Source organism: Zingiber officinale, chromosome 11B (assembly GCF_018446385.1).
Source record: "Zingiber officinale cultivar Zhangliang chromosome 11B, Zo_v1.1, whole genome shotgun sequence".
NCBI classification, from domain to species: Eukaryota; Viridiplantae; Streptophyta; class Magnoliopsida; order Zingiberales; family Zingiberaceae; genus Zingiber; species Zingiber officinale.
In genome coordinates, this window is record NC_056007.1 from 15,960,800 (window position 1) to 16,032,888 (window position 72,089).

The window sequence follows — 72,089 nt, forward strand, 5'->3', positions numbered from 1 at the left end:
TGTTGACTTTGGGCTCCGGGGCGCCCGGAGCCCTCCGGGGCGCCCTGAGCAGTAAAATTGACCAGATCGAGTTTTGACTCGATCTGAACATTGGGGGATAAGTTTTATCCCCCCAGGGCGCCCGGAACCCTTCTAGGCGCCCCGACCAAGGCTATAAATATAGCCTTGGTCCAGAAGCTTTTCAATGAACTAAAACTTGTAATTCCAAACACTTGTGCGCTTCAGTTCTAGTTTAGCTTCTGTTTTCTGCACTACATTGCTGTACGAGGCTTCTCCGCCTGAAGGAGTTTTTAGTGAGCTTAATCTTCCTTGGATTAACAACCACATCGGTTGTAACTAAGTTAAACACGGTGCCTCGTTTCCTTCTTGTATTTATGCTTAGCTAATTTTATACAAGTGTTAGTTTAAGAGTTCGAGGAAGGGTTTGTTTTGTTTTTGTGTTAGCAGGATATCCAACAACCCCCTCCTAGCCGGCCCAACGGTCCTACAAGTGGTATCAGAGCCGAGACGCCTCAGAAGGACTAACCGCCGTCTGAAGCAACAAAACGATGGCCGGAGCTAGCGACTACCCACCAGCATTCAAGGGGGATCTTGCTTCTTGGAAGCAACAAATGAAGGTATTTCTTAACTATGATATTGGTATTTCTTTAATAATGAAATCTGGTTATGAAGCACCAAAGAAAGCAAACGGAGAAAAGATCGACATACGCCTCTGGAACGAGAAGCAACGTGACGAGTTTATGGCAAACGGTCGGGCAGAGTTTCACATTCTAAGCGCAATACCAAATAAAGATTTCGACAGAGTCGGAGAATATAAAAGCATAAAATAACTTTGGGAAAAGTTCTTAAAACTCTACGAAGAACCGGTTGAAGCCGTCCCCTCAATAGACATCGAGCCATCATCAGAAGAATCCGAGACGGAAGAAATTACCGAGACAACCCCAACAGTCGAAGTACATCCCGAAGTTACAAGCTCATCCCAGATGAGCATCGATGAAAGGGGAGAGACTTCGGAAGAAAGCAACTCGATAAGGGGAGAATCAACTACTGACAAGGTAAGTCAGGTATAGTCTCCACCTTCTGAACAAGTAATTAAATCATCGAAAGAATTCTTCGAATCGCAAAATGCTTTGACAAAAGATTCTTACGAATCACAAATTATTTTGTCAAAAGAATTTTGCAAATCAGAAAAATTGTCGAAAACTTTCTTCGAATATTTTTTCGAATTACAAATTACCTTCTCGAAAAAGTTTTGCGAATTAAAAATTGAGTTATCGAAAAAGTTTTTCAGATTGAGAAATCTGTTATTAATAGATTCCTACAAATTAGAATTTTTGTTAAAAAATTCTTGCAAATTATAAAATATTCTTTCGAACGAATTTTGCACATTGCTGAAAGAATTTTTTATATTGTCGAAAAATTTAATCAAGTTAGAATCTATGCTATTTGAATATTTTTGTGAAGTTGAAATTCAAAAAATAATAGAAATTAACATGATACAAATTATTGCATGTTTAATATCTGTGGCTTTAAATTTGAAAAAGTGTAATTTGAGAAGTTATGAAAAATTGAAATGAAAATTTAAAACTTGCTGATATAAGTATCAGTATAAAATAAATAAATAAATGCATAGAAATTTTTTTTAATGCTATCAATTTTCTTAAATTTTCTTGCATAAATTTTTGGGCTTAGAAAGATTTATTTTTGGTGAAAACTTAGAAATTTTTCAAAAGTCATTCTTTGACTTAGAAATTTTTTTCTTTAACTTGAAAATATTTTTTCTCCGAAAAACATTGAAATAGATTTCTATAATTTTTCTAAGTGTCAAACCCTTAAATTATTTTTCCTGAAACCCCATTTTTATTGTGATCATAGGGGGAGAAGGGAAAGTATAAGTCTAGGGGGAGGTAGAAAATTAAAAATTAAAATTTGAAATTTTTGAAATTCAATTTTTTCTATCATGTGGCATGTTATTGTAATTCTTTGTCTATTTGTAACCCTAGCTTAACTTGGGTTGATCACACCAAAAAGGGGGAGATTGTTGGAACCCCAAGGTTGTTTTGGTGTGATCAACAAGTTAAGTTAGGTCCTGCGTTGTTCTAACCTTGTGTCTAAGTGTGCAGGAGATTAGGAGCACAGGTACTCGAGCGGAAGACGCAGCTAGTGAGAAGGACGGCACGCGGTGCGTCCGAGGGACGAGGCGCTGCCGAAGAGTACTCCGGTGGACGAGAAGGAAGCGTGCGGTGGTTCCGAGGGACGAAAGCAGGAGCGGAAGATTGCTCGGGGAGCAAGAGACGCAGCTAGCGAGAAGGTTGGCACGCGGTGCGACCGAGGGACGAAGACTGCGGATGAGTACGCTGGTGGACGAGAAGGAAACACGCAGCGATTCCGAGGGACGAGAAGCCGGAGCGGAAGGCTGCTCGAGAAGACCGGAAGTTGGGTTTGGGTGAGCCCTTTTCCGGATGGCAGAGATCACCCAAGCGAGCGGATCCGGAGGAGAAGAACCAGACTGAGGCAGGACTGAACCAGAGAAGAAGTCCCGTACGAAAAAGTCAACAACTGTTGACTTTGGGCTCCGGGGCGCCCGGAACCCTCCAGGGCACCCTGAGCAGTAAAATTGACCAGATCGAGTTTTGACTCGATCTGAACGTTGGGGGATAAGTTTTATCCCCCCCAGGGTGCCCGGAACCCTTCCAGGCGCCCCGACCAAGGCTATAAATATAGCCTTGGTCCAGAAGCTTTTCAATGAACTAAAACTTGTAATTCCAAACACTTGTGCGCTTCAGTTCTAGTTTAGCTCCTGTTTTCTGCACTACATTGCTGTACGAGGCTTCTCCGCCTGAAGGAGTTTTTAGTGAGCTTAATCTTCCTTGAATTAACAACCACATCGGTTGTAACCAAGTCAAACACGGTGCCTCGTTTCCTTCTTGTATTTCTGCTTAGCTAATTTTATACAAGTGTTAGTTTAAGAGTTCGAGGAAGGGTTTGTTTTGTTTTTGTGTTAGCAGGATATCCAACAACCCCCTCCTAGCCGGCCCAACGGTCCTACACAAACACTCCCAAATCAAGATTAGGACAGAGCCCCTACCTCCAAGATCAACAACAACCAGAGAGAAAAGAAGGAATCGACGACTGTGCTAGGGCATGAGTCAGAGCAAATAGAAAGAAGAAGGTTCGGTTGCTTACCCTCGGAGCCCTAAATGCCTCCTCATGCCGGCAATCAGTGGATCTGGCTCGATCCATTAGTGTCGGCAGTCGGCGTGAGAAGATACGAGTTTCTGCAACCTGGAGATGAAAGGCGTCGGCTAGATCCGAGCTCAGGCGGCTTCCTCCTCAGGCGACACCGACGATCGCCGAAGGTACTCCTATCATTTTCGATTCGTCCACGAGAGAGAATGAGAGGAAGAAGGGTAAGAAAGGATCAGGATTTGCAAGGCTTAAGTTGGGTTCGTAGATTAAGGGCTTATTTAAACTTAGGGTTATTTGTGTTGGTGCAACCTTAGGTCAAGGTTGACCTGGTTGACCCGACTCGAGTTGACCTGACTCGAGTTGTATTTTGATGTTTGACGAAAACAGAAGAGTTGTATTTTGATGGAAGATTGTTAGTGCAACTTTGGTCAAGGTTGACCTGGTTGACCCGAGGTGAGTTGACCTGACTCGGAAAAGTCCAAGTAGGGAGCTTGGCACGGGAAAAGTCCAAGCAGGGAGCTTGGCATGGGAAAAGTCCAAGCAGGGAGTTTGGCATGGTGAAAAGTCCAAGCAGGGAGCTTGGCACGGAAAAAGTCCAAGTATGGAGACTTGGCACGGAGAAGTCCAAGTTTGGAAACTTGGCATGGGAAGTCGGAGAGGGCTCGGTAGCTCGTTCTCCGGACTGAGGTCAGAGAGGGCTCGGGAGCTCGTTCTCTGGACCGGATGGAAGTTGGAGAGGGCTCGGTAGCTCGTTCTCCGGACTGAGGTCAGAGAGGGTTCGGGAGCTCGTTCTCTGGACCGGATGGAAGTCGGAGAGGGCTCGGTAGCTCGTTCTCCGAACTGTGGTTAGAGAGGGCTCCGTAGCTCGTTCTCTGGACCGGATGTGAAAGTGAAAGTCCTGGTGAGTGAATCCAGGCAGTGGGAAAAGTCCTGGTGAGTGAAGCCAGGCAATGGGAAAGTCCTGGTGAGTGAAGCCAGGCAGTTGGAAAGTCCTAGTGAGTGAAGCCGGGCAGATTGGAAATCCTGGTGAGTGAAGCCAGGTGAAAATCCTAGTGAGTGAAGCTAGGTGAAAGTCCTGGTGAGTGAAGCCAGGCAAGGGAAAATCCAGATGGATCAAGGGTGATCGGACATCTGGTGTTGAGAGGATCAAGTAGGTCAAGGGAGTGACCGGATACTTGACACGAAGAGAAAAGTCCAAGTGGGTCAAAGGGATTGACCGGACACTTGGTGGGAAGTCTTAGCAGGTCAAGGGAGTGACCTGATGCTAAGCATGAGATACCAATATGTCAAGGTTGACCGGATATTGGTTTGGAAGGCGTGGGACTTGGTTTGGGAGAAAACCAAGAGCTGGATCGATCAGTGGATCGATCCAGTGATACACTGGGTTATCTGATCGGTCTGGTGACCGATCAGTAACCAAACAGTAGCCTACTGAGTGTTATCTGATCGGTCTCCAGACCGATCAGGAAACAACGATCAGAAGGGAAGAAGTTCGGGAGAAAAGGGTGCTGATCGGACCCTGGACCGATCAGGATACGCACAGAGAGTTGGGCAACTCTCTGTAAGCGTTCTGATCAGTCTGGGGACCGATCAGCATAGAGCCTGATCGGTCCCATGACCGATCAGAATCACCCTGGACCGATCAGGATAAAGCCTGATCGGTCCACATCCTAGCCGTTGCGTAGCAATGGCTAGTTTCTTCTGTGTCTTCTTCGCAGGTTATAAAAGGGGTTGAGGAGCTACTGTTCGAGGTTACTGCTCTACTTCTTCTTCTTCCTCACTACTGCGATTTGAGCTTTGCTGAGCTCCTCTTCGCTGAAGCTTCGCGTGAGCTTCGTGCTGGTTTTCTAGCTGCAGGAGCCGTGAAGCTGCTGCTTCATCAACGGACTCCGACGAGAAGGCAAGCAAGTGTGTTTACAATTTCTATTGTTCTTGTTTGTTTCCTCTATTCTTATACTCCTATTCTTGCTGGTGCAAGAAAGATTGTGGCGAGGTTTCTCCACCCAGAAGGAATATATATATTAGCCGGTTCTCCGGGGACTCATCCACCGACGGATTGATAGGCTTCGTCCACCTTACGGACACGCCGAGGAGTAGGAGTTTCATCTCTGAACCTCGTTACATCGACGCGTATTGAGGTTTGATTTCTTGTCTTCGTTTCTTGTTTTTATTTCCGCTGCGCTAACCCTAGTTTGTAGAAAGAAACGCGAAGATTTGGGGTCGGCTATTCACACCCCCCTCTCTAGCCGTGATCATCGATCCTAACAATTTGATTAAACCGTAAGTCATAATCTCAATCAAGTCCCACTTAAATAGGTATCCCAAACAGGCTTTATCCGAACCCACCGATTCATCCCCTCAAACCCGTCATACGAGCTCCGGAAAAATTCTCAGAAAATTTCTAAAAATTTTGAAAAAATTCTGTTAAGGTTATTCGTCCATTTAACCTTATTACTTAATTGTCGTATATTACATTCTCCCCTACTAATAAAAATTTGGTCCTTAAATTTCGTTATCTACCATCAGCAAGCACTATAAATAGAAAAATAGTATAAATGATTAATAGAACTCTAACCCACATACCTCAAGTAAAAAGATGAGGGTATCAAGCTGGATCGTATCCTCGAACTCCCAGGTAGCCTCCTCGTCAGAATGATACTGCCATCTGACCTTAACCAGTCGGACAGTCTTGTTCCGCAGCTGATGCTCTATGTGGTCCAGAATTCGTACCGAAACCTCCTTGTAAGTAACGTCGGACTGAATAAGAACTGATATATCTGACAGAACATGTGATGGGTTAGATACGTATCTCCTCAGCATAGATACATGAAATACATTGTAAATGCCAGCTAGAGATGGTGGTAGCATCAGACGGTAAGCTACTACTCCAATTTTCTCTAAGATCTGGAATGACCCAATATATCGTGGAGCTAGCTTACCTCGGAGACCAAATCTCTTCACCCCTTTTGTGGGTGAAACTCTCATAAATACATGGTTATCAGTAGAGAACTCCAGGGGTCTCCATCTCCGATCATCATAACTCTTCTGACGGTCCTGAGCCTCTAGCATCCTCCGTCTGATAGTACGAACTAACTGTTGAGCTCGATGATGTCTTAACAGCTGGGCCTCCCTAACCTCCTCCCAGAGGGTAGGTGTCTGACAAGGTCTACCATACAACACTTCAAACGGTGCCATCTGGATAGCCGAATGATAGCTATTGTTGTAGGCAAACTCCACTAATGGCAGGTGGTCCTCCCAGCTGCCTCCGAAATCCACAACTCAAGATCTCAGCAAATCCTCCAAAGTCTAAATGGTCCGCTCTAACTGTCCACCTGTCTACGAATGGAATATTGTACTGCAATAGAGCTGTGTGCCCAAGGCCTGCTACAGACTCTGCTAGAATCAAGACATGAACCGTGGGTCTCTGTCCAAAATAATGCTCAAAGGAATACCATGCAATCTGTTAGCTTCTCAACAATATAGCTCTGCTAATCGATCCAGAGAATCAGTCTTCCAAATCGCTAAAAAGAGTGCGGATTTGGTTAATCAGTCAACGATTATCCAAATCACATCATGGTCTCGTCGAGTCCTAGGCAATCCTACCACTAAAATCCATAGTAATGTGCTCCCATTTCCACTCTGGAATAGGAATCCTCTGAAGTAATCCAGCAGGTCTCTAATACTTAACCTTCACCTACTGACAAACGAGACATCTAGCTACAAATTCTGCGATGTCTTTCTTTATACTGTTCCACCAATAGGAACATCTTAAGTTGCGATACATACGAGTTCTACCTGGATGGATAGCAAATCTAGAGCGATGAGCCTCCTGAAGTAACTCCTCCATGACCGAGTGAGATTGAGGCATACATAATCTATCACAGAAATATATAATACCCTCGTCATTGTTGGACCCCGTGATAGTTTTGATGTGATCAACCAAGTTGGTTAGGTCCTGCGTTTTGTCTGAACCCTGTGTCTGAGTGTGCATGAACTTAGGAGCGCAGGAAGTCGAGCGGAAGACGCAGCTAGCGAGAAGGGCGGCACGGGAAGGGAGCCGACGGGCTCGGTGCGTCCGAAGGACGAGAGAGCTGCAGAAGAGTACTCCGGTGGAGAGAGAAGGACGTGCGCGGTGTTCGAGGGACGAGAAGCCGGACGGAAGCCTGCTCGAGGAGAAGGCCAGGAACTGGGTTCGGGTGAGCCCTATTCCGGATGGCCGCAATCACCCAAGGAGCCGAACCGGAGCAAGTCAACTGGAAGTTGACCTGTCAACGGTTCGGTCGACCGAACATATTGATCGGTCGACCGAACCTATTGATCGGTCGACCGAACCTATTGATCGGTTGACCGAACCCTTCATTAACCGAAGACAGCCGTTGGTGACACGTCAACATCACATCTACCAGCGGTGAAGTGATCGGTCGACCGAACCTCATGATCGGTCGACCAAACCTAAGTTTATCCGGAGACTGAGTCGAGCGTTTTCATCGGGCCAGCGCAGAGGAAGACCGTTGGCCGATCGGTCGACCGAACACAAGGATCGGTCGATCGAACCTGAGCTCGATCCACAGAGACTGCACCTGGACGGAAAGCTGGGCAGGTATAGCAGGTTCGGTCGACCGAACCTGGGGATTGGTCGACCGATCCCTCTCGAGTCAAAACCTGATCCCGAAGATCAGGTTATCCGATAAGCTCTAGAACCCCTATATAAAGGAGGGTCTCAGGCAGCTTTAGCACTACAACGATTTGATATGAAAAAGCAACTCTGTAATTTCTGTTTAAGCAACTAGTGAGCTTTCAAAGTGTAAAAGGCTTCTCTGCCTTCAAAGAAGGAGTTTTTCTTACTGCGCCTTTCATCGCCCTGGATTAACAACCCTCTTTGTTGTAACCAGGTTAAAACTCTGAGTTCTATTTCTTTTCTGTCATTTTGTTTTGTTATTAAGTGTTGCTTTATTTTAAGAGTTGAAAAGCTTTGAGGAGGGTTATTTTTACTTGCAGGCAATTCACCCCCCTCTTGTCGGTCCCCGCTGCACCAACAAGTGGTATCAGAGCCTGACAGCCTCAGAAGGACTAACCGCCATCTGAAGCACTAAGATCAAGACAATGGCCTGCGCGAACATTCATCCCCCGAAGTTCGACGGAGATTTCGCTACATGGAAGCAAAAAATGGAGGTATTCTTTAAAACTGACTTTGATATTTGCATTACTATGAAATATGGTTTTGCAGCTCCTAAAGACAAAGAAGAAAACACTTGGAGCAAGAAGGAGCAAGCCAATTTCGTCGCCAACGGAAAAGCTGAATTCCACCTCCTCAGTGTTCTGCCACCTCAGGAGGTAAGTCGGATCGGAAGCTACGTCTCAGCGAAAGATCTCTGGGAGAAATTCCTAGAGCTTCACGAAGGTACCTCTGAAGCAAAATTGGCACGGCGCGACATCCTCCAGACACAACTAACAAACCTCCGGATGAACAACGACGAGAAGGTAGCGCAACTCCAAGCAAGAATCAAGGAGCTGATAACGCAACTAACGAACCTTGGAGAAGAAGTAACCAACCGGGATTCCATTCGATACGCGCTCAATGCCTTCCCGAGGAATTCAGAATGGGCGTCCTTAGTAGATGTTTACTACATCTCTAAGGACTTTGAGGTAAGTAGTTTAGAAAACTTGTTTTCAACTTTCGAACTTCACGAGTCTCGACTTGTAGAAAAACCAGTAGAAAAGACGAACCTCAACGTTGCCCTACGAGTTGAAAAGGACGATCCCGACTCCGAAGCGTCAATCGACGAAGACGAAACTGCGTTAATGGTAAGGCGTTTTAATAAGTTTTTTAAATCTAACAAGTTTAGATCGCAGTCAAGTAAGCATCATAAAAAAGGAAGGACAGTCCGGTGTTACAATTACAATGAAGAAGGGCACATCAAGGATGATTGCCCAAAATTGAAGAGCAAACAGAAAGATAAGGAAAGAAGCAAAAAGCCAGCTCGACCCAAGCACAAAAATCTGAAGGCAACATGGGACGACTCTTCATCCTCCGAGTCAGAAATCGAAGAATTCGTAGGATTAGCTCTATTAGCTAACCATCAGCCAGAAGAAGAGTCAAGCTCAGAGATAAGCATCGATGAAGGGGGAGGAACATCAGAAGAGGAAAGTTGCAGTGAAGGGGGAGCCTCTCCAAATCAGGTAAGTCAGGTACGCAATCTTACCCCTACTCAGTCCTTTCATTTTATTAAAGCACTTTCTAAAGAGTTAGATAAATTTGAAAAGAAAAATGAAAATTTGAAATTAGAAAATGCAAAGTTAAAAAATGAAATTCAAGAACTGAAATTTGATGCATGTTTAAAAGTAAATATTTTTCTAAAATTTAAAATAAAGTTATATGGAAAATTAAACTGGTATGTCAAACATCATCAGGGTCAAATTAGGAAAATACCAAGAAACTATGTACCACCTAACTTCCTGATTAATTCAGTAGGAAGGAACCTCTATTGTGTTCCAAAATCTGTGCTAAACTAATCATTTAAAATTAAAAGCTTTATAGAGAGAAAATTAAACATTTTCTTTATGAAGGCTTTGTCTAAGGAAGTGGTTGTTGCTCCAATAACCAAGAAGGCCTAGTGCCTCGCCACAACTTGGAAGCTGAAATATTGAAACAAAAATGTTTAATTAACTTTCTGAAAAATCATTGAAAGTAGAATTAAAATACTTTGAAAGTGTACAAACATTTTTTTTTTTGGCTTTACTAAGTTTTGGATTTTTGGAATTTTTAACTTAGAAAATTTATTTTAGCTTAGAAAAATTCTCATAACACTTGAATAATGCTTCTTCATTTTTACTTAGAAATTCCTTTTGAAAATTCTAAGAAATTATTTTGCTTAGAAATTTTTGCTATCTTAAGAACTTGCTTCCCCGTTTTTTTGCTGTGATCAAAGGGGGAGAGAAAAGTACAAGTTTAGGGGGAGTTAGGAAAATTAAAATATATCTATTTTCTCTCTAAACTATGTTGCAATTTATTTATTGAAAATTTATGCTATATTTGTTAGTTTAGTAATTTTCTTAAAATTATGTTTGTCTATTCTTAACACTAACTTGAACTTGGGTTGATGCACATCAAAAAGGGGGAGATTTTTGGACCCCGTGGTAGTTTTGATGTGATCAACCAAGTTGGTTAGGTCCTGCGTTTTGTTTGAACCCTGTGTCTGAGTATGCAGGAACTTAGGAGCGCAGGAAGTAGAGCGGAAGACACAGCTAGCGAGAAGGGTGGCACGGGAAGGGAGCCGACGGGCTCGGTGCGTCCGAAGGACGAGAGAGCTGCGGAAGAGTACTCCGGTGGAGCGAGAAGAACGTGCGCGGCGTTCGAGGGACGAGAAGCCGGACGGAAGCCTGCTCGAGGAGAAGGCCGTGAACTAGATTCGGGTGAGCCATATTCCGGATGGCCGCAATCACCCAAGGAGCCGAACCGGAGCAAGTCAACTGGAAGTTGACCTATCAACGGTTCGGTCGACCGAACCTATTGATCGGTCGACCGAACCCTTCATTAACCGAAGACAGCCGTTGGTGACACGTCAGCATCACATCTGCCAGTGGTGAAGTGATCGATCGACCGAACCTCATGATCGATCGACTAACCCCAAGTTTATCCAGAGACTGAGTCGAGCGTTTTCATTGGGCCAGCGCAGAGGAAGACCGTTGGTCGATCGGTCGACCGAACACAAGGATCGGTCGACCGAACCTGAGCTCGATCCACAGAGACTGCACCTGGAAGGAAAGCTGGGCAGGTACAGCAGGTTCGGTCGACCGATCCCTCTCGAGTCAAAACCTGATCCCGAAGATCAGGTGATCCGATAAGCTCTAGAACCCCTATATAAAGGAGGGTCTCGGGCAGCTTTAGTACTACAATGATTTGATACGAAAAAGTAACTCTGTAATTTCTATTTAAGTAACTAGTGAGCTTTCAAAGTGTAAAAGGCTTCTCCGCCTTCAGAGAAGGAGTTTTTCTTACTGCGCCTTTCATCGCCCTGGATTAACAACCCTCTTGGTTGTAACCAGGTTAAAACTCCGAGTTCTATTTCCTTTCTGTCATTTTGTTTTGTTATTAAGTGTTGCTTTATTTTAAGAGTTGAAAAGCTTTGAGGAGGGTTATTTTTACTTGCAGGCAATTCACCCCCCTCTTGCCGGTCCCCGTTGCACCAACAGTCATCTCGTGTAAACTCGGTCTGCTGCCCGAAAGCTATCTGGCTACCAATGAACTGTAAATGCTGATCTCCAGCATGGGCCTCTCAAATCCTCATCCTAATCAACGACTGAGCAACAATGGTAATAAGAATACCCTGCTCTGTCCATCCCTACTCCTCAAGGCCTAACTCGGAGAAACCCTGAATCAAGTCCGTGACTAAAACTCGGTAGCAAGCTAAAGTCCCTCTGGACTTCCTGCTAAGTGCATCGGCAACCACATTAGTTTTACCCGGATGGTAGCTAATAGTGCAATCATAATCCTTCAGGAACTCCATCCATTTTCTCTGTCAGATATTAAGTTTCTTCTGTGTGAAAAGATATTTGAGACTCTTATGATCAGTAAGAACCTCAAAAGTAATACCATACAGATGATGTCAGTAAATCTTCAAAGTAAAGATAATAGCGGCTAACTCTAAATCGTATACTGGGTAGTTCTTCTTATGCTCCTTCAACTTACGAGAAGTATAGGAGACTACCCTGTCATGCTGCATCAAAATAGTGCCCAAACCCTATAGAGATGCGTCTTTGTAAAGTATGAATCCGTCTTCTCCAGAAGGTAAAATCAAAACTGGTGCCGATACTAATCTCCGCTTCAACTCCTGAAATATGATCTCACAGGCTTCTGACCAAGTGAATTTCACGCCTTTCCTAGTAAGATGTGTCAGCGGCATAACAATGCGAGAGAAACCCTCGACGAACTGTCTGTAATATCCGGCCAGTCCCAAGAAACTGCAGATCTCCTGAACTGATTTCGGCTGCTCCCAGCTGGTGACAGCCTCGATCTTTTGAGGGTCTACTGAAATACCTTGGTTAGATACCACGTGTCCCAGAAAACTAACTGAGGGTAGCCAAAAAGTACACTTGCTAAATTTCGCATACAGATGATGTCGTCGAAGAGTCTCCAAGACTATACGAAGATGTTGTGCATGTTCCTCCTCAAAACGCGAGTAGATCAATATGTCATCGATAAATACAATAACAAACTAATCTAGATACTCCAGAAAGATATGGTTTATCAAATCCATAAATACCGTGGGTGCATTGGTAAGCCCAAATGACATTACCAAAAACTCGTAATATCCGTATATGGTGCGGAATGCTGTCTTCTGAATATCAGAATCTTTGATTCTCAACTGATGATATCCGGACCACAGATCAATCTTAGAATACATTGATGTATCTCTGAGCTGATCAAACAAATCCTCAATTCATGGTCAGGGGTACTTATTTCTGACAGTCACTGCATTCAGCTGCTTATAATCGATGCACAATCTCAGAGTACCATCCTTTTTCTTGACGAATAATATTGGAGGACCCCACGGAGATACACTAGGGAGAATAAATCACCTATCTAATAACTCCTAGAGTTGAACCTTTAGTTCATCCAACTCTTTCGGTGCCATACAATAAGGAGCTTTCAATGTTTGCGCAGTTCTCAGAATCAATTCAATAGCAAACTCCACTTGCCTTCGTGGAGGCAAGCCCGGTAACTCGTCTGGAAAACACATTTGGATACTCTCAGACTACTGGAACTCCATAAGGACACCGGAATGCTCCTGTCTGTGCATGCCATATGCAGCTATAGGGGGAGCTGTCCTCTGTTGACGATGCGAAGATTGGGCTTTCGGCCCCTCTCGCTGAGTCCCAGACTGACCAAACTATTCTCTCAGAATAGAAACCTCGGAAGCTATATGCTAATCCTTCAGCGAGCAGTCTCGGCTCATATGCCCAGGCAATTTGCAATAATAGCAAATTGACTGTTCCAGGGAGCATGCAGAGGTGATGTGATCTCAGGATCCGCATATGGTGCAGTGAGGGTCATTGATGGACTATTTCTGGTTCTGCTGAGCAGACCGGGAATGTCTTGATGAAGATCGTCCTGACTTCTGGGGTGGGCCAAATACCCCAGAAGTACCCTGACCTGACTGAGTGCACCACTTTGCTGCTGTCCGGTGGCCTGTGGCTATTAGGTCTGACCAGAAGTCCGATCTATCTGCTTCCTCTTCTTGTTTGCATTCACTCTCTACTGAGCTGACTCAATCATAAGAGCTCAATCCAATGTCTCTGTGTATGATGAATTACTAAAATCGGCAATCTTCACCTGAAGATGCCCGTCCAGTCCCTACACAAACTGGAGCATACGAGATCTATCCTTAGCAACCAACTCTGGACAAAATTTGGCCAATCGATTAAATTTGGCATTGTATTTCATTATTGAGCGCTTATTGTTGGACTGTTGCGGCCGGCTAGGAGGGGGTTGGATATCCTACAAACACAAAAAAACAAAACAACCCTTCCTCGAACTCTTTAAACTAACACTTGCATAAATAAAGTAAGCCGATAAATTAAAATCATAAAGAAAAAGCGAGGCACAAAAGGTTTACTTGATTACAACTGATGTGGTTGTTAATCCAAGGAAGATAAAGCCCACTATAAATCTCCTTCAGGAGGAGAAGCCTCGTACAACAATGAAGCGCAGAAAACAGAAGCTCAACTACAACTAAAAGCGCACAAGCGTTGGAATTACAAATAATGAGTTCGTTGGGAAGCTTCTGGACCAAGGCTATATTTATAGCCTTGGTCGGGGGGCCCCGAAGGGTTCCGGGCGCCCTTGGGGGGGGATAAACTTTATCCCCCAACGATCAGATCGAGTCAAAACTCGATCCTGATCAAAAGGCTGGTCCGGGTGCCCGGAAGGATTCCGGGCGCCCCGGAGGGGTCCGGGCGCCCCGGTCAGCTCCGGGCGCCCCGAACCCCGAAAGTCAGCTCTGGTTGACTTTTTCGTCCGGGACCTCTGCTCCGTTTCAGTCCCGCCTCAGTCCGGGTCTTCCGCTCCGGATCCGCTTACTTGGGTGATCTCTGTCATCCAGAATAGGGCTCACCCGAACCCAACTTCCGGTCTTCTCGAGCGGGCTTCCCTCCCGCTTCTCGTCCCTCGGAATCGCTGCGTGCTTCCTTATCATCCACCGGCGTACTCATCTGCAGTCTTCATCCCTCGGACGCATCGCGTGCCGTCCTTCTTGCTAGCTGCGTCTCTTGCTCCCCGAGCAATCTTCCGCTCCGGCTTTCGTCCCTCGGAACCACCGCACGCTTCCTTCTCGTCCGCCGGTGTACTCTTCCGCAACACCTCGTCCCTCGGACTGTCGTCCTTCTCGCTAGCTGCGTCTTCCGCTTGACTACCTGTGTTCCTAAGCTCCTGCACACTTAGACACAAGGTTAAAACAACACAGGACCTAACTTAACTTGTTGATCACACCAAAACTACCTTGGGGTTCCAACAATCTCCCCCTTTTTGATGTGATCAACCCAAGTTAAGCTAGGGTCAAAAATAGATATGATAAATGAAATAATTTCTATTGCAATAACATGCAACATGATAGAAAAAATTAAATTTCAAAAATTTCAATTTTCAATTTCTACCTCCCCCTAGACTTATACTTTCCTTCTCCCCCTTTGATCACAAAAAAAATGGGGTTCAAAGCAAGATCTAAAGGTTAATATAATGAAAATATATTTCAATGATTTTCAAGGAAAATATTTCCAAGTCAAGGAAAAATAAAAAAATTACTTTTGAAAAATTTCTTAGTTTTCTCCATAAAAATCTTTCTAAGCCCGAAACTTTATGCAAGAAAGTTTAAGAAAATTGATAACATTAAAAAAATTTATATGCATTTATTTATTTACTTTATTCTAATGCTTTTATCAGAAAGTTTTAAATTTCTATTTTAATTTATCATAATTTCTTAGCTTTGAAGCAAGAAAATTTGAACATGTAGAAATTTGTAACAATTGTAACATGTCATTTTCTATTGTATTTTGAATTCCTAATTCACAAAAATATTTCGATAGTATAAATTCTAACTGAATAAAATTTTTCTCCAATACTTCTGATATGCAAACTTCGTTCGACAAAAAATTTTGTAATTTGTAAAAGTATTTTGATAACATAAATTTTAATTTACAAAAATTTGTGGATAATAAATTTTCTACTCCGAAAAACTCTTTTGATATTATCTCTAATTTGCAAGCTTTGTTCGAAAAAATATTTCGTAATTTGCAAGATTTTTTCGTCAAAACATTTTGAGGTTCGAAAAACTCTTTCGATAATATTTCTAGTTTGCAAGAATCTTTCATCAAAATATTTTGTAATTCAAAAAATTCTTTAGATGATTCAAATTCTGGTTCGCAAATATCTTCAGGCAATTTTTTGATTGATTGAACCAATTGATCAGAGGTTCGAGTCCATACCTTACTTACCTCGTAGGCCGTTGGATCTCCCCCTGTTGAATTACTTTCTTCCGAAGATTCTCCCCCTTCATCGATCTCGGGATGTACTTCGACTGTTAGGGTTGTCTCGGTAATTTCTTCCGTCTCGGATTCTGATGACGGCTCGATGTCTATTGAGGGTACGGCTTCAATCGATTCTTCGTAGAGTTTTAAGAACTTTTCCCAAAGTTCTTTTGAGCTATTGTATTCGCCGATTCTTTTGAGATCTTCATTTGAGATCACGGTTAGGAGATGAAATTCTACCCGTCTGTTTGCCATCAATTCGTTACGTTGCTTTTTGTTCTAGAGGCGTAGATCGAGTCTTTCTCCGTTCGTGTTCTTCGATTCTTCATAACCAGATTTTAAAATTAAAGAAATACCAAGGTCTGAGTTAAGGTATACCTTCATTTGTTTCTTCCATGAAGAAAACTCCCCCTCGAATGCTGGTGGATATTCGCTAGCTCCGGCCATCGTTTTGTTGCTTCAGACGGCGGTTAGTCCTTCTGATGCGTCTCGGCTCTGATACCACTTGTTGGACCGTTGCGGCCGGCTAGGAGGGGGTTGGATATCCTGCAAACACAAAAAAACAAAACAACCCTTCCTCGAACTCTTTAAACTAACACTTGCATAAATAAAGTAAGCCGATAAATTAAAAGCATAAAGAAAAAGCGAGGCACAAAAGGTTTACTTGGTTACAACCGATGTGGTTGTTAATCCAAGGAAGATAAAGCCCACTATCAATCTCTTTCAGGCGGAGAAGCCTCGTACAGCAATGAAGCGCAGAAAACAGAAGCTCAACTACAACTAAAAGCGCACAACTGTTGGAATTACAAATAATGAGTTCGTTGGAAAGCTTCTGGGCCAAGGCTATATTTATAGCCTTGGTCGGGGCGCCTCGAAGGGTTCCGGGCGCCCCAAAGGGTTCCGGGCGCCCTGGGGGGATAAACTTTATCCCCCAACGATCAGATCGAGTCAAAACTCGATCCTGGTCAAAAGGTTGGTCTGGGCGCCTGGAAGGGTTCCGGTCGCCCCGGTTAGCTCCGGGCGCCCCGGACCCCAAAAGTCAACTCTAGTTGACTTTTTCGTTCGGGACCTCTGCTCCGTTTCAGTCCCGCCTCGATCCGGGTCTTTCGCTCTGGATCCGCTTACTTGGGTGATCTCTACCATCCGGAATAGGGCTCACCCGAACCCAACTTCCGGTCTAATCGAGCGGGCTTTCCTCCGGCTTCTCGTCCCTCGGAATCGCCGCGTGTTTCCTTCTCGTCCATCGGCGTACTCATCCGCAGTCTTCGTCCCTCGGACGCATCGCGTGCCGTCCTTCTCGCTAGCTGTGTCTCTTGCTCCCCGAGCAATCTTCCGCTCCGGCTTTCATCCCTCGGAACCACCACACGCTTCCTTCTCGTCCGCCGGTGTACTCTTCCACAGCACCTCGTCCCTCGGACTGTCGTCCTTCTCGCTAGCTGCGTCTTCCGCTTGACTACCTGTGTTCCTAAGCTCCTGCACACTTAGACACAAGGTTAAAACAACACAGGACCTAACTTAACTTGTTGATCACACCAAAACTACCTTGGGGTTCCAACACTTATTCTACCGAAGACTCAGAAAATCCTGCTGACATGTCATTTGATACGCACGGGGAAAATACTGACTCTCAAATACCTCCCTAAATCTCGCCCATATAATATGCTGCTCGCCTATAATCGAGCGCTGTGTGTCCCACCAGATTTCTGCCTCGTCTCGTAAGTGAAAAGCAGACAACTCAACCTTCTCCTATTTGGAGCAAGCCATATAAAAGAATGTTCACTCCATAGTCGCTATCCAAGACTGAGCCGCGCTTGAATCAGTCTCTCCGCGAAAATATGTGAATCGACTTTTCACCGACTCTACCAAGGCTGGGATCCGTGCTCGTGCCACAAACATATCAGTAGGGATCACTGCGGAACTAGACAGAACCATTGGGGCTGATCCTATGGGTGGTACTGCTGGATAGGCCGAAAGAGGTATCCCTAGTGCTGCTGCATAAACCGGGGTAGGTACTGCTGGTTAGATATAAGTAGGGGCGACTGAAGGTACGGTGGGCGGTATCGGGTAAGAAACAACCGGTACTGCTAGTACGGGTGCCGAGTATGTAGTAACCGACACAGGTATCTGTGGTGCCGAGTATGCAGTACCAGACACGGCTAGAGGGGGTTTCGGGTATACTAAAGTTGGTACCACTGGTGGTACAGTCGAGGTATGTACCTCTGAAGTAGGAACCATCGGAATCTGAGGACCCGACGTGCCCATAATACCCTGAGGAGCCTGTCCCTGACTAATAGGCTCGACCCCAGCAAACCTCTCTAGAGACTCTATCACTGGAGAATCTATCGCCCTCTTACATGGTCATCCATGTCTCGGCACTGGAACACGTGTATGTGTCATATCTATTAAAAATATGTTACCCAGATATCACTATAGGTGTGAGAACTATAAAATTATCTAATTTACCTATTTACCATCTAGAGATGTCTTGTCACTGCTTAGTCCCCAAATAGAACCTCGTCAAATATACCTCAGAATTTCGAATTGAAAAATCGACGGAAATCCGTACAATCCAAAAATCCCCAGATAAACTCTCAAAACTCGTGAAAACCTCGCTCTGATACCAAAAAATATTATCACGCCCCGAGGAGTCCCTGCCAGACAAAAATCCGGCAGCATCTCCCCTGTACCGGTGACAATATGAATCCCAAGATACATATATCAATATACTCGGTCCACACGGCCGAAACTATATACCAAACAGAATAAGAAAATAATTCATGCAGTTTATAATCAATCCACGCAGTTCATAATGTAGCCTCCGACTGACAACAAATATTACTAAAAGAAAAGACGATATAGAAAACATCTCAGATATATGTAAACCTACTCCACTACAACGAAAAAATAAAATTTACGAAGTAATGAAAATACCGCAACAGAAAACAAGAGTAGCGAACCCAAATGCTTGACATAAAGTCCACAAATACAATCACACAACCCACAGTATAACAAAACTCAACAAGGAGCTATAAAGTCAAAATCTAAAATCCATCACGACAAGAAGTGGGGGACTAGCGACTGGAACCTCCTGACAACATCAACCTGAAATGGTAATATCAACGGGGTGAGTTCAAAGAACTCTGCAGGTAACCAGTAGATATGTATAGTAACATATAACTACCAACAATAACCTATAGTACAGTCTCCTAAACAATATTGAGGAATGCATAACTAAATAAACTGTAGTAACCAACAATATACAATGTAATATAGTCTCCTGAACAATAATAAGAAATGCATAATTGAAATAAACTGTACTCACTAGCAAGTCCTATTTGAATATATGACTGTGAACATACAACAAGAAAAGTTAGTCAGGCCAAATAAGAATGTATCCTGTATGCATATCAATCATATGCAGTCACTAAAATGCACATCCAATATGCAACAATCAAATACAATAAATGCAATCTGTGCATATGATGCAATATGACATGATCACCCTTGACGATAGTCAGTCATCTCACACGCGATGGTGAGACCGAGTGGGTAGGGCTATGACAACTGTGCACTCTGCCATCACTGCTCCTGAGTGACCGAGTGAACGGGATGCTGTCGAAGTACACATATCCTCCTACCTCAAATATAGTAATGGAGTGCAATGCTCTCATCTCCCGGTATGATGTCACGGGGAGGGATATCTGCCCGCTACCACACTGCAATCACACTAACCATGAGTGGACCAGCGGAGCCTGACAGAGCAAACTATACACACTCTGAGTGTTGTGCCACTACCCATGCAGTGGTCACTATGTGTGCAGGCCATGTAGCCGGCGACGTGTTTAACAATAATAGAGTCGACAATCGCCCAGCATGCAATCATGCAGGATGGTGCATGATGCTACAACATGTCAATCCTAAACATATCCTCATCCATAATATAAGTGCCAAAAAGGTAAACGCATATATAACAATGATATAAGCAACATGAATCCAAGAACACATATCAAACATGTCTAGCAACTAATTCAGTATACAGAAGCACCATATATATCTGTCTCTATGAACATAGATACGCATGACAAGAAATAAGATCATACAAGTCTAATGTATAGCAGCTAACAGTAGAAATATGTAACTGATATCAAATAAGCTAACACTACAAGAAAATCCTCATTTAACAACACTCAAACGACAACGGTTTTATACCAAATTGTTGTTTTTTTTTCTTTTAACAACGGTTTTAACAAAAACCATTGTCTTTTAGCAATTTTTTTGGCCTATTTTAAAAACTGTTGTCTATTTATGCTTTTTTTGGGGCTATGACTACAGTTTTTAAAGGCTATGACAACAGTTTTTGAAAACTGTTGTCTATGTGCGCTTTTTTTGGGATTACGACAACAGTTTTTGAGAATCGTTGTCTATTAAGTGTTGTTGAATACCGTTGTTTTTTTTCTTTCGCCGCTTTTCCCCTTTACAAGTTTTTGCCGCTGCGTTTTTTCTTTCCCTCTCTCCGAAATTTTTTGCCGCCGCATTCCGCCGCCCCCTTTACGTTCTCGATCCCTAAGCATTTCGTCCAACCTATGATCTCTTCACTTACTTCGTGTTTTTCTTTCTTAATCTCTTCTTGATCCCTAAGCATTCCTCCTCTACCGCCACCTTGCTGCCACCAGAATCCCCCCAACTTCCTCGACGAGCTCTTCTTCATCCTATAAGAGGAAGGCGGAATGAATCTGCGCTTCTTTTGTTGTCTCCTCTTCTTAATCCTGGAAGAGGACACTAAGGGCTTAGGGCGTTGATTAGGGATTCCATTCTGATCATAGTCTCCTCCTCCTCCTCCTTATCATCTTCATCAACAAATCCATCGATATCCACTGGCGACAACCTTCCTCCATCCCTCACCACCACCCTGAGGAATTCTTCATCTTCATCCTCATGATCTAGATCTAAGGAGAAGCGCGGTGATGGAGGCAACTTCTTCGCCTATTTGCCCCACGATGAGGCAATTGCTTGCGGCCTCAGCGCTGATGCCGGTGGGCTGGACACGATCGAGTCGCAGATGGTTGTTGATCTCCTTAATAATGAACTATCCAGGATACTTAAGATAAGGCCTAAGGATTTCTGGAGAGAAGGCTGGGATCCTAGTTCTCAGAAGCTTGGTCACTTTGTCTTCCAAAATGGGATATTGTATCCATTAGTCCTTTAGTTAAAACCCTCATGCCGATTCCATATTCTGTTTTGTAAGCATTTTACTTGTTTTTTAGTGGCGAGGAACGATGCGTTGCTTGAGTTTTTGGATAGTTATCTGCAATTTCAGAATAGATGGTATGATTTTCCACATCGAGGGGCAAGGGGAGTTGTTGTAGGGGTCATCATCGGAGAGCTTGAGCTATGTCGGCGAGTTTTTTCTCTATAGAATGTAAGCTCGCTATTAGTGATTTGTCATATCTTTTGGGGGTTCTCCTGATTTTTATTTGTTGTTCTTATTGTTATTTATGACACTTCGATAATGACCAATATAAGAACCTTAGGCAGACATTTGATGATAAACATTTTTACAGGTCTTCCAACAAGGATCCTGGGGCCCACCCAAATGATTGTCTCAGCATGAAAGAGCACACAGGTTGCATAGCTTTTCCATGGTAACATAATTTTAAAGAATGATGAACTTCCTTCATCCACTCTTCCTTGTATAGCTCTCTTGCAGTAAAAGAATATGCTTGTTTGCCAAAACTATTAGAAATTTGTGCTATTTATGGACTTGAAAATGAAGAGTTAACCAAGTCCCTGGTATGGTCCCTAGCATCTGTCAATATGTGTTTATTATTTTTTTTCTTATTTACTTTCTTTTCTCTTAGTTGGATGACCAAATTTTGTTGGACAAAAAAAAATTATGGTTCCTAAAAAGGCACTATAAGAAGTCCTGTAATTTTAATTTTCTAAAAAGGAATTCAAATTTACTTTTAGTTTCTTAGATTGTCTAAATGGTTTTCTCATTTTGTAGTATACGTTCATATATATTTGAGGAATAAATAAAATTTCAAACATAGAAATGCAGTGGTGGGAATCATGCAAGGAAGTGAGGCATTGCCTAGAGTCAGAAAAAATAATCCTTTCCCTCATAGGAATGAGCTACAAAAGTTGTCCTTGCATGTAAAGTAGCATCTTATTGATAATGTCACATTGTCTTTTAAAAGAAAAAAATTATTCCTTTCCCTAGTAGGAATGAGCTACAAAAGTTGTTTTCGGTGAGAAATTTAGTTGCCACCATTGGAATGTCCATTATGAATGAATCTACATAATGTACATTAGAGGACAAACAATCACTTTATCTATAAAGGATACAACAGGTTGGATTTCTCTGTGCATAATTCAAGGAACATCATGCACATAAGTTAGAGCGTTATTTATTATCAACAATAGCTCTTAACATGAAGAAGTATTTGCTGCAACTTTAGATCTAAATAAATACATTTTTTTTCTTAACTTGACAAAGCCTTTTTTTTCTTCTTTTAATACAATTCATAATTTTTGTGTGTTTGTGACCTTTTAGCGTATTCTCATCTTATAGCTGATTCTCATGTAAGAAGAAAGATCCTTTCAGATGCAAAGGTGTAGTAAATCTTCTTTGTTTCCTTGTTGGATAACTTATATTTTATTACATGCTAACATGACATTTTCCCATGTGTGTGTGCACATTATATTTTTTTCTTTCATTCATCATACAGTAGATATAACCTTTTTTCTAATTGATTGTTATTCTGATTGCATTCTATATTCTAAATAATCATTTAAATTTTATTTAATATACTCACGACTAATGTTAAATAAATTTCTTAATATAGATTGTATATGTATGTTTTGTCACATATGGATTATGCAATGACTCAATCACATAATATTTGCATTTTTTTTTTATTACTTCAGTGATATGTTTATGTGCGGCCAAGGCTAGAGTAAATCTAGTTTAAATTGCCTCCTGTATATTTTCTTTACCCCTTATTGTTCTTTGTATTTAGTGCCAATAATCATGTATATCCATCTAAAAACATTTTAGATTGAAATAAGACTTAAATTAACTAAAATAGGCTGTATATTAATATGTCATGGAGAGTTTTGTATGTTGGTCAGCAAACAGAATGAGATGTGTTGCGTGTGCTGATCAACTCGAAATAAAATTACAAAACAATGGTGCAAATCTCGAAGCTAAAAGTTTCAGACTTTGTTGATCTATTATTTTACAATATGAGGTCGATGGAAACTCGGTTGACAAAATATCTGATATTCATACTCTTTATTTAACTTGATATTTATTTCATACACAGTTCTCTTAACTTATCCTGATATTCATACTCTTCATTATCCTCTATACTCATGTTGACCTAGCAATTTGAGTTAGACATTGCACCTCCATTGACTATTTGTATAAACGCATACAACCCTATTTGGTTATGGTATGATGTCGTGATATGAAATTTCTCAATATGTATGGAATCTCATGGATTGATATTGGTTTACATCCTCTCAAATTATTGGGTCGTATCTGTAATGACTTTAATGCATAACACTAAAGTTTACTAGACATTGGGGTTGATATATTTATGGCTTTATATATTCGGTGATTCGGAATTGTTTTCTGTTGTTGTTTAATATTCAATATAATAATAGGATACTATGGAATATATGCTTGTATTTTTTTTAGAATGCTATGCAAATCGTATGTATTTATTTGCTTGTATTTTTTTTAGAATGCTATGCAAATCGCCTGTATTTATTTGCTTATATTTTATTACATAATTTGAACCATAATGTGCCCATCTTGGTTTTGTAGCTACTAACTAGAGTCGAGGGAAGAATCTCCTCATATCAAGTGCTACTTCAACTGTGAATGATGTTAGAGGGCCACTTGATGTTGCAAACTTAGCAGTATTTTTGCCTGGTCTGTCAGCTTAGCATGCCAAATATACTATTTCTCAAAATTGCAGGTTTATCAATCATGTTTCTGAACTATTGGAGTTCTCACTCATCTTATGTCTTCGTTCTGCTTTGTTTATAATTTTATGTTTGTTTTTATTGACAAGTCACTGCTAGCTAATGCCATTAGAAAGAAACAGTTCTATAAGGAAACTATCAGACTTGAAAGAGTCATACCGTCCGGTTTCAACGGATTATATTCTTTAGGTATGAATCAACTAGAATAGGGAAATACCAGGAAAAACTTGGATATATTTTAACTTGTTCATGATTAGTTGAAAGAAAATTGAGAAAGGAAACACGTCATAATCAACCAGAATAGGGAAATATCAACACAACATTTAACTTGTAAATTCAAGTCTATCTTTTCTGTTATTTTCAATATCATTTGTATCTCAATGTATCTTGAAACATTTCCTCTAATATTGAGATTGCTTATTCTTTGCACTCGATTCAAACTATGATCTCCTTATTTATGCAGGTAAAAGTAGCAGTTCTGTGGATTTTCTTTCTCGAACCTCTGCTAACAGTAACACCCCTACAATGATGCATGGGAATTTCAGTTGAACAGTGGCACACATAGAAATAATCAAACTCTTCCATTTTTTCATTGCCCAGAGAAATGGTCCGGAGAAAAGCTATCAGCCAGAGTCACTCACTTCAATAGCTGGGTGCCTGCTTCTGTCACAACTCCGCAGGCTGGTTTAATCACCCACGCATATTCTATGCTTGCAGTTAATGTATTTGTTCTTTGATCTTATTTCTAAAGTTCATTTCTTCCTCTTAGGAACATCATGTGTTGACAAGTAATGACCCTATTAATATTTCAGTTTCTGTACATGGTGATCTAGAAAAGCTTACACTTCTTACTTCTCCAAATCTAGAATTAAATCGTAAGTTAGATTAAATTCCAGTTACTTTATCATTTCTTAGTTTTTTTTTTGTTAACTTACATTTGTAATATTTGCATTTCGATTCATTCGATTATGTTCACTTTGTATTCAACATGAAGCTAAAAGGTATTTTGTACATATTAAAGACTCTTTGGTGGTTTTTTTAGTTTCAATCTACTGCTCTTTTTAGCATCTTTATCCTGCTATAATGTTATTATTTAAGATTATGTTGCATTGATTTCTAAAAGTTGCATGACATCTCTCTACTCTGCCTTCAAAACTAACGATTTATGATGTTTCAGGTAATTACTGTAGCCATTCCTACTATAGTTGGTGAAAACCTTAACGTGTTCATGACTTTAAAATAGTATATTCCAGATTTTCTTAAGGTGAGGACACAAATTTAATGAGGAATATACTTTATAAGATGTTAACATCTAAATTGGTATCCTATGCATCAGCTTGATGATATAATAGATCTTGAGATTCCAAGAGGAAGAAATAGACTTGTTTCTTTAAAAGGTGAAACTTAAATTAAAGATTAAAAAGTCAACTGATGTAATATGCCACTCCACTTCTCTTTTTATGATTTAGCTCATGATCAATGTAAACTTAAAGTATTAATCCAAAGCCTATGATAACTTTCTGGATTCATTTTTATTTAAGGCATTCTTTCCTTTAATGGTCCCTTTTAGAATTTAATGTATGACTTATTCCTTAGCATCATATGGAGTGTGTGGGAACGTTTGCATTAGATTGTACCTTTTAGAATTAATGTTGCTTGATCATTAGGAAAAATAATGTTTGCATGGTGTATAATAGAACCTTTGTATGTAGTGACATAGAATGAAAATTCTGCTTAATAAGAAATTTAAGAGCCACCATATTGTTTCAAGAGGTTACCATTTATGTTACATAGATCGTTTTGCACTTCTGTTAGATGACTATATCAAATGGTTTTTATGGTTATGTAACATTTATGCAGTGAAATTAGAATCACGTGTACAACTTAGTTTCTAATTTGTAATATATATCTTTATTCGAATAGGTGTCCTCAAGAGTATTGGGAAGAATACCGACAAGCTAAAAAAATGGAGAGACTTTAACAAATTTAGGAGCACTAGGAGCTGCAATCCCTCCTCTTCATCGACATCTAAGTAGAAAATCTCGTGTTATATTGTTCTACCTTTGTTTTAATAGTGTTATCATTTTGTTGGTTGCCTATGAAATTTTGTTGGTTGCTTATGAAATTTCTTCAGAATGTTATGGATATTGTCTTTGAATGTTAGAAAATTGTATATTGAATTTTATTTTGAAATTTAATATTTTGAATGATTTATAATATTGGAAAATTGTGTATTAATTTTTTTTTATTTTTTATCTAAAAAAGACAACGGTTTTTCACCGTTGTCGTAGATAGTTTAAACTGTTGTTGAAGACCCTGTTATTAAAGGTAGACGCTCAAAGACAACATTGAAAAACTGTTGTCTTTGAAGGAAAAGACAACAGTTTTTCACCATTGTAAAAATGTTGTCTTTGCCTTCAAAGATAACGGTTAAAAACTGTTATCTTTGGACACCCCTTTTAACAACACGGCCTTTAACAACAGTTCTAAAGGGGCTACGACAACGGTGAAAAACCGTTGTTGTTAGGCTTTTTTCTTGTAGTGTAAAACCAGGGAAATGATAAACCTACCAATTACCACTAGTTATACATACTACACATATCATAAAGACATTATCAAAGATAAGTCAAAAGGTGTCCGCCTCAAATAGAAGATAGTATCAAGCCAAATCTGATTTCGAGACACTCGTCTCAAATCAGAGTCCTGCATCGATCAATATATATATATATTATCTCCAAAAACTAATTTAGGGAAACCCTAATCGACACAAACATCAATCTACCTAAATTAAATCTAACGGTTAATTAGGGTTAGTTACCTAATCCCTAATCATCCATTAGATAAGAAATCCAAACCTAAATAAATTTACACACAATAAACATTCAATTCAATACATATACCTATGTTAACAATTCTTGCTAACACATCTAGCAATCATCTACAACATGTTTCAAATTCCTTACACCATACCTCAAGCTCAGCTGCTGTTGATGCTGGACAAGGTGAGCTACTGGATGGAGTGGCTGCCGGAACCAAGAACACCCCACAGTACACAATTCCAGATCCACAGGACACAACACCTGCTGGAATCTCTTCGATGCAAGCTACTAGCTGACAGTGGTATGGTGGCCGAAAACAAGCAATCTTCCACCTTTGAACACAAACACTCCCAAATCAAGATTAGGACAGAGCCCTTACCTCCAAGATTAGCGACAACCAGAGAGAAAAGAAGGAATCGATGACTGTGCTAGGGCACGCGTCGATGGAAATAGAAAGAAGAAGGTTCAGTTGCTTACCCTTGGAGCCCTAAATGCCTCCTTACGTCGACGATCGGTGGATCTAGCTCGATCCAGTGGTGTCGGCAGTCGACGTGAGGAGACGCGAATGTCTACAGCCCAGAGATGAAAGGCGTCGATCGGATCTGAGCTCAAGCGGCTTCCTCCTCAGGCAACACCGACGATCGCCGAAGGTACTCCTGTCATCTTCTATTCGTCCGCGAGAGAGAACGAGAGGAAGAAGGGGAAGAAAGGATCAGGATTTGCAGGGCTTAAGTCAGGTTCGGAGATTAAGGGCTTATTTAAATTTAGGGTTATTTGATTAAACCGTAAGTCATAATCTCAATTAAGTCCCACTTGAATGGATATCCCAAACAGGCTTTATCCGAACCCGTCGATTCATCCCCTCAAACCCGTCGTACGAGCTCCAGAAAAATTCCCACAAAATTTCTAAAAATTTTGAAAATATTCTGTTAAGGTTATTCGTCCATTTAACCTTATTATTTAATTGTCGTATATTACACTTACAGGAGGTCACTCCAATGAACTAGTTACGATAACTAGCAACCACGTTTAACTCTCGACATCCCAAAATCTCCAGTCTGTGAGAAAATAGCTACTTGGCCGAACCAAGGAGTATAACCAGTATTAGTCTATCAGAATCGATAATGTCCGAACACATCAATTATCGACTAGGGAATATTCCAATACATTCATAATTGTGCATGTAGAGATACTTACAAGTTGTGATCCAATCACAAGTTCTCTCGTGCTTTGAATTGTATCGTAGAATTCAGTACGTGAGTTTAAGATCCAATCAAACACATAGAGAATGTGTACTCAAATAGTGAATATATATATTTATCAAATAATTAGTAAAAACCATAAAATAATTTACCTTAGACATCCCTCAAAATCCAACACCGTATTCATGAGAGGAACTCGAGTAGCATGGTTACCCTCGATCGTTGACCCATCCTTGACTTTGACCGCCACATCAACTGATCTCCTTGACTTCGACCCCACTCTTTGGGTCCTACCTTATTTGTTGTATCACTGAAGAACCATAACCTCGAGTTTTAATAATAAATTAGGGTTTGAGAGCATGATTCTCTATCAATAACACAATTAATAGTGGAATGAAATCTTAATCCTTGTTTTTTTTCCCATCTTTTCATGATCCCATGATAACTTATGTGGCAAAAGACGATTCGCTCGTCTCCAGCGCCTCCGTCAACCCGTCCCTAGGCCAACACGGAGGAGGTAAATCACGGGTGACTACTAATCATTAGTGCAAATGGCCAAGATATGGGGGAGGTTATGTTCAGTCACGCCGAATTTCGACCCCAAGACCTCATGTGGCAACACCCCATACCTTAACCATCGCACCGCCCCGAGGGGACGATCCCATGATAACTTAAGTATCATAGAGAACTCGTTCTGATGACACCCTTTGACACGTGTTGATTTATCAAAGTCCATCCATATAAGAGAAAGCTTCATTATTAGATCTATCAAGTGGTAGATTTTTATAGCCACAACAAATTGGAACTCGGCTTGAGCTCAATAAAATTCTTAACAAATAAGCTTGAACAAGATTGCTACATAAATAAATAAGGTTGGACATGGCTAACTTAGACTTTTCTCATTTACATGCCTATGCTCGATGCACAATCTAGAGAGGGCACCATCATCTCTTATTCATTTTAATGAGTTGGACTTTTCTCATTTATTTTCGGAATTATACTCAAGTTAGAATTCATTTCTATGATAACTCTTGTAAGAAAGAACTTGATCTTTAACCCGTCATACTTTCTTTCTTTAATATTACTTTTTTCATTTAATTAAAAAAATTATAATAATCTGCTTATAATATAATCACGTAAAGAAAATGGTATTGCGTTAACATGAGAAAAATATATGTGACTCCTCCGAAGTCTTTTTTTCATTAATTTATTTATTTTTATCAAATTCAATAATTCAACGAAGCCTAATCCATTTTAGATGGATCGACAATAATTATTCAAATAGATAAATACCGAAATTCGAACTATTGATTAAACAGCGCCTTCACAAGGGCAGAGCAGACGTCAATTCTCTCGCCTAGCCACTCCCCTTTCTCCGCCACCGGCGCCGGCATCTCCACATCGTCGAACATATTTTGGCAGCCATCAGGCGAAGTGGCGGCAGAGTCGATCAAAGCATCGGCATTGCTGTATTCCTTGCTGCCGACGGCGTCGCGTGCGTCCTCGAGATCCCCGCCGGCGTTGTTGTAAATCATTATGCACTGGTTCAGCGCCGCCTCCAGATCCGTGCCCTGGTTCTTGTCGGCAATCTGTTGTAACACTCCAACGGTGGAGGAAATGTCGGCGGTGGCGTCGATGTCGAGCGCGATGTAGGCGAGCTCAGGCGCGGTGGAGGCGTTGATGCTCCGGCGGTCGGAAATGAGCATGGAGAAGCAGAAGTCTTGGCTGTAGGCGACTTCACAGGTTTTGTTGATGAAGTTGCTGTTGGCGAGCGAACAGGCGGCTGCAGCAGCGAAGACGATGAGTTGGAGACATCGGCGGAAGACGGCGGTGGCGACCATTGGCACTAGATGAAAGGATTAACAGTTTGGCGTCTATTTATGGTGGGGAGAAAAATCTAAGAAAGTCAATTCGTCCTGGTAAAATCTAAGAATATCAGTCTTGGGCAGGTTTACTGGCAGGGTTTTGAATTCGAAGGTGATAAAAGGAAACAAATTTAAGAGCATTAAATAATAAAATAACTATAATAGTTGAAATTTTAATTTATTTATGATTAATTATTAATTAGTTTTTTTTTTTCTATTTAGATAAAATAAAAATTATTATATCTCCATTAAATTATCAACACTCCTAAAAAGTCACCTATTCAGATTTAATTTGATAGATAGGACGTCTAAAACATTGTACATTTATTTTTGGATCGTATAAATATATTTATCTATAATCAAAATAACGGTAAATTATCTTAAAATTTTTAAATATAATTTTAATTTTACATGTAATTGTCATGTTAAAATATGAGAGATAATTAGATAAATAGATGTCCATTATGATTAGGGAGTTGAAATAAAGTTTTTTTTTTATACATGAGGAATATATGCAATGTTGAAGTTGTGATGGGGAATTTTAAGACAATTTTCCTAAAAAAATAATTCAAATCAAAGAAATAAATCAACACAATAGATAAAAATTAAAAATAATTCTAAATTAATACTTCGTAAATAAGAGATTAGAGTCACGTAGTTTCATATTCTGCGATGGAGAATATGAAACGGAGAATCTACAAACATTTATTGGGTTTTAACAAATGGATAGAAACTGAAAAGGGCTCAAAATAATCAATCGAATCTGAAATAACCAGAGAGAAGAGTTTGATAACGCTAGGTTTTCTAAGTTTTGTTTACAAAATATATATAAATGTGAGTTTTCTACTTTAAGATCGGTTAGAGATGTGAATGGAAAAAGGTGGAAAGAAGAAAGAAGATTTTATTATGATTGAAACTTTAGGTGACGTTTGATTCTTACCTAGGAATCAGAATGGGAATGAAAATCATAGTATTGTGGAATGAGAATGGGTGTGAGCATGAGTATCATTCTTAAAAATAATGTTTGGTTAGTTAATATTTTTTATCGGGATGAATATAAATTTCTTTTTTATCCTTAGAAAAACATAAGAGAAAAAATTAGATGTCAGATAAAGTTAAATGTGAGAGAAAAATATGATGAGAGAGAATGATGAGAGAGAAAGTATGATGAGAGAGAAAATATGATAGGAAAAAATAAAGAGAGAGAAAGTGTGATGAGAGAAAATGAATAAACATAGTGTGATGGGAGAAAGTATGGTGAGAGAGGAAGAGGAGAGAGAAAATATGATAGGAGAGAATAAAGAGATATAAAATGTGATGAGAGAAAATGAGGAAAGAGAGTGTGTAATGGGAAAAGTTGAGAGAGAAAGTGTGATGAAAAAAAAGATGAAAGAGAGTGTGATGGGAGAGAAAAATATGATGAGAGAGAATAAGGAGAGAGAAAGTATGGTGAGAGAAAATGAGGAGAGAGTGTGTGATAAGAGAGATTGAGGAGAGAAAACGTATAATGAGAGAGAAAGCATGCTGAGAAAAAAAGTGTTATAAGAAAAAATGATGAAAGAGAGTGATGGGGAGAAAGAAAATGACGAGAGAGGATGAGGAGAGAGAAAGTAGAATGAGAGAGAAAGTATGATGGGAGAGAATGAAAAGAGAGAAAATGTAGTGAGAGAAAATGAGGAGAGAGTGTATGTGGCAAAGGTGGAACCGCCACCCTAGCAGCCCCTTGGCCCCGGCCCCACAAGATTCCAGAGGGAGTAAATCACGGTTAATGCTGGGCAGGATAGGTGACTGGGGGTCGAAGGAATTTTTGGCGCAGCAGACCAGGGTTTTATCCCCGAGTGCAACTGGCGACCTTCAACCCCACGACTTCAGTGGCAAGCTGCAGGCACCTAACCAGCTGATCCAGCTCGTGGGGGCGAGGAGAGAGTGTATGTGATAGGAGAGATTGAGGAGAGAGAAAGTATGATGAGAGAGAATAAGGAGAGAAAAAGTGATATGAAAGAAAAATTGAATAAATATATTAAGGATATTTTCATCTAAAACTTAATTTTTATTCTCATTCCCATCAAAACCCAAGGGAGAATTTGAGTTTCATCAAAACCCAAGTTTTTATATATCATTCCAACAATTTCATTTCATTCTCATTAACCAAACATAAGGTTTAGGAATGAATCTAGTTTCTCATTCCCAAACCCCTAAACCAAATGTCACCTTAGTCTCACATTAAAAAGTTTTAAGGTAAATTAGTTGGTTTATATTATATCACAAGCATTGTACCTATAAACAAATACACGAGGAGAAACTTTTTCTTACACGTGAGTGCGTAGGGGGAGTACAAATCTAGGACTTGGATTGTATTAAACTAAATTGACTCTTGTGTGAGCATGACCTGTACGTGTCAAATGCCAGACTGGTCGGGACAAAATTTGCCTAAGTAGATCAACCATCTGTAACCTTCATTCCCTAGGCAATTCCACTCAATAGAGTTATTATGTGAGCATTCAGGTTCAGTTTTCCAACCTTTAAAAACCGTCGAAAGTGGGTTGAATCTGTTTTAAGGATATTGCATCTAAAGCAAGCCTCGACATCAACAATCCACTCAGGCTCTGTCAACACTCGGCAGTAGACATCAACTAGCAAGCCTTACATAGCTTGCCTTTACTAACGTCCATGTTGAGTTGCCTTCAAGACGACTTCGTAAGACACAAGTTGCCTCTCCGATTGATACTAGCCAAATCATGGAGACAGTGCAAGAGAAGAGAGGGTTGGCAAGACCAAGGTTGGAAACCGATGACACAAGAGAGGATAGTCGATCAACAATTGGGTGACATAAGGAGGGGTGGCGGAAGAAGAATCAGGTGGCACAAGGCGTTAGTATTAGTCCTTAGAGACAATTATGATGAGATGACTAACAAGGAAATTTTTATTAATAAAAGATAAAGTTTATGGTAAATATATTTATTTTAGATCCGTGACAGATGAATAAGTATAATAATGTCTTAGGATAGCAGGTTCTAGTTTATAGTGTATCAATTCGTTGAATTGATATTGGGAGGTTGTATATATGTATAGACATTACTCTTAACTATTCCTATTCCAACATTAATATACAAGGACAATATTAATGCATTGAGACTAACATGTAGGTCAACTGATGACTTAATCTCACAAGTCATGGATATAAGATATCAAGTTGATACATAAATATATATTAGAGAATATGTACTGAATTAACCTGCCATGAGAATGTTTTATGGATCATCATATGAGTATCATAAACATTCTCATAGTGACTATTAGTATGAATAGTCCTTAGACCTGAAGTCACTACAGTTACCTACATAAAGAGTTGTACTTTTGGTATCGACAAACGTCACCTGTAACAAGGTGGATTATAAAGTTGATCAATGGGTATGTAATAAGTTATGCAGAGGGATGTGAGTGACGTAAATGAGATCTATCCCTTCAATATGATAAAAGTGGTATTTATGGGCCCCTTGAATAAGTAGGACTACTAAAATGCATGGTTATGCTCAAATAAGTCAATATGAGATATTGAGCTCATTGGGTTAAGTGAGTCGGTTAATAAGACTCCAAAACAAGCTAGAGAGCTCATTGCAAATATGGCAGAAAATTCTCAGCAATTTGGAAGTAGAGCACTTACTACAAGAGGGGATGCTGAAACTCTATTGGTATCTAATGAGCAAAAGAAAATCAAGAGTTCATTGCTGGAATTGACATCTTTAGTCAAACAAATGGCATTGAATAATGCTAGCCAAACTTCAGCTTTTCCAGTTTAAGTGATAAGGGTTTGTGCCATTTGTTCGAGTCAATATCACACTTCAGATTTATGTTCAAATCTCCATCAAGATTAATCATTGGCTACTATATCAAGACCTCAATTCAAACAATGATATGACCATACTCACTCACCTACAATCTGGGTTGGAAGGATCATCCTAATTTAAAGTTTTGAAATTTGTTTTACTAACAACCACTTCTAAATAAGAATTTGCAGAATTTTCACCAACTATGATCTATGGGAAATATTTTCATTAATTAAACATTTGCTTTCCCCATAGTTGCCTATGATCACTAAAAGTTGATACATTTCATAACTCATTAAAATACCATAAGCATAAGTGAATTATTTGTATCATCCTATCATCTCACATCTATGTTTAGAAAATAATGGAAGTTATTGTGAGATGAAATAAAGGTAATTTCTACTTAGCCCTCTTGATCATGAATTTCTATCAAAACTAAGTGCTCCCCCTTAAGGTCTCAAGTCATCCGTATAAAATAAATTGGAATTATGACTATCATGGTTGACTTGACCCAAAATCCTCTAACCCTTGAGAATTGATTTTGACACCCAATAGAGGTTCTTTCTAATTGGGTTGACCAAGTATTCCTTGGGAATCTATTTTCTATCTATGGTCTTTGTCTTGGATTGCCCCCTATCAATTAGACAATGATAGACTTTTTCATTATTGGATTCCTTATAACCTAACCCCCTTTTTGTTGAAACTTGCCCTTTGGCTCCCAATAATCATGTTTAGGGTATTTGAGTCAATTTCAAATTTTCTAAGGGCTTTGGTGAGGTGTTCTACCTTTTCCCTTAAGGCCTTATTTTCTTCTTCTAAGCATGAATCATTTAAACTAAGAGAAGAAACATACAAGTTATTATCCTTAATAGTCATGGATTCTAATTTTTCCTTAAGCATACAAATATCATTTTTCAAAGTTTTGTTCTTTCTTTTTGCCTTAAACAAACCATCATTTGTACTTGAAATAATTTTAATTAAAGCATGGGGAGGAAGATTATATACCTCACTTACCGAGAAGTCCAAATCCAAAGTTTGACCTCCCCCTTCACTTGAGCTCCCTTCTTCATCTTCCCTTGAGCTCCTTCCTTCTTCTCTTTCGGATGAGGTGGAGGCAATGTCATCAATTCCCATTAGTGCAAAATGGGATACATGGTGTTCTTCTTCCTCTAACGAAAATGGGTCATCCCATATTCTTTTAGATTGTGAGCCTTCTTCCCCTTTTCTTTTGTCTTCTTCTCCTATTCCTTCTTCTTTCCTTCCTTCTTCTTCAAGAGAGGACAATCATCTCTCATGTGTCCTTCTCCTTGGAAATTGTAGCATTTGATCTTTCTTCTTCTACTCTTGCCCCTTGAACTTCTCCTAGCATGTGATTTGTTAGAATTAAAATTCTTAAATGCTTTTTCTCATCTTCCTTACCATATATGTCTCTTGATCGCTATCCATTGAGGTACTTAACTCCTCAGAATTGGAAGATGGTGGAGATGGAGATTTCTTCTTTTTTGCCTTTCCCTTGTTTCCCACAAGGGCTACTCCTCTTAATCTATTCGCTTCTTCATCTAATCCTTCAATCCGAGTCTCATGGAGATCTATTGTTAAGAAGAATTCATCTAGAGAAGATTTCTCTAGATCCTTTGAAATGTAGAACGAGTCTACAATTGAGCTCCATGTCGAGGTTCTTGGGAAAGCATTGATAGCTTTCATCATGATGCCCCGATTGGAGAGTTTCTCGCCAACACTTGTTAGTCCACTTAAAATTTCATTAATTTTAGCATGAAGTGAAGATACCTTTTCTCCTTTTTCAAGTGTAATGTTGTTGAGTTGAGTTCTGAGGTCTCTTCTAGCTAACTTTACCTCCGATGTGCCTTCATGAAGCTCTATGAGCTTTTCCCACAAATCCTTGGCACTTGAATAGTTCTCAATCCGAGTTACTTCTTGTTGGGGAAGAACATTTAAGAGATGGTGCATTGCTCTTGATTTTGCTACATGCTCTTCCCTTGTTTCTTGTTCCATCTTACTTTCTCGATTAACTCATTATTTTGATCCCTAGGCATCTCAAAATCATAATTAGCATTATATCAAAATCGGTTTCGAAGAATATTTCCATTCTTTTCTTCCACCAAGTGAAGTCTCCTTCAAATTTGGGTGGATGGATACTTGATCCGGACATTTTGATGAAGTGCTCTTCTCGATGATTAGTCAGTTGAATGGCGTCCTCGCTCTGATACCACTTGTTGGAGATCGGTGGCCAGCTAGAAGGGGGGTTGGATAGTTAGGTCACCCCCAATTCCCTTTCTTTTCTACGCGGTTAGTTTATGCAAGTAGAAATGAAACTAAAACAATGAAAGCAATAAGTAAGAGCACAAACGCTAACATGATTCCTATACGTGGTTCAAAGATTTCCAGCTAACCATGTAGAAAAGAAAGGGAATTGGAGATCTTTCTCCTTCATGCCCCAAAGCTTCCTATAAATAAGAGGAGAAAGTTAATCATCATATCAACTCATCTCGGCACCAGTCGACTAGTACTTCCATCAATCGACTAGTGCTACCGTTGGAGGTAGCCAATGGCTACTTCGTAGTGCCAATGGTCACTTACTAGTCGACTGGTAAAAGTACCAGCCGACTGGTCACTGCTGGCTGAGCGAACAGAATGCTTCTGTTAGCTCTCAGTCGACTAAGTAGTCGACTAAACCAGTCGATTGTCATTTCTAGCAATCGACTGGTCCCGGTTACACACTCACACTCATCCTCTCTGGAGTCTCCCTTGAAGCCCTCTTCCTTGGCCTTCGTACCTCATATGCACCTAAGCTTGCGGCTCCTCTCCGTGTCATCCTTCACGTTGCCTTGAAGTCCGCTTCCTTTGGCCTCACTCCTTTGCTCCTCTTCCGGCGGTCCCTCAGATGTCTTCCACACCATCTTTCTCTGACTCAAGGATCTGAGCCTTTGGATGAGCTCCCAAACTTGGCCGCACCAAGTTCCTCATGTGTTTCACCAAGTTCTACAAGAGTCAAACACATATCAAATGCATATGAAAGCCTAATTTAAACTCTTTAACACACACATCAAAACCATGATCGTATCGATCAAACTTATGTTGATTGCACCAATAACATGGTTATTGCCCCATCATCTACGATCTTCTCAAGCCAATGAGAAGATCGAAAAGTTAACCTAGGTCAAAGCATTTTCTCCAAGTACTTCCTTGGTCACCGTGTATTGTTATCCTTCTCCCTTTTCCACCATCGTCCAGTAGACTAATTCTTCTCTAATTTATACATTATAAAACCTAAAGAAACCTTGTGTTACATTTGAGGTTAGCCTAAATTTACAACTAGAGTGATAAAAGATGAAGGCACGACATGTAGATCATATTATGAATTACAACACACATCCAATCACATTGGGTTTAAAGGTCATAACCATGCATCATGTTATATATATATATATATTCACAATATCCATATGACATAAATCTACTATGATTTCAACAACTAATTATGAGCTGCAACGCACGGCAGTCTCGTACTTCGATTAGCTGGCAGGGGTAAAGGGGGCAGCTCCCCTTGCGTGGGTGAGGGGGAAGCGCCCCCGACAAAAAATTATTTCACATACTTATTGTATGAGTTGCTGCCATACCCGAGACCCTGCAACCCATAAAACCTGAGAGACCATGTTGTTCACAACACTTTGGCCGAGACCACCTTGCTGTTCACAACTTCTATTGGCTAAAACCTTGGAAGTATATTTCTATCAAACAAAATAGATTATAGCACTAATTCATAACAAGTATGAAGATGCTATATCCTTTAGTTTGTTCATATACTCACTGTTTCGTTCCCAATAGAAAACTCATAAATATGAAAATCATAGTAAACCTATCATGCAATTTCTATATCACATATAAAATCTAACAACTTAGTATATGCCTTTGCAACTTGGATCTGATACCATTATAAGGAACTAGGGCACTAAATACGAGAAATCACAGCGAAAACATCTAGTTTCTCCAGAAGATTCATGCGAAAGGAAACCATATACTAAGTTTTACATAAGAGGATTATACCTTTGATGTGTGCACATGAACTCCAGACAACTTGGATCTCAACATGATCACACCATCATGCTTCTATGGTATCCACACGAACAAGTCTTCATTTGTCTCACAAACCCATGAAGTGGAGAAGAAAACTACCTAAGGTGCTGGAACCCTAAGGTTATTTTTGGTGTGATCAACCAAGTTTAGGTTAGGTCATGTTATGTTTTGATCCCTGTGTCTAAGTGTATAGGAGCTTAGGAGCATAGGAAGTCCAGCGGAAGTCGTGGCTAGCGAGAATGACAGCATGGGAGAGAGCCGACGAGCTCGGTGCGTCTGAGGGACGAGGTGCCGCGGAAGAGTACACCACCGGTGGACGATAAGAACGTACACAACGTTCGAGGGACGAGAAGTCGGGGAGGAAGACTTCTCGAGGAGAAGGCTGAAATTAGGTTCGGGTGAGCCTTATTTCGGTTGGCCAAAATCACCCAAGCGGAAGAGCAAGAAGAAGAGAAAAAAAGCTGAAGCCTGCTGCTAGAAGGTGCATTCACTGTGCATGGAAAGTGCCTTCAAGCCTTCATGGAAGGCTCCTTCCATATGCATGGAAGGCGCCTTCAACCCATCATGGAAGGCGCCTTCCATGGCTATGAAAGGCGCCTTCGACCAAGCAATTCTGGCCGTTGTGGAAAAGGATAAAGTTTTATCCTTAGCCTCGTTGGAGGCGCCTTCCAGCCCTATGGAAGGCTCCTTCAGCTTGCGGATAAGTTTTTCCAGGGGCTATAAAAAGACCCCTAGACCTAGGAAAAAAGTAACAACTTTTGTATTCACTTTCCTAGTCTTTTCTGAGCTTTCATTGTATGTAAAGGCTTCTCCACCTTCAGTGAAGGAGATTCTTAGAAAGCTTTCATCTGTATTGGATTAACAACGATCTAGGTTGTAACCAAGTAATTCTTGGCCTTTTACTTATTTTCTTTAAGTTGTTATTTCTATTTTAATTGCTTTGCTAATCTAAGTTGAAAGATCGAGAAAAGAATTTTGTTTTAATATTTCAAGCAACTCAACCCTCTCCAGCCAGCCTACCCGAACCAACATAAGGTTGTGCTAGCAACCAAGAAGGTGAGTTTCAGCCAAGAGAAGGAAGAAGGAAGAAGAAGAAGAAAAGTTTTTCCTCTCATGAAAATTTATCCATAAATCATATTTATATCCATCTTATGAATACCAAAGGGTTTTGCCAATTGATCTTCCAATCCAATGGCTCAAAATTGACAATTCTATCCAATGGTTCAAAATTGAGCATTCATCTTCCTTGGTGAACTCAAGTTCACCCAATGAGTCTAACTCATTGATTCTCATGCAATTTTGAATTCAATGAATCACTATTTCATTCATGAAAATTGACTCAATGAGTTTAGTTTAAATTGGACTCAATCTAATAATTGGATTCAATTAAGTCTAACTCAATAAGTCCAATTAGGAGTATTCTTAATCCAATCATCCATCATATGAACTCATCTCCAAATCTACTTGTTCTTTATGTGTGACCCAATAGGTTCTCGCAACGTTGGCAATGTACCCAAATTAACATTTAAATACTTAAGTAATGAGTGGCATTAGCAAGGTATCATTTCTACCCAAGTAATGACAATGTCGAGATCCGACTTAACCTTTTCATGGTTGTTATCTTGTATGACTTGATCCTTCTATCCTTAATATCTAGATTGATCAATGTGGCATAGACCGTGTCATCCTCTTATCAATTTTTGTGTTTCTTGATCTCTAAGTAGACACACTAAAACAAATAAGATCAATATCACATATTGACTCATTTGAGCACGGTCATGTATTCTTATGTCTTACTAATCAAGAGGCTCATAATATCACTTTCGTTATATGGAAGGGATAGATCCTTATTGCATATCCTATGATTAACTTTATAGTCCACCTTGTTATAGGTGACGTTTACCGATACCAAAGTATACAACGCCTTATGTAGGGAACAATAATGACTTCAGTTCTAAGGACTATTCATATCAATAGTCACATGAGAATGTTTATGATACTCATATAACGATCCATGAAATATTCTCATGGAGGATCATTCAGTACATATTCTCTAATATATACCAATGTGTCAACTTGATATTTTATATCCATGACTTGTGAGATTAAGTCATCCATTGACCTACATGTTAGTCTCAACGCATTAATATTGTCCTTGTATATTAATGCTTGACTAGAAATAGTTAAGAGTAGTATTCTATATATATCAACAATATCTCAGTATCAATTCAACCAATTGATATATTGCAGATTAGAACCTACTACCCTACGATATTATTATACTTATTCATTCGGTATTGAACTGAAATAAATATAATAACCATCTTTGCTTTTTATTAATTAATGAAATATGATACAAAAGGATCCCTTTACAATCATCTCATAATTGATACTAGGGCTAATACTAATAATTCCCACCAGGATTGGTGACTCTTTAGTTGTTAGTTTTGTCAAGTCGCATATATTTTGCAAGTTTGGAGTACCCAGGGTGATCATAAGTGAGCAAGGGTCTCACTTTTGTAACAAGCACATGAAAGCTTTGCTAAGCAAGTATGGGGTTGTGCATAAGATTTCTACTCCCTATCACCCTCAAATGAATGGGTAAGCTGAAGTGTCAAATAAAGAGGTTAAATCTATTCTTGAAAAGATTGGACCTGATAGCAAAGATTGGAGTAAAAGGCTTGAAGATGCATTATGGGCTTACAGTACTGCTTATAAGATCCCTGTAGGAATGTCTCCATACAAGATCATGTATGGTAAAGTTCGTCATCTACCAGTGGAGATTGAAAATAGGGCTTATTGGGCAGTAAAAGCTTGCAACTTTGATGTTAGCATAGCTAGAGAGGAAAGGAAATTGCAACTTCAAGAACTTAAGGAAATTAGATTGGAGACATATAAGAACTCACTGATCTACAAAGAAAAGACCAACAACTTTCATGATAAGCAAATTATGGTAAAAGAATTCCAAATTGGTGACAAAGTACTTTTATATATGTCTCATCTTAAATTAATAAAAGATAATTTGAGATCAAGATGGGAGTGTCCTTTTTGTGTGACTAACATTTTTTTATAGAGTTATTGAGATACAAGAGGTGTCTACTAGTCAAAATTTTAAAGTTAATGGACACAGACTTAAAATGTTTCATAAGGGAGTTAATGCACTAGTGGTGGAAGAAGTTGACAGTAATGATGCCATCTACTCACCTTGAAAGGAAGTTTGTTTCATCTCACACTTACATTTCATTTGTAGATATCCATGCCTTTACTTTGTTGAATAAATAATTCCTTTGTTTACATTAGCAATCTTTCTGCTATCACATATAATGAATTTGGTATTTGAAAAATAAATTCTTCATTGTAAATATCATTCATTTATGCTTGATCATTTCAGTTTTGCAAATAAATTTAGTTTTTGGAATAAAATGTTCCCCTTGGCATTTCTCTATGTCATCTTAGAAAATTTTGGAAGTTTGTTAAATTTGATTGTTGAGTTTTAGAACTTATAGCTATGAATGGATTCTTGGATTGCATGAGATTGCTACTAGTGATGGATTCTATGTTGAAAAATTGAGATAATAATGTCCGTACCTAGTGAGGATTGAGCCTCTTTTGTGTGATGCACTTTTGTGATTGACACTTTAGAACTTGATATAAGATCGAGACGTGCTAGGGGGGGGGGGGTGAATATCACTCATGTCTTTTTCACTCATTTCGGAAAACACAGAATAACACAATAGAATAAAGAACAAGTAAAACAAAAGCAATGCTAACACAATTTCTTTTACTTGGTTCGGAGCTTGTGACGACTCCTACTCCAAGGCCTGCAATCATTGATCACTTTTGTTGGGCCATCACTATATATCCGAAAAGGTCTTACAAAGATACAAGTACAAGTATTAACAAAAACAAAGTGTAACGACAACAAATGATTAGTAGTTTGTTGATTGTCGGAGCAGCAGTTAGGCGTTGTTGAGTTGTTCTGGAGCAGCGCACACGTAAGAAGATAATTCTGTGGCAAATCCTACTCCAAACTGATTGTAATTTTGCTTAACACCCGAGACTTCAGATCTTCATGCTGGACATCCGCTCAACTACCCGTCCAGATTTTCACCTGGTCCGCGACCACCAAGATTTTCACCTAGAGTCTCTGACTTTAGGATTTCACCCAAAGCACATGACTTGCCAAGACATTCTACCTAGGGTTCCCACCCCCTAGGATTTTTTATAATCTAGGGTTACCACCCCCTAGGACCTAGGGTTACCTCCCCCTAAGGTTTTCTACCTGTCTAGTATCCACTAGGACTTTTTCCTAAGAACACTTAGGACTTTCCTGCAAACTCAATCACACTTGTTAGATAACAAGACAATTTAACTTTGAACCCTTTACCATTATCAAAATATAGGTTCGATTATCTGGTGCTTACTGCACCAACACTTACTTTAATTCTTTCAAAACCATACTACTATAGGTTGAATCATTCTTATGAAAGTGAATCAATATGTTTTTCTAATATTCCACAAAATTTCTTACTATTCTTCTTGTTTATCATCATATCATTCTAGTTTAATCTTTTATAAATCCTTTTGGATGTGGATACCTTGATTATTATATGAAAAAAATTTGGCCAGTACGGACAAAAGTTTAAGTGTGGGAGAAGTCTATAATATTTTGAAGAGCTTGGGATTAAAATTTCTAATGATGAGTATAGAGCAGAATTTGATGAAGCTATGAAAAGAATGTATCAAGCTCATACTGGTGTTGGTTGCTACACTTGGATTCCGTTTTGTTCCCCTGTACAAAAATTTATACAAGCACAGAACTTAACCTAGCTACCCATGTGCTCTACTGAAGTTAAACTTGGATTGCAAACGATGCTTAACATTATTAATCCAAGTTGCTCTTTAGAAGTTAAACTTGGATTGGAAACGATACTTAATATTTTTACTCCAAGTTTAACCGATGTGATCTTCCTAAGTTAAACCATATTACAGAAGATGATTAAACATTTATTTCAAAGATCGACTTCCATGCTAAACATGGTAAGGCACTAGGCCTTCTTGGGTATGGGATCATCCACCACTTCCTAGACAAAGCCTTTCAAAGAAATTCAATGTTTAAACTTCTTACAGTAACCCTCGGTTTAACAAAAGACACCTCAATAGAAATACAAGATCGAAACATGAAATCGAAATACAAGATCGAAACATGAAATCGAAATACAAAATCGATAACATAAAACCGATAGCCTAAAATCGATAGCCTCTTGTGTTGGTATTTCAGGATCCATTCAAAGAATATGAACTAATTATGATGTAGAAACTTATAATTAGTTATACCTTTCTTTGAAGATTTAATAACCTTTCGATCTTCTATTGTATTCCTCTCCTCCTCTTGGACGTCGTGTGGGTGACGATCTATCAAGATGAAATCCACCCAAACCTTCTTCTTCCTTCCAAGCTTTCGGCCACCAAGGGATGTCACAACTAGAGAGCTTCCTTTCTCTTCTTCTTTACCTCCAAGTATCCGGCCACCAAAAGAGCTCCAAGCTGGATGCCGCCAGCCACAAAGAAGAAGAAGAGAAGAAGATGATGAAGGGGTCAGCCACCAAGGAAGGGAAGAAGAATAGAAGATGTGTTAAAATATAAGGCCCCACCTCCTCGTCTTTTATAATACTTGGTGAATGTAAAAAAGGAAAGTTTTAAAAGAAAATTAAAACTTCCTTTAATTCCCTTATCATAGCCGGCTAAAACCCCTTTCATCAAACAAGGAAAGATTTTAAATAAAAATTAAAATCTCTCTTTTAAAATCCCTTTTGTGGATAGCTATAAAAGGAATATTTTATAAAATTAAAATATCTCTTTTAAATCCTTTTGTGGATGTCTATAAAAGAAAAGATTTCAAAAATTAAAATATCTCTTTTAAATCCCTTGTATGGATCTCTATAAAAGGAAAGATTTAACAAGATAAAAACTTCTTTTATTTCCTTTTGTGACCGATATAAAAAAGGAAAGTTTTATAATTAAAATTATTATTTTAAATCCTTTTTATGGATTTCTATAAAGGAAAGATTTTACAAAAAATAAAACTTCTTTTTCTATGTGTGGTTGGCCACTTGCTTGGGCACCAAGCAAGGCTTGGCTAGCCCTAGCTTGGGCTCCAAGCTTATCTTGGCCGACCCCTTGCTTGGACACCAAGCAAGGCTTGGTCGGCCCTAGCTTAGGCTTAAGAAGCTAGACTTTGGGTGGATATAAGACTTTATATAAGAGGCTACAATAGGGACCTAGAGGAGGAATTGACTTTGGTCTCCCGATGAGCTTGAGCTTCCTGTGTTCTCCCCGAACACCCAACTCAAGTTCATCAATAATAACTCATACCACTAAAGAGTTATTATTGAACTACCGCACCATTCCCAAATTATATTATGGACTCCTTCTTATCATGAATGCATTAATCTCTCTGTATTTAAAATATCGAATGTTCATTAATTAAATGAGTTACTGACACTCACTTAATTAACAACTAGCTCCAAGAGTAGTACCACTCAACTTTATTGTCATGCCAAACTAACTCCACCTGCAGGGTTTACATGATAACCCTTATGAGTTCCTCAAGGGGACATCATCAACTTAGATAACTAGGACACAGTTTCCTTCTATAATCAACAACACACCATATAAATAATATTATTTCCCAATTTACCGGATCTATTGATTTAATGAACTAAATCTCACCCATTGATAAATTAAAGAAATAAATACTAAATATATGTGTTTGTCATTATATCGGGATTAAGAGTACGCATTTCCATAATAACAGATGTTATGTTCTTTCATGCAATTAGTATAAAAGAACAACCTCAAATGGTCCTGCTCAATATACTCAGAGTGTACTAGTGTAATTTTATAGTCAAGATAAACTAATACTAAATCACACTACGACCGTTCCAATGGTTTGCCCCTATCCATTTTGGTCGTGAGCTACTATTTATAATTTATAAGGAACTGATAACATAATCTTCTGTGTGACACCACACACCATGTTATCTACAATATAAATTAAATGAACAACTACATTTAACATAAATGAAGGTATTTGACCAACATGATTCTTATTTCAAAATAAATATTTATACAAAAAACTAGGCTTTTAGTATACATTCTAGCAATATCTCACTTATACTAAAAGACTATGCTGCCATATATGCTTCCATACATCTCATTCTCATCCCCTCAACATGTCCATCAAAAGCTCTCGCTAGAAGGGCCTTAGCGAAAGGGTCTGCCAGGTTATCTGTTGATGTAATCTTGGCAACAACAACTTCTCCTCACTTTACGATGTCTCGTATCAGGTGGTACTTGCGCTCAATGTGTTTACTTGCCTTATGGGCTCGTGGTTCCTTCGAGTTTGCTACTGCACCACTATTATCAAAATAAATCGTGATAATTTTGGGCAAACCAGGAATCACATTTAAGTCCATCAAAAAGTTCCTAAGCCATACAGCTTCTTTGGCTGCCTCAGAAGCTGCTACGTACTCAGCTTCCATGGTGGAGTCTGAAACACACTTCTGCTTAACGCTCCTCCATGCTGTGGCTCCACCTCCTAAGATAAACACATAACCTGAGGTTGACTTACTATTGTCCCTATCTGATTGGAAGTTAGAATCCGTGTAACCTACAAGGAGCAAGTCATCTACTTGGTAAACCAGCATATAATCTCTAGTCCTTCTCAGGTACTTTAATATATGCTTTACGGTAGTCCAATGTTCCTGTCCTGGATTACTTTGATATATGCTAACCATGCCTACGGCAAAATAGATATCTGATCTCGTACATAGGATTGCATACATTAGGTTTTCTACAACTGAAGCATAAGGAACTGCCTTCATCTCCTCTATTTCCTTTGGTGTCTTAGGAGACATCTCTTTAGATAAAGGTATTCCATGTTGAAAAGGTAAGAAACCTTTCTTGGAGTTTTGCATACTAAAACGAGCAAGGATAGTATCGATGTATGAAGGTTGGGATAAGCATAACATCTTTTTCTTGCGATCCCTTATTACTTTGATCCCAAGAATATGTCCACATTCTCCCAAATCCTTCATATCAAACTGTTTGGACAACCATACCCTTACGTCTGATAATACTTTGACATTATTTCTAATGACCAAAATATCATCTACGTATAGTGCAAGAAATACCACAACGTTTCCGTCACTCTTCTTGTATACACAAGACTCATCCGGACACTGAATAAATCCATAAGACTTGATTACTTCATTAAACCAGCTGTTCCAAGATCTTGAAGCTTGCTTTAATCCATAAATAGATCGATTGAGCTTACACACGAGATGATCTTTGCTCTTTGCAATGAATCCCTCTGGTTGCTTCATATGAATATTTTCTTCAAGACTTCCATTAAGGAAAGCTGTCTTGACATCCATTTGCCAAATCTCATAATCCATATGAGCATCAATAGATAAAAGAATCTGGATAGACTTAAGCATGGCTACAGGTGAAAAAATTTCCTCATAATCGATTCCCTCTTTCTGAGTATACCCTTTCGCAACAAGCCTTGCTTTAAAGGTTTCCACCTTCCCGTCTGCCCCTCTTTTCCTTTTGTAGACCCACTTATATCCAATGGCTTTTACATCATTTGGTGGTTCTACCAGCTCCCAGACTTTATTAGAATACATTGATTTTATTTCAGAGTTCATTGTACTTTGCCAAGATGCTGCATCTTTATCTTGGAGTGCTTCGTCATATGTCGAGGGATCAGGTTTATGTTCACCAGGAATCAAGTCCGAAGACTCTCCTAAAAATATGAATCTATCAGGTTGCCTAACAACCCTCCCACTACGACGAGGCACTACCTGTAATTGTGCATCATTTGTGACACGTGTTGCAGTTTCTTGTGGTATCTCATCTTGTACTGTTGGTATTAGATTAGACGTGTCCTCTCTTATTTCTTCAAGAATAATTTTACTCATGGGCTTATGGTTCATTACATAGTTCTCTTCTAAAAATCGGGCATTGGTGCTACAATGACCTTCTGATCTTTAGGACTATAAAATAAATCACCTTTCATTCCTTTAGGATATCCCACAAATAAACGGACTTCTGTACGTAATTCTAACTTATCAGTGTCTCCTTGTAGCACATGTGCTGGACTTCCCCAAATCCGAACATGTCTTAGACTAGGCTTACGCTCATTCCACAATTCTGTGGGAGTAGAGGATACTAATTTAAAAGGTACTAAGTTCAGAATGTACACTGCCGTTTCCAGAACATATCCCCAAAATAAATTTGGTAATTCAGAATAACTCATCATCGAATTAACCATTTCCATAAGAGACATATTCCTTCATTCCGCCACACCATTCTGTTGGGGTGTACCAGATGCAGACAATTGTGATTGAATCCTGGCCTCTGATAAGTAATTCCTAAACTCTCCTGAGAGGTACTCGCCACCACGATCAGACCGTAGTGTCTTGATACTTTTACCATGACACTTCTCCACATCAGCCTTGTATTCTTTGAATTTATCAAAACACTCAGACTTACGGCGCATCAAGTAAATGTTCCCATATCTCGAATAGTCGTCTATAAAAGAGATAAAATATTCGAAACCACCTCTCGCCTGGATAGTCATAGGTCCACACAAATCAGAATGAACCAATTCCAACATATCTTTGGCTCTATACCCCTTTGCCTTAAAAGATCTTTTGGTCATTTTCCCTTCCAAGCAAGACTCGCAGGTTGGAAAGTTTTCCACCACCAATGAACCCAGAAGTCCATCATCTATTAGCCTTTGAATCCTACTTAAGTTAATATGACCAAGCCTTAGATGCTAAAGATATGTTTGGTTCATTTCCGAAGGCTGCTTTCTCCTATTAGAATTAGATGATGTGTTATTAATTTTCGTTTGTTGCATCGTGGGAGTTATTGGATTTAGAGTATACAAATTACCAACCATCGTACCAGAACAGATAACTACCCTATTTTTCTTGACAACCACTTTGTCATTAAAAGAAACAGAATATCCATTCATAAATAGTTTAAAAACTAAAATTAAATTTTTTCTAAAACTTGGTACATAAAGATAATTTCTCAAAATCAAAGTTTTATTCCTATCAAAAGATAAGTAAACATCTCCCACTACAACAACCGTCACTTTCGTAGCATTACCGATGTAGATGGTTATCTCTCCTTCATATAGTCGTCGGGTTTCCTGGAACCCTGCAATGAATTACAAACATGATCAGTGGCTCCCGTATCTACACACCAGGTATCGGTAGATAAGACCGCTAAACATGTTTCAACTACTAGAGAATAAGATATACCTTTATTGTTCTCCTTCCTATGAGGACAGTCCGCTTTCCAATGTCCAGACTACTTGCATGTGAAGCACTTGCCCTTCGACTTCTTCACTCCTGATTTTGGTCCAGTCCCTAGAGATCAATTCACTTTCTTTGCTGAACTAACTTATTCCTTTTTCTTCTTCTTGCCTTTCGACTTAAAAGTAGAACCGTTTTCAGCAAAATAAATTTGAGAACTTTAATGAAATAACCCTTCTGCTACTTGAAGTTCTGTCAGATGTTTCGCCAGCGAATAAACCCTTTTGTTCATGTTATAGTTCAGGTGGAACTGCTCAAAACTTTTAGGTAGCTTTTAGAGAATAATATCGACCTGGGTTTCCCCATTGATTTCAGCTCCAAGGATTTGTATCTCATTCAAGTAAGCCATCATTTTGAGGATATGATCCCTTACGGGTGTCCCTTCAGTCATGGTGGTTGTCATTAAGTTTCTCATAGCCTATTGCCTAGCAGCTCGATTCTAGTGTCCGAAAAGTTCCTTGAGATAGTACATCATGTCATAGGTAGTAGGCATGACCTGATGCTGATGTTGTAGCACATTTGACATAGAAGCCAAAATGTAACACCGCGCCATCTCATCTGCCTTGACCCATTTTCTATGACTCTCAATCTCCTCTTCACTAGAATCACTATTAGGCACATTAGGGCAGACCTCTAGAAGTACAAACTTATAGCCTTCAGCAGTTAGGACAATGTCCATGTTTCGTTTCCAATCAATGTAATTGGGACCAGTAAGTTTGTTCTCTTTTAATATAACAGCAAGTTGATTGAAGGCCATCCTAAGAATCACAAAATAAATTTTGGTCAAAACTTAAGAATTTAAAATAATATTGATTCCTCAAACAATATCATTTAAACTCACCAACACTTCAAAACACCGTGAATTTTGTATGCCATGATAGTGTGGACGTATACAAATTCAAACATTTGTAAGAGGAGATTTTACCCATTAATTTTATTGTCTTAATGACAAATAAAATTAATAGTTAGTTTTCTTCGGTCACACAAATAATAGCAGTGACTCCGATGGGGAGGATACTATTAAATGCATCTAAGTGTATACCATTACTTAATACTTAGTCCATTAAATAGGATCGTGCCCCTTCAGATGGAGAAGATCACACGCACCTAAATAACTTCCTATAATCATCCATAAAGGAAGTTTGATCTAGTGATCCACAAACAAACTCATCCGATGTGGAGGAAGGCACTCAGAGCCAATGTGCAAGTTTGAATGCATCACTTACAAACTAGTAATGGAGACCGTGGAATTTGATTAAATTCTTCTCCCACTTAGTTATTTAAGACGATGAATTTTAACATGCAAACACATCACACATGCACAGCATAAAAGACAATAAATATGAAAAATATTTTCCAACTATTGTGGCCTTAGCTATAGCTATCCTCCATGTGTCGCCAACCCTAGCTGCCAGCCCTAGGGTTTATGTCATCGCATCTATCGTGCTTCCTTCTCCGCTACGCCTCTGGTTCTCAACTAGTACCACGCCTTGCAAGGATACGATCTGCAACAAAAATAAAATTTTATATTTATCGACCCTATATTCCACAAGGGAATGTACATATAATCTAGGTCGAATAGAATGTAAAATCCTAAAAATAATACAGCTCCTGCTGTATTTAATAAATATAATCATGCACACACATAAAATGCCCTCGACATGTCCGAGGGTCCAATCACACATAAAACACAATAGGACCATAATAGTTGGATCTAGGATGCCTACAACCACAGAGTTAGTCTATTTGCACATCCTACTATTAACCTGCCTAAATTATGTATGACTTGTGCATAATTAAACTAAAAAACTAAACACACAGATGCAGAAAACCTAGCTCTGATACCAATTGTTGGTTGTTACACCTGGATTCCATTTTGTTCCCCAGTACAAAAAGTTGTACAAGCACAAAACTTAACCTAGCTACCCATGTGCTCTACTGAAGTTAAACTTGGATTGCAAATGATGCTTAACATTATTAATCCAAGTTGCTCTTCAGAAGTTAAACTTGGATTGGAAATGATACTTAACATTTTTACTCCAAGTTTAACTGATGTGATCTTCCTAAGTTAAACCATATTACAGAAGATGATTAAACATTTATTTCAAAGATCGGCTTCCAGGTTAAACATGGCGAGGCACTAGACCATCTTGGGTATGGGATCATCCACCACTTCCTAGACAAAATCTTTCAAAGAAATTTAATGTTTAAACTTCTTACAGTAATCCTCAATTTAACTAAAGATACCTTAATAGAAACACAAGATCGAAACATGAAATCGAAACACAAAATCGATAACATAAAGCCGATAGCCTAAAATCGATAGCCTCTTGTGTTGGTATTTCAGGATCCATTCAAAGAATATGAACTAATTATAATGCGGAAACTTATAATTAGTTATACCTTTCTTTGAAGATTTAATAACTTCTCAATCTTCTATTGTATTCCTCTCCTCCTCTTGGACGTCGTGAGAGAGACGATCTACCAAGATGAAATCCACCCAAACCTTCTTCTTCCTTCCAAGCTTTCGGCCACCAAGGGATGTCACAACTAGAGAGCTTCCTTTCTCTTCTTCTTTACCTCCAAGTATCCGGCCACCAAAAGATCTCCAAGCTTGATGCTGCCGGCCAAAAGAAGAAGAAGAGAAGAAGATGATGAAGGGGTCGACCACCAAGGAAGGGAAGAAGAATAGAAGATGTGTTAAAACATAAGACACCACCTCTTCTTCTTTTATAATCCTTGGTGAATGCAAAAAAGGAAAGTTTTAAAACAAAATTAAAACTTCCTTTAATTCCCTTATCATGGCCGGCCAAAACCCCTTTCATCAAACAAGGAAAGATTTTAAATAAAAATTAAAATCTCTCTTTTAAAATCCCTTTTGTGGATAGCTATAAAAGGAATGTTTTATAAAATTAAAATATCTCTTTTAAATCCTTTTGTGGATGTCTATAAAAGAAAATATTTCAAAAATTAAAATATCTCTTTTAAATCCCTTTTATGGATCTCTATAAAAGGAAAGATTTAACAAGATAAAAGCTTCTTTTATTTCCTTTTGTGACCGATCTAAAAAAGGAAAGTTTTATCATTAAAATCATTATTTTAAATCCTTTTTATGGATCTCTATAAAGGAAAGATTTTACAAAAAATAAAACTTCCTTTTCTATGTGTGGTAGGCCCCATGCTTGGGCACCAAGCAAGCTTAGCTTGGCCGACCCCTTGCTTGGACATCAAGCAAGGCTTGGCCGGCCCTAGCTTAGGCATAATAAGCTAGGCTTTGGGTGGATATAAGACTTTATATAAGAGGCTACAATAGGGACCTAGAGGAGGAATTGACTTTGGTCTCCCGATGAGCTTGAGCTTCCCGTGTTCGCCCCGAATACCCAACTAAAGTTCATCAATAATAACTCATACCACTAAAGAGTTATTATTGAACTACTGCACCATTCCCAAATTATATTATGGGCTCCTTCTTATCATGAATGTGTTAATCTCCCTGTATTTAAGATATCGAATGTCCATTAATTAAATGAGTTACTGACACTCACTTAATTAACAATTAGCTCCAAGAGTAGTACCACTCAACTTTATTGTTATGTCGGACTAAGTCTACCTGCAGGGTTTACATGACAACCCTTATGAGTTCCTCAAGGGGGCATCATCAACCTAGATAACTAGGACACAGTTTCCTTCTATAATCAACAACACACCATATAAATAATATTATTTCTCAACTTATCGGGCCTATTGATTTAATGAACTAAATCTCACTCATTGATAAATTAAAGAAATAAATACTAAATATATGTGTTTGTCTTTATATCGGGATTAAGAGTACGCATTTCAATAATAACAAAGGTCATGTTCTTTCATGCAATCAGTATAAAAGAACAACCTCAAATGGTCCTGCTCAATACACTTAGAGTGTACGATTGTAATTTTATAGGTAGGATAAACTAATACTAAATCGCACTACGACCGTTCCAATGGTTTTCCCCTATCCATTTTGGTCGTGAGCTACTATTTATAATTTATAAGGAACTGATAACATGATCTTCTGTGTGACACCACACACCATGTTATCTACAATATAAATTAAATGAACAACTACATTTAACATAAATGAAGGTATTTGACCAACGTGATTCTTATTTCAAAATAAATGTTTATATAAAAAACTAGGCTTTTAGTATACATTCTAACAACTGGTTGGCCAAGTTTGATTACGATTTCTAAATAAGATTATTGCATATCCAAGTTCCAAACAGAAATGGTAAAAAGGGAGCCTCCTCGATGCTTAACAATGTAGGATTCAAGGTAAACAAATTCTTTCAAGTGTCAAATTTTTAAACTTATGTAGTTCAAGCTAAATTCTGATGTTAAACAACAACAGCAACTCACTAGATTCAGCAATTAAAATTCAGTACCTTGTGATTTTGGTGTTAAAGGGAAGTGTTTATTTAGATTGGAATCAAGTGAAATAGTTCCATAACCTGTGAAGGTATTCCGGATAGGAAGGGGATGAATTCAATAGTTAGTTTCATGGTTTAAATCTTTTGGAAAGCTTTCTATTTGAGCTCGTTATGCCATGTGCTAAGTTCATGTGAGCTACTGTTGATCACTGAAAATTTAGGAATGTTGCAACTAGATACATTTTTGGCACAATGAATCAGCAAAGGAGAAAATGGACCATTGTTTTAGAAATGGGCTGAAATAAAAAGCTATTATGGTGATCACTTATTTTTAGGATGTAACAACACTTGAAACACTAGGAGATATGTTTAGTAGGGAAGACTTTGGAATTCAAATGCATGTCTACTTGATATACAATTGAACCATTAGAAAGAAAGAAAAAGGAAAAAAAAGGTGAAGAGGTGTTGAAGTTTGTATCAAGTGTGTACCAAATTCTTATCAGCAGCTTTTAAATCGGTAAGAAACTCAAATAAAGCCCTGGTATTTGCAAAAACAAATGGTGTTCTTTTCCCTCCATGACCTCTACAAACTTTATATCTAAATATTAGAGCTAGGAATTACTGAAACAATGTAAGAAATTTCAAAAATATAACTAAAATAGTGAGCTCTTTTAGCTACTGGAATTTGATCACTATGGATCAGGATTTGAAGTTCAAGTGATGAGCATCATTCCATTTATGAAGTACTTCAAATTGAAACATTATTCCTGAAGAAGTGAAGACAATTACAATAACTGAAAATTCAGAACATAAAAGAAGAAAGGAAAAAAGAAAAAAAAATAGTGAAGCTAAAAGTGAGATGGAATTTGATCTTCTTGTATCAATTCAATTGGGTTCCAATCACAAATCATTAGAAGATCATCTTTCAGCTAACCAAGGAACAAGTGTTAAATACAAATGAAGACACAAATTTTAGAAGCTAGAAGGGAGTTAGATGCAGAATGCAATAAAGACAGCAAGAAATAAAATAAATTCAATTTTAAATGTTACATCAAGTTTGTATCAATCTTTTATCACTAGCTCTTAAAATTAGTGAAAGATTATGTGAAGCTCTTGTATTCTCATAAAAAAATGTTGTTGCCTTACTCTACATGTCTTCACAAATTGGATGGACATCTTTAAATACTAAAACTGCAAAACTGTAAAAAATTACAGGAGTTGGAAAAATTGCAATTCACTGAAGTTGTACCAAACTTTTGAATTGATCCTTATGAGCTAAAACAAAATGGAAATCATGCATTTATTGATTAAATGTTAAATGTGATGCCCTCTAGAATTAAATGTTGAAACTTGACCTAAGGAATCAGTGAGATTAGATGAGAAGCAATTCAACATATCCAGAATTTTAGTTTTTGGTGAATTATAAATTTAAGATGGAATTTAAGAAATTTTTTATATTTTAAATTTAGAATTCCATCCAAGTAAATGAAGGTGCATATAGGGGCTTGATTCTCGAAATTTGTGAAAGAAAGGCCAAGTCATTTAATTCTAAAACTTAAATGGAATGCACAAAGTTGAAATGGTGAAATGCTAAAATTCAAGCTGTGATGAACTGTGTAGGATGCTGTGCAGAAATTTAATTTGTTTGTTTTCTAAATCATGCAAATTGTGATCATTTTCCATATCTAGATGAAGAAAAGAAATGCTCAAATTTGTATAAAACAGTGAAGAATGAAATAGTAAGGGATGTGCCAATTTGTAACTAAATTTTCTATCCAAACAGAAGTGAATTCAAGCTCTCATTGATTGAATGATAATTAATATAATTTATAGAGATTTAACCTCAAAGCTTGGACTAAAATTCAAAGTGGATCAGAATTTGAAACTTCAACAGAAATTTTAGAATTTATTAGGTTTTGAGATTGAGTCTAATTGATCTTTGATATCTATGAAATCTAGGAATTCAACTTGAACAAATGGATAAGACTTTAAGGTGGATTACTTCCTCGCAATTTTTGGAATAATAGCAAGCTCACTAATGGCAAATCTGAAAAGACAGTGGTGAATAAGCTGAGAATTTAGAATCAAGAAATCGAAGTGATGTTTTATGCCACATCCTTATGATGTTTCTGAATAATGTTACTTGGAATTCAAGTTTAAATCAATTGAGTGCTAAAGACACCTTCATCTTGGTCCAACTTTTCATGATTTAAACCAAAATACCTTCCAAGTCAAAATTCTGAAACATGAAATTTGCAACTCAAAGAACTTGATAGAATATCATAGGTTCTGGAATTCTGTTACAAGAAATGAAGTGAGCTCCTTGATGAATAAAATGAGTGGATGATGAATAGCAGATAATAGACTAGAATTATGATTCCTGAAGCAAAATTGTGAAACTCAGAAGTTGGAATGGAAACTGTCTACATTAGTAAAAGTTGTACCAAACTGAAACTAATTTTTATGAGCTGTAACTCATTGAATTCAGGCTATTATTGATTGAGTGTTAATTGAAAAGCTTGGTTTGAGGATCCACGAAGATCAAAATCTGAACAAAAACTAAATAGAAATACAAAATTCTAGAAAATGTATGGTTTTCAAATTTGTGATGGAATATGAAGTGATTAGCAACCCTTTAGCTGCATAATTTTGTGTGAATAAAAAACATATAAGGGACTTACTCTCTAAATGTTGGAAAAACACCAAGTTGGATTAAGGTAAAGCTTAAAATAAATTCGTATCGAAGTGAATTGCAGGAATATGTGATGGTTTCATGTACAAGCAGAATTTCAAAAATGGAAAATTTTGATTCATTTAGGCTAAAGGATAGTATATGTTTGTGAGTTATTGATCAAAAGAAGCAATAGTAGAAGATTGATTTTGGGAATTGAATTCAGTTCCTTGTGTTGGTTAATCCTACGAAAACGTACCGGTTCCACTGTACAAAATTTTTTGTACAAGTGTCGAACCTTTCCTTAAATAACCTATTGTGTTATTTAGAAGTTAAATCAGGAATCGCAGACGGAACTTAACATCATTGATTCCAAATTTAACTTATCTGTTCTTAATGGTTTAGATTTGAATTGCAAGCGGAACTTAACACTATTGATTCAAATCTACCTAAATTATTAATTCCATAAATATTAATTTCCAAAATTGGCTTCCAGGACTGCATGGCGAGGCACATGGCCTTCTTGGATATGGGAGCAACCACCACCGCCTAGGCAAAGCCTTTTAAGGAAAGCTAATATTTATTTCCTTAAATAACTTTAGGTTAACCAAAAAGAACAATCGAATCACAAATTCGAAAAAGAAGAAAACACAAAATCAAAAAATAAATTCGATAAACTAGATCTAATTGCCTCTTGTATTTATAATTCATACAAAGAAAAATAACTAATATGATGTGGAAGAAAAATACTAGTTATACCTTCTCTTTGTAAATAAATGTTTACCAGAACTGCTCAAAACTTCTGGGTAGCGTTTGGAGAATTATATCGACCTGGGTTTCCCCATCGATTTCTCCTCCAAGGTCTTGTATTTCATTTAGATAAGCCATCATTTTGAGGATATGATCCCTTACGGGTGTCCCCTCAGGCATGGTGGTTGTCATTAACTTCCTCATTGCCTCTTGCCTAGCAGTCCGACTCTGGTGCCCAAAGAGTTCTTTGAGATTGTTCATTATATCATAAGCTGTTGGTAAATCTTGATGCTGATGTTGCAATACATTTGACATTGATGCCAAAATGTAACACCGCGCCATCTCATCAACTTTTACCCATTTCTTATGATACTCAATCTCCTCTGGGGTAGAGTCACCGTCAGGTGCATCAGGGCAAGCCTCAGTCAGTACAAACTTATAGCTTTCAGCAGTAAGAACTATGTCCAGGTTTCTTTTCCAATCAATATAGTTGGGACCAGTAAGTTTGTTCTCTTTCAGTATAATGGCTAGTGGGTTGAAAGTCATCCTAAGAATCACAAAAGTAAACTTTGGTCAAGACTCTAAATTTAGAATAATATTGATTTCTCAAACAATACTATTTTAAATTAACCAACACCTTAAATCACCGTGAATATTGCATGCCACGTTAGTGTGGACGTATACAAATTCATCATTTGTAAGAGGAGGGTGTGACCCATTAATTTTATTATCTTGTCATCCTAACTTTATGACAAATAAAATTTATAGTTGGTTTCACTTTGGTCACACAAGACAATAGCAGTGACTCCGTTGGGGAGGATACTATTGAATGCGTCTAAGTGTATACCATTACTTGATACTAAGTCCATTAAATAGGATTGTGCCCCTTCAGTTGGAGAAGATCACACGCTCCTAAATAATTTCCTTTAACCATCCATAAAAGGAAGTTTGATCTAGTGATCCGCAACAAATCCATCCGTTGTGGAGGGAGGCACTCAGAGCCAACTCGCAAGCTTGTTGCATCACTTACAAATCAGTAATGGAGACCATGGGATTTATTAAAATCCCTCTCCCACTTAGTTATTTAGAAATGAGGATTTTAACCTATGTTAGCATTCATCACATGCATATAAACATCACAGTAAATAAAAGCAATAAATTTAGAAATTAATTTTCCAACTATTATGACTTTTTCCATCACTGTCTTCAGTATGCTCCAACCCTAGCTGCTGCCATCTTTAGCCACCGCTATCGGGTCGAGTTGTCGCATCCTTCTTGCTTCTTATTCCGCTGTGCCTCTGGTGCTCCAAAAGTACCTCGCCTCGCAAGAATCCGATCCGCGACAAAAATAGAATTTTACATATATCGATCCTATATTCCACGAGGGAATGTACATGTATTCTAGATCAAAAATAAAATTCTAAAAATAATACAGCTCCTGCTGTATTTTATACATACAATCATGCACACAAATAATGCCCTTGACATGTCCAAGGGTCCAATCACACAATATCAATAAGCCATAATAGTTGGAGCCTGCAACCAAAGAGTTAGCACATCCTACTATTTTCCTGCCTAAATTATGTATGACATGTGCATAACATATTTGAATTCTAAAAATACACAGAGGTAAACCCTAGCTCTGATACCAATTGTTGGTTAATCCTGGGAAAACGTACCGGTTCCACTGTACAAAATTTTTTGTACAAGTGTCGAACCTTTCCTTAAATAACCTATTGTGTTCTTTAGAAGTTAAATCAGGAATCGCAGACGGAACTTAACATCATTGATTCCAAATTTAACTTATCTGTTCTTAATGGTTTAGATTTGAATCGCAAGCGGAACTTAACACTATTGATTCAAATCTACCTAAATTATTAATTCCATAAATATTAATTTCCAAAATTGGCTTCCAGGACTGCATGGCGAGGCACATGGCCTTCTTGGATATGGGAGCAACCACCACCGCCTAGGCAAAGCCTTTTAAGGAAAGCTAATATTTATTTCCTTAAATAACTTTAGGTTAACCAAAAAGAACAATCGAATCACAAATTCGAAAAAGAAGAAAACACAAAATCGAAAAATAAATTCGATAAACTAGATCTAATTGCCTCTTGTATTTAGAATTCATACAAAGAAAAATAACTAATATGATGTGGAAGAAAAATACTAGTTATACCTTCTCTTTGTAAGCTAATGACCTCGAGATCTTCTGCCGTATTCCTCGCCTCGCCTTGGACGTCGTGTGGGCGACGATCCTCCAAGATGACCACCACCCAAAAGCTTCCTCCTTCTTCTTCTAAAATCCAGCCACCACCACCACCAAGGAGAAGAGAGCAAAGGGAGAGGAAGAAGGGAGAGGGTCGGCCACACCAAGAGATCACCCAAGCAAAAGAATAAAAGTTGTGTCTCATGAAGCCCCCTCACCCCTTCTTTTATATTACTTGCCCAAGGCAAATAAGGAAAAACCTTTTACAAAAAATAAAATCATCCAAGAGTTTTTCCTTTTTCCTTTTTATTTTTTCCTTTTCTTTCCTCTTGATTGAATCAATCATCAATCAATGGTTGAGATCAATCCTATTTGGTTTTGGATTGAATTTGGTTTAATCCTATTGGCCGGCCCTTGCTTGGGCACCAAGCAAGGTGGACGGCCACAATTAAAAGGAAAAGAAAAATAATTTTTTAAAAATTTTACAAGAAGAAATCCTTTTATAAAATTTACAAGCTCTCTTTCCTAAAGTATGAGTTAAAAAAGGAAAGTTTCTAAAAATTAAAACCATGTTTTAAAATTTATAAACTCTCTTATAAAATTTCCTTTTTTAACATGGTGATAGAAAATTTAAATTTTAAAACTTCTTTCCCTTTTTTTTTCTTAAACCATAAGGATGGTTAAAAATGGAAAGTTTTAAAATATTTTAAACTCTCTATTTAAACATGTGACCTAATTCAAATAAGGAAAGTTTTAAAAATTAAAATCTCTCTTTTAAAACTTATAGTTTTCTACAAAGAGAAGATTTTAAAAATTTAAAACAACCCTCCCTTTTTGAATTATTATGGTCGGCCCCTACAAGCTTGGTCACCAAGCTATAGGGCCGGCCCCTTCAAGAGGATGTGGCCGGCCATTACTTGGTCACCAAGTAATGGTCCGACCCCCTTCTTGGACACCAAGAAGAGTCTTACATTTGGATGGACTTGAGACTATAGTGAGGCTACGACAGGGACCTAGAGGAGAAATTAGTTTTGACCTTCCGATAAGCTTGAGTATCCCGTGTTCGCCCCGAACACACAACTCAAGTTCATCAATAATAACTCATTCCACTAGAGAGTTATTACCGCACTACTGCACCAATCCCAAATTACACTATGGGCTCCTTCTTATCATGAGTGTGTTAGTCTCCCTGTGTTTAAGATTATGAATGTCCACTAATTAAGTAAGTTACTGACAACTCACTTAATTAATATCTAGCTCCAAGAGTAGTACCACTCAACTTTTTTGTCATGTCAGACTAGGTCCGCCTGCAGGGTTTAACATGGCAATCCTTATGAGCTCCTCTTGGGGACATTCTCAACCTAGATAACTAGGACACAGATTCCTTCTATAATCAACAACACACACTATAAGTAATATCATTTCCCAACTTATCGGGCATATTGATTTATCGAGCTAAACCTCACCCTTTGATAAATTAAAGAAATAAATATTAAATATATGTGCTTGTTATTATATTAGGATTAAGAGCACACACTTCCATAATAACTAAGGTTTAGTTCTTTTACTAAGTCAGTACAAAAAGAACATACCTAAATGATCCTACTCAATACACTTAAAGTGTATTAGTGTAATTTATTAGTCAAGATAAACTAATACTTAATTACACTACGACTATACTGATAGTTTGTTCCTTTCTATTTTAGTCGCGAGCAACTGTCTATAATTTATAGAGAACCGACAACATGATCTTCTGAGTGTGACACCACACTCCATGTTGTCTACTATATAAATTAATTGAACAATTACATTTAATAAATAAATGTAGATATTGACCAATGTAATTCTTTTACTTTAACAAATAAATGTTTACAAAAGCTAGGCTTTTAGTATACACTCTAACACCTTGTACCCAGAATTGTATGTTGAATTGGGAATCTAAAATTCTAGCATTTGATAAATGGAAAATTGGGACAGTTCAAGGTTCAAAACTACAAATTCTTTGAATTAATTCTATATGTAGAACCAAGAAACAACATTGCTAACTAAGTGGTTGAATACTGATCATTATGATCAATATGTTCAGGAATTTTGCTACAATACTGAATCCAGAATTTAAAATTTTAGCCTATAAAACCAGAAAGCTCATTTAGTTTTTCAAGAATTTAGAAATGACAAATCTCTTTTATGATTGATAATTAAGTTTAGAGAAGAGAAAAGAGAGCATGGCTAAAATTCATTTGTGGCATTCCATTGTATCCATGTCTTCTACTTATCACCTTTAACTTTGTTTCTCATTTCTTTTCCAACACACATACTCTGATTTGATTTTATTCTTGCCATCTTTGCTATCATAATAAACCTTCATAATTGTCAATTCTAATATCTATTGATCCGGTGATAAAGGGGGGACCGACCGGAAGGAGGTCAAGTGGTCAACCAAGGTCGTCCAGCAAGAGGTCAAGTGGTCAACCAGGGTCGTCCAGCAGGAGGTCAAGGTGGTCAACACCCTGTAGGCGCCCATCTGGGCGAATCACCTCCTCGACCGGGCGAATCACCTCCCCGATCGGCGGAAAGCCGACCCGGCATCTCGACAGAATGGCTCGACTCTGGCCCGAGCTCCTGACGCCTGATGAAGTCTGAGTGATCTTCATCCCGACCAAACGGGAACCATGGCCGCTAAGGTTCTCCCGTTCACGCGAGCAGCGCCAGGGCCTTCGTATGATTAGATGAGCAGTTGTCTCGCTCGGCCAATTTCAACGTTAGCCGAGCGGTTCTTCTGTCCGGCTTGGTATGAGACAAAAGGGGCAGGTGACTCTATCCTCCTCGAGACAAGTGTCGTCGACAGGCAGCATGGTAGGCGGTCGGATCATACAGAGAATCGTACGACCGAAGTTTCCACTGTCACGTCAGGGATATGCTCGCGTTATTGAGGTATGGCGTCAGACACGCTTTTCTGACACACTCATTACAGGCATGCTTTGAGAAGCGTGCACGTCTCGGTAAGTGTGCACGCGACTTCAGGGAGCCCTATATAAGGACCCCCAGACTCCAACGGAGGTATGGGCGATTCATCACTGTAGCTACAGTTATCGTCATTCTACTTCGATTTCTTGTTACCGGAGGCTGACTTGAGCATCGGAGGGTCGTCGCCGGGAACCCTTTCCCGGCTCGGTTTTGTGCTTGCAGGTTCTCGTCGGAGGTCTACGTCACTCATAGGGTTGTGCGGAGTCAACGAGAGCACCACGTCCCCAACAACCGTCGACTCAGCACTCGGACAGGATCAAATTGACGTCGTCTGTGGGAAAGCATCTGAATCCGAGCTGAGAAGATGGAGGAAGCTGGATGTTCACACACCGTGACACTCTCTCCAGAAGAACTCGACGCACTCATCCAGGCGCGAGTGGCAAAAATAGTGGAGCAGCAGCAGAAGGCACAAGCCGAGCGGCTTGTGTAGCAGGCCACCTCGACATCCGGTGGCCGAGCGGCGTTGGAAGATCGACCGGAGCAATTTTCTACTTAGGCACAGAATAAGGGGCAGACAGGCACGCCAGGAGAAGCGCCGCCCGCCTCGATTCCATTCCATCAAGCTCTGTTCCAAACGCCCTTCGAGCTCGCCCAGGCCAACCAAGGATCATCCGATGAAGCTCCTGCTCGAGACATCAAGAAGGGCAAAGTGCCTTGGACTGAGTCATCTCCTGAGTGGATCAATCGACAGTTCTCTGCTCCCGAAGCACTACGCCTCTCTGGCGATCGGAGAGTATAGCGGTATAACTGACCCGGACGACCACCTCGGTAAGTTCGACAACGCCGCTACTCTACATCAATACACTGATGGAGTTATGTGCCGGGTTTTCCTCACTACCCTGTTTGGCTCAGCGCAACGATGGTTCCGGAGGTTGCCGGACGGATTGATTCGGAGTTTTAAGGACTTCCGGACGGCGTTCCTCCACCACTTCGCAAGCAGCAGGCGATATCAGAATACAAGCGTGAGCCTGTTCTCCATGAAGCAGGGGCCCAGATAAACTCTCCGAACCTACATCCAACGATTCAACTAGGCAGCCATGGACATCCAAACAGTTTCATCCGAGACCATGATGCATGCCTTCACCCAAGGGCTGTTCGATGGAGATTTCTTCCGTTCGCTCATCCGAAAGTCGTCCCGCGATTACGACCATATGTTGAAAAAGGCGAACGAATACATCAACGTGGAGGAAGCACAAGCGGCCAGAAGGAAGGAGGCACCGTCAGAACCATCCGCGCTGACTGAAAGGAGGCCACCTATCAGACACCAGCCCCCTAGAGGGCCCCGAGCCGAGGGGGCCCGACAGCATTACGAGGCCAAGCCGCATGCTGTTCAACAGGTGGCTGCCGAGCGACCGAGACTGAAGGGAAAGGTATAGACTTCCATGTTTTGTTCCCTGCACCAGTCGGCTAGCCACAACACCCGCGATTGTCGAGGGTTCACCCCAGTTGTCTCGTCGATGCCAAGAAACTATCGTCGTCGATCGCCCTCGCCCAACCAGCGACATTGGTATAGGGACGCCGAGCGACGAGAAGTTAGGCGATCATCTGAACGACCACATCACGGTGATCAGCCCCGGACCTCTCACGAGCGAGCTAGACCATCCGCACGGGAGGAAGAAAACAGAAGCAACGCCGCTCAGGGGGAGATCAATATCATAACAGGAGGGCCCACCGGCGGGGATTCTAACCGGGCCCGGAAGTCGCATGCTCGACAACTAAGGATTCACGTTGTGGGCTGCAGCAGAGAGAAGGCGAACGAGCCCGAGATTAGCTTTGGTCCGAGGGACCTCGAGGGAGTCGAAGTACCGCATGACGACGCCCTCATCATCAAAGTGGTAATATGCAATTACACTATGCACCGCATATTTATTGACACAGGCAGTTCGGTCAATATCATCTTCAAGAAAGCATTCAACCAACTCCAGATTGACAGAGCCGAGTTGTTGCCCATGACAACCCCACTGTACAGGTTCATAGGAAACGAGGTTCTGCCGGTCGGACAGACCAGACTAGCCATATCGTTGGGAGAGGAGCCGATCCGGAGGACGCGGGCCACTAACTTTATCATAGTGGGCGCCCCCTCCGCCTACAACGTGATCCTGGGGCGCCCGGCCCTCAACGAGTTTTGAGCGGTCGTCTCGACTTTTTGTCAAAAAATAAAATTCCTTGTCGAGGACCAGGTAGGAGAGGTCCAAGGAGATCAGCTAGCAGCTCGGTACTGTTACGTGGAAATGGTCCGCTCTAAAGCCAGATCCGCACGGAAGACACCCCAGGTCGAGGTAAACACTATCACTGAGAAACCTCCTACTTTAGTTTATGAGGAGAAGGAGGAAGTGTAGATTCATCCTTGCCGACCGGAGGCCACCACCTTCATAGCATCTAACCTGGAGGGGGAACAAAGGAAAGAGCTCATCAAATGCCTCCAACAAAATCACGATGTCTTCGCATGGTCGACGCACGAACTGCCCGACATTTCCCCAAGCATAGCTCAGCACGAGCTCCAGGTCCGATCGGACGCCCGACCAGTAAAGCAACAGAAAAGAGACTTCAGTGCCGAATAGAATCAAATAATCTGAACGGAGGTTGAGAAGTTCCTAGAGGCCAGCCACATACATAAGGTGTAATTCCTGAGCTGGCTCGCAAACGTAGTGCTCGTCTCCAAGCCAAACAACAAATGGAGAGTCTGCATCGACTTTCGGGACCTAAACAAAGCATGCCCGAAGGACTTTTATCCTCTGCCCAGAATCGATCAGATGGTAGATTCAACCATCGGGTGTGAGCTAATATGTATGCTGGATGCATACCAGGGATACCACCAGGTGCCGCTCACCCGCGAGGACCAGGAGAAGGTTAGCTTCATCACGGTGGATGACACCTACTGCTACAACGTGATGCTGTTCGGCTTAAAGAACGTTGGGGCCACTTACCATCGTCTTATGAACAAAGTATTCAGGCGGCAGATCGGGCGCAATATGGAGGTAAATGTGGATGATATATTGATTAAATCGCTCTAGGCTGCCGATCTCTATGCAGATATAAAGGAGACCTGCCATACGCTGCAGACGTACGGGATCAAGCTCAACCCCCAGAAATGTCTGTTCGACGCCAAGAGCGGACGTTTCTTGGGATACATTGTGACCGAGCGGGCTAATCCCAGCAAGGTTAAAGCGCTACAGGATATGCTACCACCGAGAAACCTAAAGGAGGCGCAACGTCTTACCGGCCGGATAACAGCTTTATCAAGGTTCATTTCAAAGTCTATTGACCGGAGCCTACCATTTTTTAAGATCCTTCACCGACCCACGAAGTTCCAATGGGACGAGGAGTGTGATCGGGCGTTCGAGGAGCTCAAAGCCTATCTCAACTCCCTACCAAGCCGATAGCTGGTGAACCCCTCAAGATTTACCTAGCCTCGACCAATCATGCGGTCGGCTTAGCCCTTGTAAGTCCGAACGGCGAGGAACAGCCTGTATACTTTTTGAGCCATATATTAAAAGACGTTGAATCCCGCTACACCGGTCTCGAGAAACTCGCCTTTGCACTGGTCCTCGCCGCTCGGAGGCTCCGTCCGTACTTTCTTGCGCATACCATCATAGTAATGACCAACAGCCCGCTGAGCAGGGTCCTCCTTAATCGAGAAGCATCAGGGCGGCTGATCAAGTGGACCACGGAGCTCAATGAGTTTGATATTCAGTATCAGCCCCGGACAACCATAAAGTCGCAATCTCTAGCAGAATTCGTCACCGAGGTGCAAGACCCCGAGCCCGAAGTCACCTGGAAGGTGTACGTGGATGGGTCTTCCACCTGGCAAGGGAGTGGGGTGGGAGTACTACTGATCTCCCCCAAAGAAGAGTAGATGCAACTATCTGTTCGGCTGGACTACCGATCAACCAACAATGAGGCCGAGTATGAGGCTCTCATAGTCGGGCTGCAAGTCGCTCGGCACATGGGCGCCATCAGAGTTTTGATTCATTCGGACTCGCAGTTACCCGCCCAGCAACTCTCCAGAACATTCGAGATCAACAACGCTCGGCTCAGGCTCTACGCCGAGGCCTTCGAAAAGTTGAAAGCCAATTTCCAGGAGGTAGTCATAAGGAAGGTATCCCGAGCGGAGAATCAAGCAGCGGACGAATTGGCGAAACTAGCCAGCTCCATATCACCGATCGTCATGTAGCAGCTGATCGAGCAAATGTTCCTCGTGGCCCATATCGATCGAATGGAGGGACTCACATTTCCCAGCGACTAGAGAACGACGCTGATAGAGTTTCTGCAAGCAGGAGCTACGCCTTCTGATCGGGAAGAGGCTCACCTACTGAGAAGGCGAGCGGGCAGATTCACATTAATCGGAGACCAGCTGTACAAGAAAGCTTTCTCCCGACTGCTTCTCAATTGTGTCGGGCTAGAAGACATCGACTACATACTACAGGAGGTACACCAAGGCTCCCGTGGTGGACATCCGGGTGGCTGTTCGCTAGCAAGAAAGATTTTGCTAGCTGCCTACTTTTGGCCGACCCTTCAGGAGGACGCCGCTCGGACCGTATCCACTTGCCTATCCTGCCAAACGTACCACAATCTCTCACATCGCCCGACGGAAGAAATGAAGACGTTCGTGGTATCCTGCCCGTTCGACCAGTGGGGCCTGGACATAGTGGGGCCCTTTCCCATGGCAACTAGTCAACGGAAGTTTTTACTTGTTGCTGTGGATTACTTCTCTAAGTGGGTAGAGGCCGAGCCGCTGGCCATGTAACACCCGTAAGGTCCCTAGCAATTTTATATGAATTTTCCCATGATTAGAATAGACTTTATGTAGATTTTTTTTAAATAAATAAAAGAAAATAGAACCAAAAAGAGGCATGACCAAGGTTTGAACCTTGGACCTCTTAGTAAGTTGTTCTATGTGATAACCAGTAGCCCCAGCAGGGGTGTGCTGTTAGAAAGGAAAGGGACATGGTAGTTAAGGGTAAGGAAAGAGAAGACCCCCTTCACTAAGAAGGAAAAGTTTAAGTTTTCTTCTTCTTCTTTCAATGAGAAGTTGGTTTTGCCTTCTTCCTTCATGGAGAATAAAAAGGAAAAAGGGAATGAAAACTTTATTTTTGCTTCCCCCTTCCTCCTCCTTCCTTGTTCCACAAAAAATCTAAGCCCTCTCCTCACCATTGCCGAAACCAAGCAAAAGGACTCCTTCCTAGGAAAACTTTACAAGCAAGGGTATTTTTCTTAGCAAAACAAGCACGAGGATGTAAGTATTCCCCTCACCTGCAGTACAAGTAGTTTTTGTATATCTCTATGCTTAAAGGTTTCTTGAAAACTAGGGTTTTACTTTGCAAGTTTCGGCCAAGACAAGGTTGAGAGGCTATCTATGGTTGCTAAAAGTTTTTATACTTCATGTTGAAACAAAACTTGGAACCACACCTCCTTTAGGTTTCGGCCAAGTAAGAAAAAAAGGGTTAAAGGAAATGTAGAAACCTAACTATGCTTGTTTATGATTCATCATGATATGTGAACCACTATATGATGTTAGTTTAATGATCTCATGCTTAGGTTGCATAAAAAGTTAGACCCATGCTTGTAGGGTTTCAGCCAAGTAAGAATAAAAGGATTAGAGGAAGTTTAAGAACTTAACAATGCTTGTTTATGATTTCTCATGATATGTAACCCACTATATGATGTTGGTTTAAAGTTTCCATGCTTTAGGTTGCTTAAAAACCTAGATTCATGACATTAGGGTTTCGGCCAAGTAAGAATAAAAGGATTAGAGGAAGTTTAAGAACTTAACAATGCTTGTTATGATTTCTCATGATATGTAACCCACTATATGATGTTGGTTTAAAGTTTCCATGCTTTAGGTTGCTTAAACACCTAGATTCATGGCATTAGGGTTTCGGCCAAGTAAGAATAAAAGGATTAGAGGAAGTTTAAGAACTTAACAATGCTTGTTTATGATTTCTCATGATATGTAACCCACTATATGATGTTGGTTTAAAGTTTCCATGCTTTAAGTTGCTTAAAAACCTAGATTCATGACATTAGGGTTTCGACCAAGTAAGAATAAAAGGATTAGTGGAAGTTTAAGAACTTAACAATGCTTGTTTATGATTTCTCATGATATTTAACCCACTATATAATGCTGGTTTAAAGTTTCCATGCTTTAGGTTGCATAAAAACCTAGATTCATGACATTAGGGTTTCGGCCAAGTAAAAATAAAAATATTAGAGGAAGCTAAAGAACTTAACAATGCTTGTTTATGATTTCCTCATGATATGTAACCCACTATTGATGTTGGTTTAAAGTTTCCATGCTTTAGGTTGCTTAAAAACCTAGAAACATGCTTATAGGTTTCGGCCAAGGCTTGAACATTAGGGTTAGAACCTTAATTATGCTTAATAAGAACCTCATTTGCTATGCTATGTATGTTGTAAGAATTTCATGTTTTAAGTTGTTAAAAGAAGCTAGAATTATGCCTACATGTTTCGGCCAAGATAAGGAATTAGGTTAAGGAGCTACCTAGGGGTTTCCAAATGCTCTCACATGTTATGTTAAGTATTATGAGAACTTAGGATAGTGATTTCATGTTTTTATGTTGCTTGGAAACCAAGGATTCATGCTTATATGTTTTGGCCAAGTGATGATTTAGGGTTTGTAGTAGAGCTGTCAATTTGGGTTGGGCCCGTTGGGTTAGCCCGCCCCGCCAAACAATTTAAGCGGGTTGGGTTGGAATTTTATCAACCCAAATCCACCGTGGGCCGACCCGCCTAGGCCCGCGACCCGCGCGGGTTGGCCCGCTCGGGCTTGGGTTGGCCCGCGGGTTGAAAAACATATGTAAGTTAAGTTTTAGGTCAATTTATTATCTTTTTTTGTTATAATTTTGAAATAAAAATAGTACTTTTCATCCAACATAAGTACTCGTTTGTGTTTATTTATATTTAAAATACATGTTTATGTATACATTTAATTGTAGAAAACTTTTTCGAAGTAAAATGTTCAAGATATGAAATATTTTTTAATTTGTTTAAAAATTTTGATGGGCCCGCGAGTTGGGCCACCAAACCCGCAACCCGCCTTAGAATGGGTTGGGTTGGAAATTTCCCAACCCGCCAAGTTGGCGGGTTGGCCCGCCCCGCCCCGCCAAATGATTATCCCGCCATAGGCTGACCCGCCCCGCCACGGGTTGGCCCATCTGACAGCTCTAGTTTGTAGGAACTGCAAACCCCCAACCATGCATGATAAAGACTCTTTATGATATGATATGAATTCTATGTCACCATGTTACTCGATATGTGCACTTATGCCATCATGTTATGCTATGCTATATGATATGTGCATTTATGTCATCATGCTATGTTTTCTCTATGATATACCATATGTTATGTGCATGTTATGCTATCAAGTTATGCTTATGCAAGGCTTATGTATGATGAAAAGCCTAAGCGATGCTTCCCTTAAGTTGGGATTAAGAGCACTCTTCATGATATGACAAGAACAAGATATGCCATGTGATGACAAGAAATATGATATGCTATGATATGATAAGAAGCATGTATGCTATTTTACTTTTGTATGGCTTGTACCGGGGATGGGCTCCTAAGTTGCCCCTAGGTCGATGGTCAATGAAATGAGCCTAGTAAGGGATGGGTTCCTAAGTGCCCCTAGGTCGATGGTCAAGGAAACGGGCCTAGTTCCTAGTAGGTTCAAGATTAGATACCTTGGATCTATTTAGGATGCGTACAAATTCATGTATGTGGTATAAAGTCGGCCCCTCATGTTAAGATTATGTTTAAGTACTTATATGATATATATGTTTTAAAAAGGGCATCTTGCATACACTCATTTCATGCTATATGATACATGTTTTCAAAGAACATCTTGCATATACTTATTTCATGTCCTATGATTCCCTTTATGCTTTAGAAAGATGTTTCTTCTAAGATATGTCTATGATGGCTAGATGAACATGCTATTACCTTACGCTTATGCTCTCACATGTGATGCTATGATTTGACTAAATGTGTATGACACTACTTTATGTTAGCATATAAATGTTCAATCTAGATGTTGGATAAATGAATATTTCACTACTATATGTTTAATTCATGACTCATGATTTTTGTGAGTAGGAAAGGATCTTACTAAGCCTATGTGCTTATAGTTCAGTTTTCCTTGTATTGCAGAGAAGGGAGAAGAATGGCTAAACTAAAGGGAGCAGCAGGAAGGGCAAAGATGTGTGTGGAGGTGGCATAGTGGATGAAGATATGTTATGTGTGTCAATAATTTTATATGTCTTAATTTATGCATGTGAACTATTCTATGTTTTCTACCTTAGGTTTTTGATGATATCTACAATAGAATAACTTGAATCTGTTTGGATACTTATGTTCCCTCTTGTTCCATGTTTAGTATGCTCCATGCCCTAGTAAAAATATCTTGTGTCATGTTTAACTAGTAGGTGTCGAATCAAGTTATATGCATGAATGCTAGTATGTTCACATGAAATGTCTAAAAGATTAGCATGTTAGCATGTTCAATATGTTACATTATTATTTGTTCACATGTCATGTTCAGTTAATATGCATATGAAGAAATTAAATCAAATGTGTGTTCCGCTGCCATGACTTCATATGTATACATATGTATGTATGTTCTAGTAATCCCGTCCCTTCCTAAGTAGTAGAAGGGTTGGCGCTACAGTTTGGTATTAGAGCAGGTCTGCCTTTCCACACACACACATCAAGCCTCTATCCTGCCGCTCTAAGTAAGAATTTCTATGCCTACTCTATTTCTTTTATGCATGATAAAAAAAATACTTTAATCTAAGTATGCATGCCTACTCTATTCTTTTAATTATGATAAGGAATGGCATCACTTCGCCCTTTTGATACAGGAGTTACTCGACAAGGGACTTATCCGCCCTAGTCACTCTCCATGGGGAGCTCCAGTACTGTTTGTGAAGAAGAAAGATGGGTCTATGCGAATGTGCATAGACTACCGAGCGCTAAATAAAGTGACAATCAAGAACCGGTACCCTTTACCACGGATTGACGACCTGTTTGACCAGTTAAAGGGTGCCATCGTCTTCTTTAAGATTGACCTGAGATCTGGCTATCATCAAGTAAAAGTGAAACAGGATGATATACCGAAGACGACTTTCCGAACAAGATACGGACACTTTGAGTTCGTAGTTATGCCCTTCGGAGTGACAAATGCTCCTGCTTTGTTTATGGATCTGAGGAATAAGATTTTCTCGGCATTTCTCGACAAGTTTGTAATCGTTTTCATCTACGATATCCTCATCTATTCGAGAACCCAAGAAGAGCATGCCGAACACCTGAACATAGTATTACAGATTTTGTGGGAGAAGCAGCTGTATGCGAAATTCTCCAAGTGCGAGTTCTGGCTCGACCGGGTATCATTTTTGGGTCATATTATCTCCAAGGAAGGAGTAATGGTGGACCCACTAAAGATTGAAGTTGTGAGTAACTGGAACAGGCCAAAGAATGCTAGTGAGATTATAAGCTTTCTCGGGCTAGCAGGCTACTACATAAAGTTTGTAGAGGGCTTCTCTAGAATTGCAACCCCTATGACAGCTCTCACCAGGAAGAACAAGAAGTATGAATGGATAGACGACTGCGAGAAGAGTTTCACAGAGTTGAAAAGGAGACTGACCAGTGCTCCAATCCTCGCTCTTTCGAAAAGTAATGAAAGTTTCGATATGTACAGTGACGCTTCCAAATTAGGACTCGGAGCTGTACTCATGTAGAACGGCAAGGTCATTGCCTATGCCTCTAGGCAACTCAAGGAACATGAAAGAAATTATCCCACTCATGATCTAGAGCTAGCAGCTGTGGTCTTTGCTCTCAAAATATGGAGACATTATCTATATGGAGCTCAGTGAAGGATTTATACAGACCACCAGAGTCTGAAATATTTCTTCACACAGAAGGACCTAAACATGAGACAATGCAGATGACTCGAACTAGTCAAGGACTATGACTGCGAGATTTTCTAGCATCCAGGAAAGGCGAACAAAGTGGTCGATGCACTCAGCAGGAAATCCTGAGCCACCCTAGTTATGAGGACGATATGAAACAAAAGTACCCGGAGTTGTTTTAAGTTCGAGGATAAACTTTTATGAGGTTTGGGGGACTGTAACACCCGTAAGGTCCCTAGCAATTTCATATGAATTTTCCCATGATTAGAATAGGCTTTATGTAGATTTTTTTAAAAAATAAATAAAAGAAAATAGAACCAAAAAGAGGCATGACCAAGGTTTGAACCTTTTACCTCTTAGTAAGTGGTTCTATGTGATAACCAGTAGCCCCAGCAGGGGTGTGCTGTTAGAAAGGAAAGGGACATGGTAGTTAAGGGTAAGGAAAGAGAAGGCCCCTTCACTAAGAAGGAAAAGTTTAAGTTTTCTTCTTCTTCTTTCAATGAGAAGTTGGTTTTGCCTTCTTCCTTCATGGAGAATAAAAAGGAAAAAGGGAATGAAAACTTTATTTTTGCTTCCCTCTTCCTCCTCCTTCCTTCTTCCACCGAAAATCTAAGCCCTCTCCTCACCATTGTCGAAACCAAGCAAAAGGACTCCTTCCTAGGAAAACTTTTCAAGCAAGGGTATTTTTCTTAGCAAAACAAGCAAGAGGATGTAAGTATTCCCCTCACCTGCAGTACAAGTAGTTTTTGTATGTCTCTATGCTTAAAGGTTTCTTGAAAACTAGGGTTTTACTTTGTAAGTTTTGGCCAAGACAAGGTTGAGAGGCTATCTATGGTTGCTAAAAGTTTTTATACTTCATGTTGAAACAAAACTTGGAACCACACCTCCTTTAGGTTTCGGCCAAGGAAAAAAAGGGTTAAAGGAAATGTAAAAACCTAACTATGCTTGTTTATGATTTCTCATGATATGTGAACCACTATATGATGTTAAATGATCTCATGCTTAGGTTGCATAAAAAGTTAGACCCATGCTTGTAGGGTTTCGGCCAAGTAAGAATAAAAGGATTAGAGGAAGTTTAAGAACTTAACAATGCTTGTTTATGATTTCTCATGATATGTAACCCACTATATGATGTTGGTTTAAAGTTTCCATGCTTTAGGTTGCTTAAAAACCAAGATTTATGACATTAGGGTTTCGG

At 39.6% G+C, this 72,089-nt stretch overlaps 1 protein-coding gene and 1 long non-coding RNA gene across 2 annotated transcripts; one reads left to right on the top strand and one right to left on the bottom strand.

Moving 5' to 3' along the window:
* Nucleotides 1-20,825: 20,825 nt before the first annotated feature.
* On the top strand, nucleotides 20,826-21,418 carry LOC122033682. The gene is made up of 3 exons (XR_006126619.1): nucleotides 20,826-21,130; nucleotides 21,273-21,334; nucleotides 21,408-21,418. It is a non-coding gene; the product is annotated as an uncharacterized LOC122033682 (long non-coding RNA).
* Nucleotides 21,419-29,028: 7,610 nt separating this feature from the next.
* On the bottom strand, nucleotides 29,029-29,565 carry LOC122033806. Its single transcript, XM_042592966.1, has one exon. It carries the CDS (start codon nucleotides 29,563-29,565, stop codon nucleotides 29,029-29,031), a length of 537 nt encoding a protein of 178 aa, XP_042448900.1.
* Nucleotides 29,566-72,089: the final 42,524 nt, after the last annotated feature.

Coding starts and splice junctions, on each gene's coding strand:
- LOC122033806 (XM_042592966.1), bottom strand. CDS start 29,565: ATGGTCGCCACCGCCGTCTTCCGCCGATGTCTCCAACTCATCGTCTTC.